The sequence below is a fragment of the Eucyclogobius newberryi genome, unplaced genomic scaffold (genome assembly GCF_026437365.1).
Source record: "Eucyclogobius newberryi isolate DKJ021-1_F unplaced genomic scaffold, fEucNew1.0.hap1 SCAF_9, whole genome shotgun sequence".
NCBI classification, from domain to species: domain Eukaryota; kingdom Metazoa; phylum Chordata; class Actinopteri; order Gobiiformes; family Gobiidae; genus Eucyclogobius; species Eucyclogobius newberryi.
This window is the reverse complement of record NW_027316532.1, coordinates 19342243-19411448: the sequence shown is the minus strand read 5'-3', so window position 1 is coordinate 19411448 and position 69206 is coordinate 19342243. Positions and strand designations below refer to the sequence as shown.

The 69206-nt window shown below is 46.0% G+C and overlaps 4 protein-coding genes across 4 annotated transcripts in view; 3 read left to right on the top strand and 1 right to left on the bottom strand.

Moving 5' to 3' along the window:
* The first annotated feature begins 16634 nt into the window (after positions 1-16634).
* On the top strand, positions 16635-23126 carry tm4sf4 (transmembrane 4 L six family member 4). The gene is made up of 5 exons (XM_072438570.1): positions 16635-16806; positions 17874-17963; positions 19273-19415; positions 21799-21985; positions 23032-23126. Exons 1-5 carry the CDS (start codon positions 16636-16638, stop codon positions 23047-23049), a joined length of 609 nt encoding a protein of 202 aa, XP_072294671.1. The 5' UTR covers position 16635; the 3' UTR covers positions 23050-23126.
* A 1401-nt stretch (positions 23127-24527) lies between these two features.
* On the top strand, positions 24528-27361 carry LOC140353828 (transmembrane protein 69-like). Its single transcript, XM_072438575.1, has 3 exons — positions 24528-24613; positions 25571-25615; positions 25703-27361. The coding sequence occupies exons 2-3, from the start codon at positions 25571-25573 to the stop codon at positions 26417-26419; spliced, it is 762 nt and encodes a 253-aa protein (XP_072294676.1). The 5' UTR covers positions 24528-24613; the 3' UTR covers positions 26420-27361.
* A 1679-nt stretch (positions 27362-29040) lies between these two features.
* On the bottom strand, positions 29041-54563 carry LOC140353827 (mitochondrial adenyl nucleotide antiporter SLC25A24-like). Its single transcript, XM_072438574.1, has 10 exons — positions 54354-54563; positions 48366-48492; positions 42246-42333; positions 40739-40850; positions 35380-35538; positions 34071-34223; positions 33253-33360; positions 32538-32705; positions 31213-31363; positions 29041-29269 (listed from the first exon to the last, which is right to left on the bottom strand). The coding sequence occupies exons 1-10, from the start codon at positions 54540-54542 to the stop codon at positions 29088-29090; spliced, it is 1437 nt and encodes a 478-aa protein (XP_072294675.1). The 5' UTR covers positions 54543-54563; the 3' UTR covers positions 29041-29087.
* Positions 54564-58530: 3967 nt separating this feature from the next.
* The window catches only part of fam102bb (family with sequence similarity 102 member Bb), a 29568-nt gene continuing 18892 nt past the window's right edge, over positions 58531-69206 (top strand). The window contains exon 1 of the mRNA XM_072438943.1: positions 58531-58763. Coding sequence (XP_072295044.1) covers positions 58618-58763 — 146 coding nt within the window. The 5' untranslated portion in view covers positions 58531-58617. The remainder of the gene's footprint in view (positions 58764-69206) is intronic.

Sequence of the window (69206 nt, the reverse complement as noted above, 5' to 3'; positions counted from 1 at the left end):
TGATGCTGTCGCTGCAGTGATGCGGTCGCTGCAGTGATGCTGTCGCTGCAGTGATGCAGTGATGCTGTCGCTGCAGTGATGCTGTCGCTGCAGTGATGCTGTCGCTGCAGTGATGCTGTCGCTGCAGTGATGCTGTCGCTGCAGTGATGCGGTCGCCGCAGTGATGCTGTCGCTGCAGTGATGCTGTCGCTGCAGTGATGCTGTCGCTGCAGTGATGCTGTCGCTGCAGTGATGCAGTGATGCTGTCGCTGCAGTGATGCAGTGATGCTGTCGCTGCAATGATGCTGTCGCTGCAGTGATGCTGTCGCTGCATTGATGCAATGATGCTGTCGCTGCAGTGATGCTGTTGCTGCAGTGATGCAGCGATGCTGTCGCTGCAGTGATGCTGTCGCTGCAGTGATGCTGTCGCTGCAGTGATGCTGTCGCTGCAGTGATGCAGTGATGCTGTCGCTGCAGTGATGCTGTCGCTGCAGTGATGCTGTCGCTGCAGTGATGAAGTGATGCTGTCGCTGCAGTGATGCAGTGATGCTGTCGCTGCAGTGATGCAGTGATGCTGTCGCTGCAGTGATGCTGTCGCTGCAGTGATGCGGTCGCCGCAGTGATGCTGTCGCCGCAGTGATGCTGTCGCTGCAGTGATGCTGTCGCCGCAGTGATGCTGTCGCTGCAGTGATGCGGTCGCCGCAGTGATGCTGTCGCTACAGTGATGCTGTCGCTGCAGTGATGCTGTCGCTGCAGTGATGCTGTCGCTGCAGTGATGCAGTGATGCTGTCGCTGCAGTGATGCAGTGATGCTGTCGCTGCAGTGATGCTGTCGCTGCAGTGATGCTGTCGCTGCAGTGATGCAGTGATGCTGTCGCTGCAGTGATGCTGTCGCTGCAGTGATGCAGTGATGCTGTCGCTGCAGTGATGCTGTCGCTGCAGTGATGCGGTCGCCGCAGTGATGCTGTCGCTGCAGTGATGCTGTCGCTGCAGTGATGCTGTCGCTGCAGTGATGCTGTCGCTGCAGTGATGCAGTGATTCTGTCGCTGCAGTGATGCTGTCGCTGCAGTGATGCAGTGATGCTGTCGCTGCAGTGATGCTGTCGCTGCAGTGATGCAGTGATGCTGTCGCTGCAGTGATGCTGTCGCTGCAGTGATGCTGTCGCTGCAGTGATGCGGTCGCCGCAGTGATGCTGTCGCTGCAGTGATGCTGTCGCTGCAGTGATGCTGTCGCTGCAGTGATGCGGTCGCCGCAGTGATGCTGTCGCTGCAGTGATGCTGTCGCTGCAGTGATGCAGTGATGCTGTCGCTGCAGTGATGCGGTCGCTGCAGTGATGCTGTCGCTGCAGTGATGCTGTCGCTGCAGTGATGCTGTCGCTGCAGTGATTGCGGTCGCCGCAGTGATGCTGTCGCTGCAGTGATGCTGTCGCTGCAGTGATGCTGTCGCCGCAGTGATGCTGACGCTGCAGTGATGCGGTCGCAGCAGTGATGCTGTCGCTACAGTGATGCTGTCGCTGCAGTGATGCTGTCGCTGCAGTGATGCTGTCGCTGCAGTGATGCAGTGATGCTGTCGCTGCAGTGATGCAGTGATGCTGTCGCTGCAGTGATGCTGTCGCTGCAGTGATGCTGTCGCTGCAGTGATGCAGTGATGCTGTCGCTGCAGTGATGCAGTGATGCTGTCGCTGCAGTGATGCTGTCGCTGCAGTGATGCTGTCGCTGCAGTGATGCAGTGATGCTGTCGCTGCAGTGATGCTGTCGCTGCAGTGATGCAGTGATGCTGTCGCTGCAGTGATGCTGTCACTGCAGTGATGCTGTCGCCGCAGTGATGCTGTCGCTGCAGTGATGCTGTCGCTGCAGTGATGCTGTCGCTGCAGTGATGCTGTCGCTGCAGTGATGCAGTGATGCTGTCGCTGCAGTGATGCTGTCGCTGCAGTGATGCAGTGATGCTGTCGCTGCAGTGATGCAGTGATGCTGTCGCTGCAATGATGCTGTCGCTGCAGTGATGCTGTCGCTGCAGTGATGCAGTGATGCTGTCGCTGCAGTGATGCTGTTGCTGCAGTGATGCAGCGATGCTGTCGCTGCAGTGATGCTGTCGCTGCAGTGATGCTGTCGCTGCAGTGATGCAGTGATGCTGTCGCTGCAGTGATGCAGTGATGCTGTCGCTGCAGTGATGCTGTCGCTGCAGTGATGCAGTGATGCTGTCGCTGCAGTGATGCTGTCGCTGCAGTGATGAAGTGATGCTGTCGCTGCAGTGATGCAGTGATGCTGTCGCTGCAGTGATGCTGTCGCTGCAGTGATGCTGTCGCTGCAGTGATGCGGTCGCCGCAGTGATGCTGTCGCTGCAGTGATGCTGTCGCTGCAGTGATGCTGTCGCCGCAGTGATGCTGTCGCTGCAGTGATGCGGTCGCCGCAGTGATGCTGTCGCTACAGTGATGCTGTCGCTGCAGTGATGCTGTCGCTGCAGTGATGCAGTGATGCTGTCGCTGCAGTGATGCAGTGATGCTGTCGCTGCAGTGATGCTGTCGCTGCAGTGATGCAGTGATGCTGTCGCTGCAGTGATGCTGTCGCTGCAGTGATGCGGTCGCCGCAGTGATGCTGTCGCTGCAGTGATGCTGTCGCTGCAGTGATGCTGTCGCTGCAGTGATGCGGTCGCCGCAGTGATGCTGTCGCTGCAGTGATGCTGTCGCTGCAGTGATGCAGTGATGCTGTCGCTGCAGTGATGCGGTCGCCGCAGTGATGCTGTCGCTGCAGTGATGCTGTCGCTGCAGTGATGCTGTCGCTGCAGTGATGCGGTCGCCGCAGTGATGCTGTCGCTGCAGTGATGCAGTGATGCTGTCGCTGCAGTGATGCTGTCGCTGCAGTGATGCTGTCGCTGCAGTGATGCGGTCGCCGCAGTGATGCTGTCGCTGCAGTGATGCTGTCGCTGCAGTGATGCGGTGATGCTGTCGCTGCAGTGATGCTGTCGCTGCAGTGATGCTGTCGCTGCAGTGATGCAGTGATGCTGTCGCTGCAGTGATGCAGTGATGCTGTCGCTGCAGTGATGCTGTCGCTGCAGTGATGCTGTCGCTGCAGTGATGCAGTGATGCTGTCGCTGCAGTGATGCTGTCGCTGCAGTGATGCAGTGATGCTGTCGCTGCAGTGATGCTGTCACTGCAGTGATGCGGTCGCCGCAGTGATGCTGTCGCTGCAGTGATGCAGTGATGCTGTCGCTGCAGTGATGCAGTGATGCTGTCGCTGCAGTGATGCTGTCGCTGCAGTGATGCAGTGATGCTGTCGCTGCAGTGATGCTGTCGCTGCAGTGATGCGGTCGCCGCAGTGATGCTGTCGCTGCAGTGATGCTGTCGCTGCAGTGATGCTGTCGCTGCAGTGATGCGGTCGCCGCAGTGATGCTGTCGCTGCAGTGATGCTGTCGCTGCAGTGATGCAGTGATGCTGTCGCTGCAGTGATGCGGTCGCTGCAGTGATGCTGTCGCTGCAGTGATGCAGTGATGCTGTCGCTGCAGTGATGCTGTCGCTGCAGTGATGCTGTCGCTGCAGTGATGCTGTCGCTGCAGTGATGCTGTCGCTGCAGTGATGCGGTCGCCGCAGTGATGCTGTCGCTGCAGTGATGCTGTCGCTGCAGTGATGCTGTCGCTGCAGTGATGCTGTCGCTGCAGTGATGCAGTGATGCTGTCGCTGCAGTGATGCAGTGATGCTGTCGCTGCAATGATGCTGTCGCTGCAGTGATGCTGTCGCTGCATTGATGCAATGATGCTGTCGCTGCAGTGATGCTGTTGCTGCAGTGATGCAGCGATGCTGTCGCTGCAGTGATGCTGTCGCTGCAGTGATGCTGTCGCTGCAGTGATGCTGTCGCTGCAGTGATGCAGTGATGCTGTCGCTGCAGTGATGCTGTCGCTGCAGTGATGCTGTCGCTGCAGTGATGAAGTGATGCTGTCGCTGCAGTGATGCAGTGATGCTGTCGCTGCAGTGATGCAGTGATGCTGTCGCTGCAGTGATGCTGTCGCTGCAGTGATGCGGTCGCCGCAGTGATGCTGTCGCCGCAGTGATGCTGTCGCTGCAGTGATGCTGTCGCCGCAGTGATGCTGTCGCTGCAGTGATGCGGTCGCCGCAGTGATGCTGTCGCTACAGTGATGCTGTCGCTGCAGTGATGCTGTCGCTGCAGTGATGCTGTCGCTGCAGTGATGCAGTGATGCTGTCGCTGCAGTGATGCAGTGATGCTGTCGCTGCAGTGATGCTGTCGCTGCAGTGATGCTGTCGCTGCAGTGATGCAGTGATGCTGTCGCTGCAGTGATGCTGTCGCTGCAGTGATGCAGTGATGCTGTCGCTGCAGTGATGCTGTCGCTGCAGTGATGCGGTCGCCGCAGTGATGCTGTCGCTGCAGTGATGCTGTCGCTGCAGTGATGCTGTCGCTGCAGTGATGCTGTCGCTGCAGTGATGCAGTGATTCTGTCGCTGCAGTGATGCTGTCGCTGCAGTGATGCAGTGATGCTGTCGCTGCAGTGATGCTGTCGCTGCAGTGATGCAGTGATGCTGTCGCTGCAGTGATGCTGTCGCTGCAGTGATGCTGTCGCTGCAGTGATGCGGTCGCCGCAGTGATGCTGTCGCTGCAGTGATGCTGTCGCTGCAGTGATGCTGTCGCTGCAGTGATGCGGTCGCCGCAGTGATGCTGTCGCTGCAGTGATGCTGTCGCTGCAGTGATGCAGTGATGCTGTCGCTGCAGTGATGCGGTCGCTGCAGTGATGCTGTCGCTGCAGTGATGCTGTCGCTGCAGTGATGCTGTCGCTGCAGTGATTGCGGTCGCCGCAGTGATGCTGTCGCTGCAGTGATGCTGTCGCTGCAGTGATGCTGTCGCCGCAGTGATGCTGACGCTGCAGTGATGCGGTCGCAGCAGTGATGCTGTCGCTACAGTGATGCTGTCGCTGCAGTGATGCTGTCGCTGCAGTGATGCTGTCGCTGCAGTGATGCAGTGATGCTGTCGCTGCAGTGATGCAGTGATGCTGTCGCTGCAGTGATGCTGTCGCTGCAGTGATGCTGTCGCTGCAGTGATGCAGTGATGCTGTCGCTGCAGTGATGCAGTGATGCTGTCGCTGCAGTGATGCTGTCGCTGCAGTGATGCTGTCGCTGCAGTGATGCAGTGATGCTGTCGCTGCAGTGATGCTGTCGCTGCAGTGATGCAGTGATGCTGTCGCTGCAGTGATGCTGTCACTGCAGTGATGCTGTCGCCGCAGTGATGCTGTCGCTGCAGTGATGCTGTCGCTGCAGTGATGCTGTCGCTGCAGTGATGCTGTCGCTGCAGTGATGCAGTGATGCTGTCGCTGCAGTGATGCTGTCGCTGCAGTGATGCAGTGATGCTGTCGCTGCAGTGATGCAGTGATGCTGTCGCTGCAATGATGCTGTCGCTGCAGTGATGCTGTCGCTGCAGTGATGCAGTGATGCTGTCGCTGCAGTGATGCTGTTGCTGCAGTGATGCAGCGATGCTGTCGCTGCAGTGATGCTGTCGCTGCAGTGATGATGTCGCTGCAGTGATGCAGTGATGCTGTCGCTGCAGTGATGCAGTGATGCTGTCGCTGCAGTGATGCTGTCGCTGCAGTGATGCAGTGATGCTGTCGCTGCAGTGATGCTGTCGCTGCAGTGATGAAGTGATGCTGTCGCTGCAGTGATGCAGTGATGCTGTCGCTGCAGTGATGCTGTCGCTGCAGTGATGCTGTCGCTGCAGTGATGCGGTCGCCGCAGTGATGCTGTCGCTGCAGTGATGCTGTCGCTGCAGTGATGCTGTCGCCGCAGTGATGCTGTCGCTGCAGTGATGCGGTCGCCGCAGTGATGCTGTCGCTACAGTGATGCTGTCGCTGCAGTGATGCTGTCGCTGCAGTGATGCAGTGATGCTGTCGCTGCAGTGATGCAGTGATGCTGTCGCTGCAGTGATGCTGTCGCTGCAGTGATGCAGTGATGCTGTCGCTGCAGTGATGCTGTCGCTGCAGTGATGCGGTCGCCGCAGTGATGCTGTCGCTGCAGTGATGCTGTCGCTGCAGTGATGCTGTCGCTGCAGTGATGCGGTCGCCGCAGTGATGCTGTCGCTGCAGTGATGCTGTCGCTGCAGTGATGCAGTGATGCTGTCGCTGCAGTGATGCGGTCGCCGCAGTGATGCTGTCGCTGCAGTGATGCTGTCGCTGCAGTGATGCTGTCGCTGCAGTGATGCGGTCGCCGCAGTGATGCTGTCGCTGCAGTGATGCAGTGATGCTGTCGCTGCAGTGATGCTGTCGCTGCAGTGATGCTGTCGCTGCAGTGATGCGGTCGCCGCAGTGATGCTGTCGCTGCAGTGATGCTGTCGCTGCAGTGATGCTGTCGCTGCAGTGATGCTGTCGCTGCAGTGATGCAGTGATGCTGTCGCTGCAGTGATGCAGTGATGCTGTCGCTGCAATGATGCTGTCGCTGCAGTGATGCTGTCGCTGCAGTGATGCAGTGATGCTGTCGCTGCAGTGATGCTGTTGCTGCAGTGATGCAGCGATGCTGTCGCTGAAGTGATGCTGTCGCTGCAGTGATGCTGTCGCTGCAGTGATGCAGTGATGCTGTCGCTGCAGTGATGCAGTGATGCTGTCGCTGCAGTGATGCTGTCGCTGCAGTGATGCAGTGATGCTGTCGCTGCAGTGATGCTGTCGCTGCAGTGATGAAGTGATGCTGTCGCTGCAGTGATGCAGTGATGCTGTCGCTGCAGTGATGCTGTCGCTGCAGTGATGCTGTCGCTGCAGTGATGCGGTCGCCGCAGTGATGCTGTCGCTGCAGTGATGCTGTCGCTGCAGTGATGCTGTCGCCGCAGTGATGCTGTCGCTGCAGTGATGCGGTCGCCGCAGTGATGCTGTCGCTACAGTGATGCTGTTGCTGCAGTGATGCTGTCGCTGCAGTGATGCTGTCGCTGCAGTGATGCAGTAATGCTGTCGCTGCAGTGATGCAGTGATGCTGTCGCTGCAGTGATGCTGTCGCTGCAGTGATGCTGTCGCTGCAGTGATGCAGTGATGCTGTCGCTGCAGTGATGCTGTCGCTGCAGTGATGCAGTGATGCTGTCGCTGCAGTGATGCTGTCGCTGCAGTGATGCGGTCGCCGCAGTGATGCTGTCGCTGCAGTGATGCTGTCGCTGCAGTGATGCTGTCGCTGCAGTGATGCGGTCGCCGCAGTGATGCTGTCGCTGCAGTGATGCTGTCGCTGCAGTGATGCAGTGATGCTGTCGCTGCAGTGATGCGGTCGCTGCAGTGATGCTGTCGCTGCAGTGATGCTGTCGCTGCAGTGATGCTGTCGCTGCAGTGATTGCGGTCGCCGCAGTGATGCTGTCGCTGCAGTGATGCTGTCGCTGCAGTGATGCTGTCGCCGCAGTGATGCTGTCGCTGCAGTGATGCGGTCGCAGCAGTGATGCTGTCGCTACAGTGATGCTGTCGCTGCAGTGATGCTGTCGCTGCAGTGATGCTGTCGCTGCAGTGATGCAGTGATGCTGTCGCTGCAGTGATGCGGTGATGCTGTCGCTGCAGTGATGCTGTCGCTGCAGTGATGCTGTCGCTGCAGTGATGCAGTGATGCTGTCGCTGCAGTGATGCAGTGATGCTGTCGCTGCAGTGATGCTGTCGCTGCAGTGATGCTGTCGCTGCAGTGATGCAGTGATGCTGTCGCTGCAGTGATGCTGTCGCTGCAGTGATGCAGTGATGCTGTCGCTGCAGTGATGCTGTCACTGCAGTGATGCTGTCGCCGCAGTGATGCTGTCGCTGCAGTGATGCTGTCGCTGCAGTGATGCTGTCGCTGCAGTGATGCTGTCGCTGCAGTGATGCTGTCGCTGCAGTGATGCAGTGATGCTGTCGCTGCAGTGATGCAGTGATGCTGTCGCTGCAGTGATGCTGTTGCTGCAGTGATGCAGTGATGCTGTCGCTGCAGTGATGCTGTCGCTGCAGTGATGCAGTGATGCTGTCGCTGCAGTGATGCTGTCGCTGCAGTGATGCTGTCGCTGCAGTGATGCGGTCGCCGCAGTGATGCTGTCGCCGCAGTGATGCTGTCGCTGCAGTGATGCTGTCGCTGCAGTAATGCAGTGATGCTGTCGCTGCAGTGATGCTGTCGCTGCAGTGATGCTGTCGCTGCAGTGATGCTGTCGCTGCAGTGATGCAGTGATGCTGTCGCTGCAGTGATGCGGTCGCCGCAGTGATGCTGTCGCTGCAGTGATGCTGTCGCTGCAGTGATGCTGTCGCTGCAGTGATGCGGTCGCCGCAGTGATGCTGTCGCTGCAGTGATGCAGTGATGCTGTCGCTGCAGTGATGCTGTCGCTGCAGTGATGCTGTCGCTGCAGTGATGCTGTCGCTGCAGTGATGCGGTCGCCGCAGTGATGCTGTCGCCTGCAGTGATGCTGTCGCTGCAGTGATGCTGTCGCTGCAGTGATGCTGTCGCTGCAGTGATGCTGTCGCTGCAGTGATGCAGTGATGCTGTCGCTGCAGTGATGCAGTGATGCTGTCGCTGCAGTGATGCTGTCGCTGCAGTGATGCTGTCGCTGCAGTGATGCAGTGATGCTGTCGCTGCAGTGATGCTGTCGCTGCAGTGATGCAGCGATGCTGTCGCTGCAGTGATGCTGTCGCTGCAGTGATGCTGTCGCTGCAGTGATGCAGTGATGCTGTCGCTGCAGTGATGCAGTGATGCTGTCGCTGCAGTGATGCTGTCGCTGCAGTGATGCAGTGATGCTGTCGCTGCAGTGATGCTGTCGCTGCAGTGATGAAGTGATGCTGTCGCTGCAGTGATGCAGTGATGCTGTCGCTGCAGTGATGCTGTCGCTGCAGTGATGCTGTCGCTGCAGTGATGCGGTCGCCGCAGTGATGCTGTCGCTGCAGTGATGCTGTCGCTGCAGTGATGCTGTCGCCGCAGTGATGCTGTCGCTGCAGTGATGCGGTCGCCGCAGTGATGCTGTCGCTACAGTGATGCTGTCGCTGCAGTGATGCTGTCGCTGCAGTGATGCAGTGATGCTGTCGCTGCAGTGATGCAGTGATGCTGTCGCTGCAGTGATGCTGTCGCTGCAGTGATGCAGTGATGCTGTCGCTGCAGTGATGCTGTCGCTGCAGTGATGCGGTCGCCGCAGTGATGCTGTCGCTGCAGTGATGCTGTCGCTGCAGTGATGCTGTCGCTGCAGTGATGCGGTCGCCGCAGTGATGCTGTCGCTGCAGTGATGCTGTCGCTGCAGTGATGCAGTGATGCTGTCGCTGCAGTGATGCGGTCGCTGCAGTGATGCTGTCGCTGCAGTGATGCAGTGATGCTGTCGCTGCAGTGATGCTGTCGCTGCAGTGATGCTGTCGCTGCAGTGATGCTGTCGCTGCAGTGATGCTGTCGCTGCAGTGATGCGGTCGCCGCAGTGATGCTGTCGCTGCAGTGATGCTGTCGCTGCAGTGATGCTGTCGCTGCAGTGATGCTGTCGCTGCAGTGATGCAGTGATGCTGTCGCTGCAGTGATGCAGTGATGCTGTCGCTGCAATGATGCTGTCGCTGCAGTGATGCTGTCGCTGCATTGATGCAATGATGCTGTCGCTGCAGTGATGCTGTTGCTGCAGTGATGCAGCGATGCTGTCGCTGCAGTGATGCTGTCGCTGCAGTGATGCTGTCGCTGCAGTGATGCTGTCGCTGCAGTGATGCAGTGATGCTGTCGCTGCAGTGATGCTGTCGCTGCAGTGATGCTGTCGCTGCAGTGATGAAGTGATGCTGTCGCTGCAGTGATGCAGTGATGCTGTCGCTGCAGTGATGCAGTGATGCTGTCGCTGCAGTGATGCTGTCGCTGCAGTGATGCGGTCGCCGCAGTGATGCTGTCGCCGCAGTGATGCTGTCGCTGCAGTGATGCTGTCGCCGCAGTGATGCTGTCGCTGCAGTGATGCGGTCGCCGCAGTGATGCTGTCGCTACAGTGATGCTGTCGCTGCAGTGATGCTGTCGCTGCAGTGATGCTGTCGCTGCAGTGATGCAGTGATGCTGTCGCTGCAGTGATGCAGTGATGCTGTCGCTGCAGTGATGCTGTCGCTGCAGTGATGCTGTCGCTGCAGTGATGCAGTGATGCTGTCGCTGCAGTGATGCTGTCGCTGCAGTGATGCAGTGATGCTGTCGCTGCAGTGATGCTGTCGCTGCAGTGATGCGGTCGCCGCAGTGATGCTGTCGCTGCAGTGATGCTGTCGCTGCAGTGATGCTGTCGCTGCAGTGATGCTGTCGCTGCAGTGATGCAGTGATTCTGTCGCTGCAGTGATGCTGTCGCTGCAGTGATGCAGTGATGCTGTCGCTGCAGTGATGCTGTCGCTGCAGTGATGCAGTGATGCTGTCGCTGCAGTGATGCTGTCGCTGCAGTGATGCTGTCGCTGCAGTGATGCGGTCGCCGCAGTGATGCTGTCGCTGCAGTGATGCTGTCGCTGCAGTGATGCTGTCGCTGCAGTGATGCGGTCGCCGCAGTGATGCTGTCGCTGCAGTGATGCTGTCGCTGCAGTGATGCAGTGATGCTGTCGCTGCAGTGATGCGGTCGCTGCAGTGATGCTGTCGCTGCAGTGATGCTGTCGCTGCAGTGATGCTGTCGCTGCAGTGATTGCGGTCGCCGCAGTGATGCTGTCGCTGCAGTGATGCTGTCGCTGCAGTGATGCTGTCGCCGCAGTGATGCTGACGCTGCAGTGATGCGGTCGCAGCAGTGATGCTGTCGCTACAGTGATGCTGTCGCTGCAGTGATGCTGTCGCTGCAGTGATGCTGTCGCTGCAGTGATGCAGTGATGCTGTCGCTGCAGTGATGCAGTGATGCTGTCGCTGCAGTGATGCTGTCGCTGCAGTGATGCTGTCGCTGCAGTGATGCAGTGATGCTGTCGCTGCAGTGATGCAGTGATGCTGTCGCTGCAGTGATGCTGTCGCTGCAGTGATGCTGTCGCTGCAGTGATGCAGTGATGCTGTCGCTGCAGTGATGCTGTCGCTGCAGTGATGCAGTGATGCTGTCGCTGCAGTGATGCTGTCACTGCAGTGATGCTGTCGCCGCAGTGATGCTGTCGCTGCAGTGATGCTGTCGCTGCAGTGATGCTGTCGCTGCAGTGATGCTGTCGCTGCAGTGATGCAGTGATGCTGTCGCTGCAGTGATGCTGTCGCTGCAGTGATGCAGTGATGCTGTCGCTGCAGTGATGCTGTTGCTGCAGTGATGCAGTGATGCTGTCGCTGCAGTGATGCTGTCGCTGCAGTGATGCAGTGATGCTGTCGCTGCAGTGATGCTGTCGCTGCAGTGATGCTGTCGCTGCAGTGATGCGGTCGCCGCAGTGATGCTGTCGCCGCAGTGATGCTGTCGCTGCAGTGATGCTGTCGCTGCAGTAATGCAGTGATGCTGTCGCTGCAGTGATGCTGTCGCTGCAGTGATGCTGTCGCTGCAGTGATGCTGTCGCTGCAGTGATGCAGTGATGCTGTCGCTGCAGTGATGCGGTCGCCGCAGTGATGCTGTCGCTGCAGTGATGCTGTCGCTGCAGTGATGCTGTCGCTGCAGTGATGCGGTCGCCGCAGTGATGCTGTCGCTGCAGTGATGCAGTGATGCTGTCGCTGCAGTGATGCTGTCGCTGCAGTGATGCTGTCGCTGCAGTGATGCTGTCGCCGCAGTGATGCGGTCGCCGCAGTGATGCTGTCGCCGCAGTGATGCTGTCGCTGCAGTGATGCTGTCGCTGCAGTGATGCTGTCGCTGCAGTGATGCTGTCGCTGCAGTGATGCAGTGATGCTGTCGCTGCAGTGATGCAGTGATGCTGTCGCTGCAATGATGCTGTCGCTGCAGTGATGCTGTCGCTGCAGTGATGCAGTGATGCTGTCGCTGCAGTGATGCTGTTGCTGCAGTGATGCAGCGATGCTGTCGCTGCAGTGATGCTGTCGCTGCAGTGATGCTGTCGCTGCAGTGATGCAGTGATGCTGTCGCTGCAGTGATGCAGTGATGCTGTCGCTGCAGTGATGCTGTCGCTGCAGTGATGCAGTGATGCTGTCGCTGCAGTGATGCTGTCGCTGCAGTGATGAAGTGATGCTGTCGCTGCAGTGATGCAGTGATGCTGTCGCTGCAGTGATGCTGTCGCTGCAGTGATGCTGTCGCTGCAGTGATGCGGTCGCCGCAGTGATGCTGTCGCTGCAGTGATGCTGTCGCTGCAGTGATGCTGTCGCCGCAGTGATGCTGTCGCTGCAGTGATGCGGTCGCCGCAGTGATGCTGTCGCTACAGTGATGCTGTCGCTGCAGTGATGCTGTCGCTGCAGTGATGCAGTGATGCTGTCGCTGCAGTGATGCAGTGATGCTGTCGCTGCAGTGATGCTGTCGCTGCAGTGATGCTGTCGCTGCAGTGATGCAGTGATGCTGTCGCTGCAGTGATGCTGTCGCTGCAGTGATGCAGTGATGCTGTCGCTGCAGTGATGCTGTCGCTGCAGTGATGCGGTCGCCGCAGTGATGCTGTCGCTGCAGTGATGCTGTCGCTGCAGTGATGCTGTCGCTGCAGTGATGCGGTCGCCGCAGTGATGCTGTCGCTGCAGTGATGCTGTCGCTGCAGTGATGCAGTGATGCTGTCGCTGCAGTGATGCGGTCGCTGCAGTGATGCTGTCGCTGCAGTGATGCTGTCGCTGCAGTGATGCTGTCGCTGCAGTGATTGCGGTCGCCGCAGTGATGCTGTCGCTGCAGTGATGCTGTCGCTGCAGTGATGCTGTCGCCGCAGTGATGCTGTCGCTGCAGTGATGCGGTCGCCGCAGTGATGCTGTCGCTACAGTGATGCTGTCGCTGCAGTGATGCTGTCGCTGCAGTGATGCTGTCGCTGCAGTGATGCAGTGATGCTGTCGCTGCAGTGATGCAGTGATGCTGTCGCTGCAGTGATGCTGTCGCTGCAGTGATGCTGTCGCTGCAGTGATGCAGTGATGCTGTCGCTGCAGTGATGCTGTCGCTGCAGTGATGCAGTGATGCTGTCGCTGCAGTGATGCTGTCACTGCAGTGATGCGGTCGCCGCAGTGATGCTGTCGCTGCAGTGATGCTGTCGCTGCAGTGATGCTGTCGCTGCAGTGATGCTGTCGCTGCAGTGATGCAGTGATGCTGTCGCTGCAGTGATGCTGTCGCTGCAGTGATGCTGTCACTGCAGTGATGCGGTCGCCGCAGTGATGCTGTCGCTGCAGTGATGCTGTCGCTGCAGTGATGCTGTCGCTGCAGTGATGCTGTCGCTGCAGTGATGCAGTGATGCTGTTGCTGCAGTGATGCTGTCGCTGCAGTGATGCAGTGATGCTGTCGCTGCAGTGATGCTGTTGCTGCAGTGATGCAGTGATGCTGTCGCTGCAGTGATGCTGTCGCTGCAGTGATGCAGTGATGCTGTCGCTGCAGTGATGCTGTCGCTGCAGTGATGCTGTCGCTGCAGTGATGCGGTCGCCGCAGTGATGCTGTCGCCGCAGTGATGCTGTCGCTGCAGTGATGCTGTCGCTGGAGTGATGCAGTGATGCGGTCGCCGCAGTGATGCTGTCGCTGCAGTGATGCTGTCGCTGCAGTGATGCTGTCGCTGCAGTGATGCGGTCGCCGCAGTGATGCTGTCGCTGCAGTGATGCAGTGATGCTGTCGCTGCAGTGATGCTGTCGCTGCAGTGATGCTGTCGCTGCAGTGATGCTGTCGCTGCAGTGATGCTGTCGCTGCAGTGATGCGGTCGCCGCAGTGATGCTGTCGCTGCAGTGATGCTGTCGCTGCAGTGATGCTGTCGCTGCAGTGATGCTGTCGCTGCAGTGATGCAGTGATGCTGTCGCTGCAGTGATGCAGTGATGCTGTCGCTGCAATGATGCTGTCGCTGCAGTGATGCTGTCGCTGCATTGATGCAATGATGCTGTCGCTGCAGTGATGCTGTTGCTGCAGTGATGCAGCGATGCTGTCGCTGCAGTGATGCTGTCGCTGCAGTGATGCTGTCGCTGCAGTGATGCTGTCGCTGCAGTGATGCAGTGATGCTGTCGCTGCAGTGATGCAGTGATGCTGTCGCTGCAGTGATGCTGTCGCTGCAGTGATGCAGTGATGCTGTCGCTGCAGTGATGCTGTCGCTGCAGTGATGCTGTCGCTGCAGTGATGAAGTGATGCTGTCGCTGCAGTGATGCAGTGATGCTGTCGCTGCAGTGATGCAGTGATGCTGTCGCTGCAGTGATGCTGTCGCTGCAGTGATGCGGTCGCCGCAGTGATGCTGTCGCTGCAGTGATGCTGTCGCTGCAGTGATGCTGTCGCCGCAGTGATGCTGTCGCTGCAGTGATGCGGTCGCCGCAGTGATGCTGTCGCTACAGTGATGCTGTCGCTGCAGTGATGCTGTCGCTGCAGTGATGCTGTCGCTGCAGTGATGCGGTCGCCGCAGTGATGCTGTCGCTGCAGTGATGCTGTCGCTGCAGTGATGCTGTCGCCGCAGTGATGCTGTCGCTGCAGTGATGCTGTCGCTGCAGTGATGCGGTCGCCGCAGTGATGCTGTCGCTGCAGTGATGCTGTCGCTGCAGTGATGCTGTCGCTGCAGTGATGCTGTCGCTGCAGTGATGCAGTGATGCTGTCGCTGCAGTGATGCTGTCGCTGCAGTGATGCAGTGATGCTGTCGCTGCAGTGATGCTGTTGCTGCAGTGATGCAGTGATGCTGTCGCTGCAGTGATGCTGTCGCTGCAGTGATGCAGTGATGCTGTCGCTGCAGTGATGCTGTCGCTGCAGTGATGCTGTCGCTGCAGTGAAGCGGTCGCCGCAGTGATGCTGTCGCCGCAGTGATGCTGTCGCTGCAGTGATGCTGTCGCTGCAGTGATGCAGTGATGCTGTCGCTGCAGTGATGCTGTCGCTGCAGTGATGCTGTCGCTGCAGTGATGCTGTCGCTGCAGTGATGCAGTGATGCTGTCGCTGCAGTGATGCGGTCGCCGCAGTGATGCTGTCGCTGCAGTGATGCTGTCGCTGCAGTGATGCTGTCGCTGCAGTGATGCGGTCGCCGCTGTGATGCTGTCGCTGCAGTGATGCAGTGATGCTGTCGCTGCAGTGATGCTGTCGCTGCAGTGATGCTGTCGCTGCAGTGATGCTGTCGCTGCAGTGATGCGGTCGCCGCAGTGATGCTGTCGCCGCAGTGATGCTGTCGCTGCAGTGATGCTGTCGCTGCAGTGATGCTGTCGCTGCAGTGATGCAGTGATGCTGTCGCTGCAATGATGCTGTCGCTGCAGTGATGCTGTCGCTGCAGTGATGCAGTGATGCTGTCGCTGCAGTGATGCTGTCGCTGCAGTGATGCAGCGATGCTGTCGCTGCAGTGATGCTGTCGCTGCAGTGATGCTGTCGCTGCAGTGATGCAGTGATGCTGTCGCTGCAGTGATGCAGTGATGCTGTCGCTGCAGTGATGCTGTCGCTGCAGTGATGCAGTGATGCTGTCGCTGCAGTGATGCTGTCGCTGCAGTGATGCTGTCGCTGCAGTGATGAAGTGATGCTGTCGCTGCAGTGATGCAGTGATGCTGTCGCTGCAGTGATGCAGTGATGCTGTCGCTGCAGTGATGCTGTCGCTGCAGTGATGCGGTCGCTGCAGTGATGCTGTCGCTGCGGTGATGCGGTCGCTGCAGTGATGCTGTCGCTGCAGTGATGCTGTCGCTGCAGTGATGCGGTCGCTGCAGTAATGCGGTCGCTGCAGTGATGCGGTCGCTGCATGGGACTGTTGTGGTGAAGAAGGAGCTGAGTCCAAAGGCAAAGCTCTCGATTTACCGGTCAATCTACGTTCTACCCTCACCTATGGTCATGAGCTTTTGGTAATGACCGAAAGGACAAGATCGCGGGTACAAGCGGTTGAAATGAGTTTCCTCCAGGTGGCTGGGCGCTCCCTTAGAGCTAGGGTGAGGAGCTCAGTCACAGGGGAGGAGCTCGGAGTAGAGCCGCTGCTCCTCCACGTGGAGAGGAGCCAGCTGAGGAGGCGCGGCATCTGTTCTGGATGCCTCCTGCACGAGGTAAGACCCAGGACACGCTGGAGGGACTATGTCTCTTTGGCCTGAGCATGATATTGTCAGAGATTCAGGGCTGGAACTCACAGTTATTTAGCTAATCGATGAATCTAGTTTTAGTTGTTTGGATTGGCCTGTGAGACTTTTAACCAAATTTGACCCAGAAGAAACCAAAGTGATGACGCCTGAAAACATCTTGATTGAGACTAAATAGGTTTTCTATGTCATTTGGAAGTAATTCCAGCTTTGTCCGAATCATAAAACCTCTTTTCAAAGCACAAGGCTCGTTCTAGTCTTTGTTTAGTCCAGACAATGATCAGTCAAGTCCTACATGACCTGACGATCGTCCCAATCATCGATCAGCTTTGGTCACTGCGGTATCTTTACATGGCCCGGCCGCCGTCGGACCAGCCCGTCTCTTTGTGTGTCCTGTGTGTGGCTTCCTCCTGTGTCGCCATGAACACAAAACACACGGTGGATCATTAACCAGCTTCTTCCAGGGCAGATATGACTCTCATCAATGCCTCTGTGTGCACGTCATGTTTGTTCAAGCGTTGGAGGTCCTCGTGCTGCTACTGCTGTGGGCGAAGGGGGCGTGGCGCTGGAGCCCAGGTATAAAACCACACCCAGAGCAGAGAACATCCTCAAACGCTGCTGCACCAGAGCATCCCAGGAGCATCTTTCTCGTCACATTTTTCACTTTTTGCAATTGAATCGTCATCGAACTCAGGAAAATCATGTGTGCGGGTGGTTTTGCCAAGTGTCTGGGCATTTGCCTCATCCCTCTGGCCATCGCGTGTATTTTGTGCAACATTTTACTCTTCTTTCCCGGCGGAACGATCCAGGATTCGGACCACATCACGGATCAAGTCTTCTACTGCGGAGGTCTACTGGGATCTGGAGTTCTGGTCAGTAAAAATACTACAATTTAAATAAACAGTGTTATAATGAAGCTATAAAGGTCCAGGGAGACTTGCTTGTTTCCATGGAGATAATGCTGTTTCGCTGTGAGGCATTACATGTGATCGATACTATTAGGGTTGAATTATGTTAACAAAAGACAATATTTCAATGTATTTTTAATTTTTTTGCTTTATTGTTCATTATTAGGAGAAGGTTAAGCACTTCCACCAGAGGCTCGCTGGTTCAAATCTTGTCTTAAAAAACTCTCATTGTGTCATTGGGCAAGACACTTCACCCACACTCACTCGCTGGATATGGATGGGTGCAAATTTATTTTTCTTAAAGCATGAAAAAAGAAAGAACTGCCAAATATTATGTATGTCTATGTATAATTATTCAATTTTTTACTACAAATTTAATTTATTTTTATCATTACTAATATCATTACTATTTATTTTATTTATTTTATTTATTTTATTTATTTTATTTATTTTATTTATTTTATTTATTTTATTTATTTTATTTATTTATTTTATTCATTTTATTTATCACCATTTATTTTATTTTATTTTCACTTTTCTGTCTCAGTTTAAGTTTATATTTTGCAACGGCGATACAGGTTCGATGAAAGTCTAAAGTCCAAATCCTAAATTTAGGCCAGTTTCGTCCTGATGTGGACTTTGTTTAGTCCTGATCTAGTCCAAGTTTAGTTTAAGCTTTAGTCCAATTTAATTCACTTTTTCTTTAATTCGAAGAGAAAAAACATGGCTTACTTTTTAAAAACAGATGTTGAAATGTGTATTTGTGGTGTTTATTATGGTGTTTATCGTGTAAAATGTTGTCATGGCAAATATATATTATATATTTTGAAAGGGAAACTGCTAAATATAAGCGTAATCGGTCAGTTTGGGGGCAAAAAAACGTCCATAAACAGATTAAATGATGATATGATGATATAAAAGGACTTAATGTCAGTATTTGGACGTGTTTTAAACGTTATCGCTGCATCTCTTCCTCCTCAAATAGAGGAAGAGAGACTTTATGGTTTTACGATCTGCTCTGTTTGTTTCAGATGATCTTTCCCGCGCTCGTGTTCCTCGGCCTGAAGAACAACGACTGCTGTGGTTGCTGCGGAAACGAGAGCTGTGGGCGGAGATTCGCCGTGAGTGAAAATCTGTTGATAAAAAATGGACCGTGGAAAACGTTTAAGCGCTTTTATCCTACTGTGAAAAATAACAATAATAACACTTTTACTGGTTAAGAGTTTCGTCCAGATTTCAGGTCTACAGTACATTTTAATTCTATTTAATTAATTAGCGCTCATTTACAGCAATAAAACTAGTAAAAGCCCCCAAAAAAGCAAACATATCATTAAATAAGAAGATAATATCGTAAAATAAATTTTAAAAACACAGATGTCCAGGTCAGATTTGGTCTTGGTTTGGTCTTGGTTTGGTCTGGATTTAGTCTGGATTTAGTCTGGATTTAGTCTGGATTTAGTCTGGATTTAGTCTGGATTTGGTCTCGGTTTGGTCTTGGTCTGGTCTTGATTTGGTCTTGGTTTAGTCTGGATTTAGTCTGGATTTGGTCTTGGTTTGGTCTTGGTTTGGTCTGGATTTGGTCTTGGTTCGGTCTCGGTTCGGTCTCGGTTCGGTCTCGGTTCGGTCTCGGTTCGGTCTCGGTTCGGTCTCGGTTCGGTCTTGGTTCGGACTTGGTTCTGTCTTGGTTTGGTCTTGGTTCGGACTCGGTTCGGACTCGGTTCTGTCTTGGTTTGGCCCATTAGTAGACGCGTCCCTTAATTGATTTTTTAATTTAAAATCAATAAATACTGTAAGAACGAGCAGTGAACACGTTAAAGACAAAACGGGTGAATACTGTTTACAAAGGGACGTGTGTTTGTGCGTCAATGCTAACGCTAATGCTAATGCTACTGCTGAGGCTTAAAACATCAACAAATAAAACATTAAATGAACAAAATTAAATAATCTTCACTTAAAAAAACAGTATTTTCTTTAAAATCAGTTGTTTATTTTATCATTTACATTTTAATAAAAGTTAGCATTAGCTAGCATGCGAAACGGTTAGCTTTGCCATCTGCGCTAAGGTTAAGCAAAATAAGACATTCATAAGAGACAAATCAACATAAAAAAATGAACATTGACTTAATCACATACACATGTAAATTAGCAGCTTGTTTGACGCTGATAAATTAAATGTGACTTAAAATAAACGTTTCACTTAACATAAATTAAGTGAAACATGAAATAAACGTTATAAAATTTCTGTAGCGTGACCGACTTTGATCTCGACTTGATTACAGTTTGATTAATTACACAGCCTCGTGTTAAAGGTACAAAACGAGGCGCATCTCGTGACTTTCACAAAGAGATACCTTTGTCCGGCTGCGATCGTTAACCTGGAATGTTCCGCCGGTGAACGAAGTATTGATCGCCTTTGTGCTCGCCGTGCAGATGCTGAGCTCCATCTTGTTCGCCGCCGTCGGCGTCGTCGGGGCCGGTTACTCCGTCATCATCTCGGCGGTCGCCATGAACCTCGGGCCGAAGTGTCTGACCGACAGCACGAACGGAACGTGGAGCTTCCCCTTCAACGACGGGTGAGAACTTAAAGGGGACGTATCGGGCCGAGTGTAACGTTACTGCAGCCGAGGCGCTCAGAAAAGTCCTGTTTCCACCTGTCCCGACCCACATCCCATACTTACTGTGATTATGTGAAAGACTGAGCGACACGTGCAGAGATCTAAAATGTCACGTAGCCACTTTACGAATATAAAAACACGGAGAAATGTCACTATGAAGAGGCGGGGCTTAGCAGTTCTACAGTTTTGAACAGGAAGTGAATAAACATGTTTCTATTAGCTGTTATAGATTAATTTAGCTGTAACACAACTACAGCCTGACACGCCCACAGCCTGACACACCCATGTAGCCTGACACGCCCACAGCCTGACACACCCACAGCCTGACACACCCATGTAGCCTGACACGCCCACAGCCTGACACACCCACAGCCTGACACGCCCACAGCCTGACACGTCCACAGCCTGACACACCCATGTAGCCTGACACGCCCACAGCCTGACACGGCCACAACCTGACACGCCCACAGCCTGACACACCCATGTAACCTGACACGCCCACAGCCTGACACGGCCACAACCTGACACGCCCACAGCCTGACACACCCACAGCCTGACACACCCATGCAGCCTGACACGCCCACAGCCTGACACACCCATGTAGCCTGACACGCCCACAGCCTGACACACCCATGTAGCCTGACACACCCATGTAACCTGACACACCCATGTAGCCTGACACGCCCACAGCCTGACACACCCATGTAACCTGACACACCCATGTAGCCTGACACGCCCACAGCCTGACACACCCATGTAACCTGACACACCCATGTAGCCTGACACGCCCACAGCCTGACACACCCATGTAACCTGACACGCCCACAGCCTGACACACCCATGTAACCTGACACGCCCACAGCCTGACACACCCACAGCCTGACACACCCATGTAGCCTGACACACCCATGTAACCTGACACACCCATGTGGCCTGACACGCCCACAGCCTGACACACTCATGTAGCCTGACACACCCATGTAACTTGACACACCCATGTAGCCTGACACACCCATGTAGCCTGACACACCCACAGCCTGACACACCCATGTAGCCTGACACACCCATGTAACCTGACACACCCATGTAGCCTGACACGCCCACAGCCTGACACACCCATGTAGCCTGACACGCCCACAGCCTGACACACCCATGTAGCCTGACACGCCCACAGCCTGACACACTCATGTAGCCTGACACGCCCACAGCCTGACACACCCATGTAGCCTGACACGCCCACAGCCTGACACACCCATGTAGCCCAGGCTGAGGAGAGAGGAGACTATGAAGTCATATAGTCCAACACACATGCACCAAACACAGGAGTACGTAATTTTACACATATATCCAGCTGTGAGGCTCCACCAGCTCCACCCGCCCGTAGAGCTCTGATGTAAAACATATGCACACACAAAACACATATGAACAGGGGCTTTGTACAAAGTTTAGAAGAGGTAGAAGTCGAACGAGCAGAATATTGGTGAAAATGACTCCCTCGCCTGCTGCGGTCTGTGTCCTGCCCAGTGTCCAGGACCTGACATGGGGACACTACACGGGGCAAATGATTGTTTGTAATGTCTAAAAAGCCTGCATTATAAAGATCAATATCTATTGTGGGCTTTTGTGTTAACTTTTAACCAAGTCCATCGCCATTTGCGTCCTGGCCGTGCTGAATGTGAAACGCTCATCGGACCCGGGCCTTTACTCTCTTACTTAAAGGTGGTATGGACGATTTTTTCCAGCAATTTTTTTATCATATTCTCAGCCGCGTCAGGCTTGTCCCCACGTTTCCGCGTGTCTAATGTCTATTAGACACACGGAAACGATCTATATTATGATCTATATTATGATAGATCGTGCATGGATCTATCATAATATAGTTCCCTCAGTGTACGGGGCAAAATGAAGACGGAGAAAGACAGTTCGAGCTGACGCAGAAGTGGACAGAAATCTACGGGAGACGAGAGATGCGACGCGCTCCGTTGCGCTAATAAAACAAACGCACGTGTGTGTTGTATCGGTCCGCACGGGGGAGTGCGCATGCGCACTTCCGCCTGCGTTCTCAAAACGCCGAAAAATCGTCCATACCGCCTTTAATGACTTTTTTCTCGTAGTCCCTCGCTTTTTTTATTTTCATTTTTTTGGGTTGGCCCTTATACTCCGTCATACTTTTCAGTTTATTAGATGTGCTACATAAATAAAGTGTCTTTATGGTCACTGTGGTATCGAGCCTCTCGTCCACCTGAAAGTCTTATTACAGGATTAGCACAGACACAAACATAAGTCGCTCGTGCCGTTCCGGACCAAACTAACGCAGACTTTGCTCTTGGTGTCTCCATAGCGACTACCTGAAGGACACGAGCCTGTGGAGCCGCTGCCTGGAGCCCAAAGACATCGTGCACTGGCACCTGACGCTCTTCTCGTTGCTGCTGGTGATGGGGCTGGTGCAGGCGGCTCTGTGCGCTGTGCAGGTGGTGAACGGCCTGCTGGGGGCGCTGTGCGGGGACTGCTGCGGCTGCTGCGGAGGGGTGAGTCTCCAGTCAGAGATAAGGCATTATTTACACTCTCGTACATCTGTCATTCTCAAATCTGCAGCCGATACTTCTTTTGGGCCTCACACACTTTAATGTGGTTTAAATATAGCTTTGTTTTGACTGTTTAATGTGAAGATGAACTGCACAAACTGTGATTAAACTGCACAAACTGTGATTAAACTGCACAAACTGTGATTAAACTGCACAAACTGTGATTAAACTGCTCATTATAGGATGTAGTGAAACAGGATCGGATGTAAAAAAAAACAATGATAATTTGTATCAATAATGGTTTTCTTATTTATACTTTTATTAAGTGTTTCAAATACAGTATTTTGAGGAGAATTGTCAAAACTGGTCCTAAATATCAAATGTTAAAAATCACAATTTTTTCTTCTGCATCTATCTTTTCTTTTTTTTAAACATAAAACAACAAAATCAGATCCAGGCAGGACCGGAGAGAACACGATATTGAGTGATGAATAAAATTAGAACATGAAGGTGGAGGCGTCCAAAGAAAAGAAGGGCTGAAGCGTGTAAAGTCTAAAATAAAAGTCACATTTAGTCCATTGTCTGACAGATTTGCATTCATCAAACGGCTTTTCCGACATCTCACATATGATCAAAAAGTTGATTGTGATTTTGCGCACATTGCACTGCATAATAGAGAAGAAAAAAACATATATAAGTTGCACTGGAATATGAAATGCGGTTGCAAGTGTGAAAATAACAAATAACATCACGTATAAGTCGCTCCGGAGTATAAGTATATAAATATAAGTATAAGTCGCACCCCGGCCAAAACTATGAAAAAAGGTGCAACTTATAGTCCGGAAAATACGGTAATTATGTCTTGTATTTATATCTAAACGTTGTCTTGTCTCACTCATTGCACTGGCGTAAAGAAAAGTCGACCCCAGAACTTAGTGCCCCGCCCTAACGATATAATCCCGTTTCGGTTTGCGCATGTTTAACGTTAAAAACACAATAACGCTGCAGATAGTGGACGCCGTTTTGACCCGTGTCTGTGTCTGTTCCAGAGCGACGGAGCCGTTTGAGTGGATCGTCCGCTGTATTTATTCAACGTTCCGCAGGAGACGGGGCCGCGCTCTGTTTGTATTACGTTGTATTTACCCGAAGAGCGCATCGATCCGCGTGTTCATCGAGCGGCGCTGGAAATGACGGCACTCTTTACGACACTGCTGCTGTTGTGAAATGTACAAATAAAAAATGGCTCCACTGACTGCGTGTTTTGGTTGTAAACTGCAGAAACGGTAAAAGTTAAAGCAGTATTAATGTACATATACAGCCTGAATATCCATCTCCCTCATCAACACAGGCTTAAAAGTAGAGTAACTGCTACATTGATTACTTATGATTAATACAAAGTATGTTAAAAAGTGACAGAAAGAGATTGTTTGTCTAAAATACTTCTTTATTTGATACGTCCGAGAGTTTTTGTTACAAAAAACAATGCTCAGATTCTGTTTTTTATCCATTATTTATTTTTGTGTGGACTTTTAAGACCAGAAAAAGTAATAATAATCAACATCTGAAAGTAAAGTGCACAGATATAAACCTTAATTCATAAAGAAATAGTTTCAAATTCAGGCTTAGAAACTTCTACACAATTATATTTCAGATTTTACTACACATTTTGCCAATTTGTCCCCAGTTTGACTATTTTTGTGAACTTGTACTTCCTGGTTAGACATGAGCACAGATGTAACATAGGTAGAGGTAATTCCACAGCTGTTACCTAGCAACCAGACTGTAAACAAGAGCCATCCACATAAATAACACAACAGTTCTGATCTGACACACAATAATGGCATATAACGCCTTTATTTTGGACAAACAATGGATTAAACTGTCAGAAAAGTGTCAAGTGTAAAAATTGTCTGTGTTTTCAACGGCACGTCGCACATTGATGACATCACAAAGGGATTCCCCACAATCTGCAACTTAACTGAGGTAAGTTCTATCCCACCAAACTGACGAACTAAAACTAAACTTTTCTATAATTAAAAAAAGACAAGAGAACCTTCATATAGTCTTTAAATACACACTAACTCCTAACTAATCCACGCATAATACAGTATTTGTTTGTTAATTAAGCCTTTGTTTATGTTTTATTAGGGCTAGTTAAGGTGTAGATATTATAAAATGTAAGCAGCTTATTTCCCTAACACACTCTATCATAGTTTGTGTCGTGGTGGTGTGAATAAATGACAATTACGATCATAATTTACAAACTTTTTTCAGTTAAATGTGCCTCACAATGATTCTCTCTCACGACGACACTGACCTCTAGTGGAAACGCGGCGAAGTAGCACATCCTAAAAGTCTATTTAAAACTTAACGGACGCACGCTTTTTGCACTGAACACGAGGGAAATTAAAACTATGCGACGTGTAAAACAAAACAAATGATTTACAGCTTCATTTAGGGTTAATTTAGGTGTTTCTTCTGTGGCGGAGCGGAACCACAGTTTTCAAGACTCGCAGAAAACACGGAGCGAATTGAGCGACGCACAACATGGACGTGTGCGCGGCGGTAATTATGACCTTCGACACAAGAAACTCAAATTAAAAGGATTGTACGTGTCTATTTGAGGACGAGGTGAGTGCAATGAATATATATATATATATATATATATATATATATATATATATATAGTTATTAATGTCTTAAAACGACACGTGATGCAGTGCGCGCGTTTTAATGGAAAACAGCCCCGAATCTGCCAAAGTCTGAACGCGCTTCTGCACAGCTCAGATTCAGGGCTTTAAATCTATGACAGGTTCACACGTTTTTTCTGATTAGGATTTTGTTTTGTAAGTTTTTCCCTGTGGTAAATAATCATTATAGGAAAATTACAGGAAGTACGTGCTGAGTTCTGCAGAATACCAAAGCAATCAAAAAGCAATGCACAGAGACATAGAGCTAAATATTGGGCATTAATCTGTCAGTAAATTGGTTAAAAGTGTCGTATTGTAGAGAGTCTAAGCTTTAAAACAGTGTGTGACATTCCCAGAGTTTTCCATGTGATCCTTTAGGAAGAACTGGTGCAGATGAAGCTATAAAGTCAAATTTTTAAAAAGTCCTTTATTAAAGAACGAGGGACAGCAGTGTTGGTTTATTGTCTTTCTGTGCAAATATTTACGTCTTTAAAGAGCACCTGATTTATTTTATTATATTTCTGTTATGATCTGATGTTTTTGTTTTGTTTTGCATTTTGTCCGATCCCAATCTCCGATATTTGGCTTGCTTCTTGTGCTGACTGACATTTAGAGTTTTGAATTCATAGCAAAGCCCACGGATCCATCTTAAGTTAAAGTTCACGGATTATTAAAGTAATTTGCGGCGCGATTGTCTAAACACACAGCCACGTTTTAATTAAGAGTGCAAAAAAGACAAATCTGCTGCTCTGGGGACAAACTGAGAACGACACACAGACGCATATCGATGCCACATATCGGCTGTCTGTTCGATACTGGAACCGATACATCATCTGGACTTAGAAGCTCTGCCAGTGAGTTTGTTTTTTTTAAAGTAAGTGTCTTGTTTCTTTTGCAGATGTTCTCTTTAGCGTTCAAGAGAGGGGCTTTCATTTCTCACAAGGTACGTTTAATATCTATTTTGTCGTAGTCCGGTTCAAATAAACAACAAATACAACTAAACCGTCTTCACGTTCCTTTTCCCTCGCAGCTTGTCCACTCCCTCGGCTCCTCACAACGATGCTGGACCTCCTCGCGTCCTCCTCTGTCTCAACACGTCACCACTTCCTGCTTTTCCTCCAATCGCGGCCCCTCTCCGTCGCCGAGCTCCGCCCCTCGCCTCCCCCCGGCCCGGTCCGTCCACTCGTCCGCGCCGCGTCTCAAGAAACGCCCTCAGCCCGAGCCTCCGCCGCGGGAGCTCGACCTGCTCCGCTACGACATGAAAGACCTGCCCAAAAGCCCCAAACCGGCGCTGTACTTGGGCGCCGCCGGGCTCCTCCCCTTCGCCTGCCCCACCCTGTTCATGGCGATGACGGAGAGCTTCTCGCCGGAGCTCGCGTACGCGCAGGTCGCCTACGGGGCCTCCATCCTGTCGTTCCTGGGCGGCGCGCGCTGGGGTTTCGCGCTCCCCGCCGGCAGCCCGGCCGCGCCTGACTGGATGAACTTGGCGAACAGCGTGGTGCCGTCGCTGCTGGCCTGGGCGGCGATGCTGATGAGCGACACCATCGTCCCAGCGGCGACCATGGTGATCATGGGCCTGGGCGTGGCACTGCACTACGACCTGGCGCTGCTGCCGACATACCCGAGCTGGTTCAAAGCCCTGCGCGCCGTCCTGACCGTGGTCGCCGCCTCCTCGCTCTTCGGGATGATCCTGGTGTCCGCGGTTTGTCCGGAAAAAAGACTGTTCTCCAAAGATGAAGAGATTTAGATTAAAGCGTGTGGAAGTCGCCCGTGTGGAAGTCGCCCGTGTGGAAGTCGCCCGTGTGGAAGTCGCCCGTGTGGTCTGCTGCTTCATGACGACGGCGTTTTGGACAATTAATTTACATATGGCGCTTTAGAATTTCTCCTGCTTTAGGACGAAGACGAGATGTATAATAGAAACTGTATTGTGATTATTCTGGTCATAATATAATCGTAACAACCAAAACATACGACTTAAATGTTCTTCGGACGATGGATTGAACTAAAAAGACTTAATTTTGTCCAGATTTTGGTTATTTTGGTCCTCACGATGATATTGTGACACGAATAATCACAATTATCAATTAATCTGATTCTCAAAGTGAGATTGAGTGTGACGCAGTTGTTTGGGTGACAATAAATCAATGTGTTTCAGGACAGAATCGTTAAAACTGCAGTAGAATTTTGTCTTTTTGAAGCTTAAGAGCCGACAATAAATGCAGTTTGGACACATTTGTTTATTTGGTCGGGACGGTAAATGTTGACTCGTACACTTCATATTTAAATCATCTTTCAAATCCTTATCCCAAAATGGTGAAAAAACTAAAAGCTTCAAATTTGTCTAAAACAACTCGAGTGCATTTGGTAAAGACACAATCTGCATCTCAAAGACAAAACAGTGACACAATTTATCTGACAAAAGCATGAAATGAACAAAAGTTTTCAAGTGTGTCCATATTTTTTATTAAAGTGAACATTATTTTCTAACAAACCAAACATTGAAAATAAAGGCATAATAATCATAATCGTGGGAAAAGGCACAATAACATGGATCAAAACGACAGCATTTCAGATGGAGATAATGACAGTATTGCACACGCTCTGGCTTAATCCACATGTTGCATTGCTTTTTAAAACAGAATAAATGTAAAATGTAAGTAAACTTGGGACATTTGTGGATTTTGTCGTTTTTTGGTACATTTTTGACGTTTTCTTTGTTTACCAAAAAGCACTTTCGACCAATCAAACGCAGAGCGAGTTTGAGTACTTTTCCACAGTCGGTGCATTACTCTGTCCATATTAGACATTAATAAGGTAGAAATATCAAATGATGAATAACTATCACATTTACTCTAAAGATCTCAATACAACAGAACAGAATGTATCTAAAAGGCACATTTTAGTCATGACTAATTATTTAATCTCATTTTAAAAGGAGAAGTTGGACAGTTACAAGTTACGAAGTTATAATTACGCTATGTGAGATTCAGTTTGAAATTTATTTGAAATTTATTGCGTTAAAAAGTGTTAAAATCACAAAAATAAATATAGTTCTCCGATATTGTAGGTCTGAAAGTCTTTAGCCGTTTGTTCAAAGAGTTATTTTATATTAACTGACCGTATATTTAATGAGGAACAAAAGTTTAACGTTCACAGCAGCAACGAGAAAGTTTGGAGTAATTTACTTTGAGATTTGTGAGTGAAGTGAGTTTAATCTGTCGTTTTACAGACAAACGCCACAATATCTAAATTTTCTGTGTAAATGTGTAATATGTAAACTCCAATGACATGACCTCAAGTGACCTTGTGGTGTTTTCAGGGCAGTTTTGGGGTCAAACGCCTGGATCGAAAATGATAAAAACAGCATAATGCACTTAACTTTGTAAAATATACATCATAAATATATATAATTTTAATGTGAAAAATAAAACTTGTCATCTGAGTGTGCAGTTATTTACATTTGCACCTCGACAGGTTTATCGCTGTGTTCTACAGTCTTCAGAGTTTTTTCCAGCTAAATACTCTAGTCGCCTCATTTTAATGTAAAGTTGACCAAGAATGTCGTCAGTAAAAGTCAGTTTTTCATTACAATTCAGCATTTTTCCCCGTCTTTTCCTTTAACATACGACGATCACGTGCAGAACCGTGTGTTCTCCCGGCTTCTTTTGACGGCCCAAAAAAAAGAAAATGGACAAATCTGGAATTATGTGTAAACCATAAACACACACCGAGCACGTTTCATTCAACAGGTTTAAACGACGGCGACAATAATTACCAAACCGTAATAACTTCTGATATTTATTTTATAATCTGCTGCTTAACCTGTGATAGAAATCTGGAAAAATAACCAGTTTTATCATTATATGATTAGATCATTGTATTATTTTATTATATTATAATTTTATTATTATTTTTAGTTTTTATTATTATATTATCATTTTACTATTATATTATCATAGTTTTAGCTGTTTTATGAAATTCACGCTTTCAAGTGGTAAAAAGGCACAAATATCACGTAAAACACCGACAACAGAAAAGTCCAAGCTGCTCTTTGTAAACGAGACGTTGGTCCCCGGATGTGGAAGCCCGGACGTGGAAGCCCGGACGTGGAAGCCCGGACGTGGGAGCCCGGACGTGGGAGCCCGGACGTGGGAGCCCGGACGTGGGAGCCCGGACGTGGGAGCCCGGACATAGGGACCCGGACGTGGGAGCCGGACGTCGTAGGGACCCGGACGGACGTAGGACGTAGGGACCCGGACGGACGTAGGACGTAGGGACCCGGACGGACGTAGGACGTAGGGACCCGGACGGACGTAGGACGTAGGGACCCGGACGTAGGGACCCGGACAGTGGGAGGGAGTGAAAGTGACGAGGGCGACACTTCCAGGGCGTGTGGTCTGCCGCTGGTTGCTAGGTTACTTCTGAATGCCCAGGCCCAAGCGCATGTACTCGTAGACCACGTAGCTGATGCTGACGGCGGGTATGACCTTCATGAAGTTGGGTAGGATGCCCCGGTAGAGTCCGAAAAAGCCCTCGTTCTTCACGATCTTCTTGACCATGCGGCCCATGGGCTGCTGCTCCGAGCCCTCCACCGACGCTGAGGCCAAATGGAGAAACACAACACTTAATTATGTCCACAAGAGCGACAAACAAAGTGAGTTTTATTTGTTTAAAAGGGAATTCAAAAATGTTTATCATAGACAGAGATGAGCTACGAGTTGATCTTCATGTGTCGTCTTGGGCAGAGGCAGCGTGACCATAGCAACGGTAAAGGCCGGTGCAACATTTAAAATTTAGCTTAAAAAAACAAAACAAAAAACAGTGGCAACCAATCACCAGCAGGGAGAGCACCAATATCCAATAGAAATGTACACTTTTAAATGATTATTACAGTTTACATTATTCCTACAGATACAGATCACTAACAATAATTATCTTTAACGCTTCTTCTTAAGGACAAGTGTAAAATGTCCCAGAATGCATCGCTACATTCAGTACACTACATTAGACTCATATTCCGTGACATTTTCAGAGGTTAACGTGTTATATTTCTCGACAGTGATACAATAATCAGCTTTGAGGAGGTTGTGTTGCTGTTGTAATCAAGAAGTAAAAAATGAACGTATCATTGAATTTGACAGTTTTGAATCATTTTTATAAGTAATTTCTAAAAGGTGGAGGCTGCGGAACCTTCTTTTTTAAATGTTGTTGTTTTTGTCAGTGAATCTATTGTAAGAGTTGATCTGGAGCTGTGCAGATGATGTGGAATATAATCACTACATCTGTTGCAGTGACATCTTCATTTACGTGTTGCGCTGAAGATCCAACTCTTTAAAGCGCCTCCTACAGGTCGGACAACTCATTGAACTAAAACGAAGAGGTAAATATAGTTAGAATTTTGCTAAAAAATATTTTTTAAAATTACACAGAATAGCAGATTTTTTAGGTTCATAATTTCACTTCCTGTTTGTAATTGATGACATCACAGTAGGAAATTACCCAGCAAACACTGGGCAAAACTCATCTAATGTCACAATTAATTTAATTTGACAAATAGAAAATATATGAGAGCGACTTTTAGCGACTTTTTAGAGAGTCAAAAAAGTAGGGTTTTTGTGTAAATTAGGTGTGATGTCCCTGCTGTGATGTCACTTCCTGTCATTTTCGTCATTTTTAAAAAACTTTTCTCCACAAATACCTGCTTGATTGGTGTAAAACTATAATTTATATGTACAAATCATAAGAACCTGTCATAGGCACTTTAAGGCGACAGAATGAGCCCAGCAGCTCGATATCGCCCCCTGTGTACGAGTGCTTCCTGTGGTCGCGCTCCTCCGTCATGTTTAAACGACAGGGCGGAGCAGCCAGGGTGAAATGACCCGTGAAAGCCAAGTACACATCGCGGCGTCAAATTTGTGCCCGACGCAGAAGTTAGACGCCTGTACATTTGAAGACAAATGCCCCGGACGCGCGTTCGACGCCCCGGACTCATGTCCGTAAAATACACTCAGCAGCAGACGTGCTTCCGAGTCGTCCTGCACATGCTCAGTGGAGGAGTTGTGCTGTGTTGCTTTTCTCGTCGTGTAAATGGAGGGTCATGGCTTCGGTTTATTAACTTTACAAAGTCCAAAAGTGGAGGCGATGGGCCCCGGGGCCCGTCTGGGACCCGCATATACTTCAGAGCTGAGCAGAGTTTAGTCAATATTTGCTCCAAGAGCTGCATCTAAAGATTTTTTTTAAATCTTTTGTTTTGGGTCTTTTTCCGGGTCGTGCGTAGCACATCATCTCTGATTGGCTGCTGCGGAACAAAGCTGAACATGTTGCGCCGGCCACTTTGGACGCCTTGGGCGCCTCATACGCGCGCTCAAAGCGTCGAGAGCGTACGAAAACGCGCCGCAAAAACGTAGAAATCGCGCCGTGGAAAACGCAGGATGCGTTTGACGCGCGTTTACATAGACTTTGAATGTAAACTGGACGCTTTGGCCGCCGCGGTGTTAAGGCCCCTTTACTCTCATGTGAACACCGTGAGCGTTCACGTACCTTGCGCCTGCATCCGCGTGCGTACGAGGGCGAGCGGGTAACTGGCGATCTGCCCACACGAGCTGGAGACGGTGCCACAGCCCAGCAGCACCAGGATGCCCGGGTTCGCCGTGTCTTTGGCGTAACGGGCCAACCACATGTTCTTCAAACTCTGGAGCGTGAGGAAAAGAGAAATCGTCACGAGATCAGAAGAACATTAAGGTCAAGCAATAACAAAGTAAGTAAATAATGTTACATAGTACGTCTTTAAGTCTTAAGAAAGTGTAGTTCATGCTCACTGATCGTTTTGTCTGTACTTTGTAACTATGACGGCGCCTTGGATGTACCTTGGCTGTACCCTAAATGTACCCTAGATGTACCCTAGATGTACCTTAGAAGTACAGTACCTTGGATGTACCTTGGATGTACCTTAGATGTACCTTAGATGTACCTTAGAAGTAGAGCTGGGTTGAAAAAAATAGATTTTCCGATTTTTAATCGATTCGCATATTAATGACCGATTATCGATTCGTACGTCCAAAGATCGATTTTTTTTTTTTCTTCTTTTTTTCCCTCGGTCTAAAAATAACTCAAAAACAATCATGGCGTCGGACAGAGATGGTAACATTAGCGTAACACTTAAGACACCTGAGACACTGAAGGCGCCGATTTCGAGGAATTTCGGGTTCCGGGAAATAGAAGGGACCAACGAGCTGGACAAAAGTAAAGCGGTCTGCAAAAAGCACTGTGGTAATACCACCAACTTAAAGAATCATTTGCGGCGGCATCACCCTAACCTGTCCTTGGGACCGCTTTTGGGTGAATTCTTAATTATTTTCAAGCATAATAATAATGCACTGGTTAGTGTCCCAGTAGGAATCCACTGTTGCAGATGTAGTCACCTCAATGATGTCCTCCATTTATTGTCCTGAATTATCTTTCTTGAAGGTAGACTGACCCTTAACCTTTTCATCAGTCTTCCAGCCATCAATAACTACCAATATTTGTAAGATTTGCTGTTTAATATTGATATAATACTAGTTTTAATATGTTGCTTCTCTACACAATCATGAAGTGAAGGAAATGGTTCAAATACATTTTTCATTTTTAATAACATTAACCCCCGGATCGAATCGAAATCGGATCGATTTTGAAACGTAAAAATCGGAATTGAATCGATTCTTGAAATTTGAATCGAAATCCAGCTCTACTTAGAAGTACCTTAAATGTACCTTGGATACTCTTACTAAAGTAAACATGACTTTTTCTCGGAGCATTTGGAAGCAGACAAAATATTTTAAGTAAATATTTGAAAGTACAAGCGTGCAGAGTATGTGCGGCCTGACCTCGTACACGGCCAGGTCGATGCCGGCGTAGGGGATGATGCCCAGGATGTTGGGGAGGTACCCTTTGTAGAACGCCTTGACTCCTTCTCGCTGCAGGATCTTCTTGGCGCAGTCGAACATCCCAGAGTACTGCCCGGTCTTCCTCAGCGTCAGGCGGGTTTTCATCACCTGCGAACGGGAAAGAGCAGTGGGTCCGACGTGTACGAGCGTAACGTGACAAACGGAGCTTTAGTGGCAGTCAAAGCGCCCCCTACAGGTCGCACGGCTCACTGAAACTAAAACGCAGTTGAGATAAATATGGTTTGAAGTTTGCTAAAAAATCTAAAAAAAATGATCACAGAATAGCAATTTTTTTAGATTTATAATTCCACTTTCTGTACGTAATTAATGACATCACAGTATGAAATTACGCATCAAACACCGGACCAAAACTTAACAAATGTTTTAATTTGAACAACTAAAAACAAATGAGAGCGACTTTATTCAAAAAAGTTGTTACTATGTCTTAATTATGAATAAACATTTTCTACAGATTTTTCAACATTTTCTCCACAAATCCTGCTTGATTGGTGTAAAACTGTAATTTCTATGTATAACAGGTATAAATACACAAAATAAAGTCAAAAATAGACGATCGTAAAAACCTGTCATACGTCACTTTAAAACATTGCGTGTAAATGAAAGGTTCTTGTTCGAGATACTGGCTGTTGCTCACCTCCATGGGGTAGATGGCCGTCTGTGCCGAGGCTCCGGCCAGCGACCCGGCCATGAACCGCTCGTGCATCTTGACTTTGCCCGGTTCACTGGAGAGAAGCTTCTTGTACTGAAGACACGGCAGACGACAACGTCAAAGAAGTATGTAAAGTATTCACTTAACAATAACACTTTCGATCGTACCGCCATTTAGAACATAAAGTAGTTACTAAGCCTTGATTAAACGGTTTATTCATGCTTTATTTAGGTAAATACAAAGTGCAGCCATTACAAAGTGTTACCGGATACTTTGTACTTTGCCTTGTATTTTTTAGGGTTCAAAGAGAATCGACTAAAAACACAACCCTGTCGATCGATCCGTCGATTAAAACGACTTCGTGGAAACTTCATCTCTACATTGCTGTGCAAGTTGCAAGTGTTTGGACGGAAAAGTACAAGGAAACGGTGTCTTTAAACGTAACACGGCAGATTAAACTCAATAATTGACTCCAGAATCTGCAGCCAAACATCCTCCTTCTGCTGTCGTCCCATATAAATCCTCATCGAAATAAAAAAATTGTGCAACCGACACCATTAACTGACAAAACAACTAAGCACATCATATTTTATTAATCATTAGTTCACGACGCGATTTAAAATCTACATCAATTAATCGTAAAGGAAACATATGACTCAAAAAACGATGTAATTATTAAGATTTATTCACCTAAAACAAGAGAAGTCAGGTTTTATTTTTTGTTTTCTACTAAATAAACACTGAATAGGATTATTCAGTGCAGTTTTCTAGCTTGGAGAAGGTGTAAAAGAAGAGAAAAGAACCTGTTCGTAGGCCATGAACTTGATGGCCGTCTCGGGAGCGATCTTGAGGACGTTGATACCGTTTCCTCTCCATAGCGACGTGGCTCCGCCCTCCTTCAGCATCTGCTTGAAGCCCCCCACCAGGCTGATCTTGTTGCTTTTGGACGAGTGGACCTGGCCAAAAGCGGCGATCAGTTATTCTTTTTGGACGTTTTGACGTATTCATGTCGCCGTCTTTATCTTTTGTCACGTGTTCTAGAGTCGGTTTGGTCCAGCTCACGACTTCTCTCCAGGATTTAATTGTGAACGCAAAAATAATAACATGTATTTAAATAAAGTCAGAAGTGTTTTTGAAACTTAAACTAAAGTCACTCATGCTTCTAACAGAGATTTTATCAGGCATTTTTTGAGTCGTTTTGGCCGGGGTGCGACTTATACTCCAGATCGACTTATATGTGATATTATTTGTTATTTTCACACTGACAACCACAAGAGGGCGCTCTATGCTCTAAGCGACGCAGAAGAAGAATCTGGACTTCCTCTACCTCCGGAGTTTGTGGAGTTGTTTAGAAGTGACACAGAGGAAGAAGAATTCAATGGATTTAGTGATTTGGGGTAAAACTGATGCTTTGGTAAACTTGTTAGCATGTTCTTTATGCTATAGTTATCTGAATAACTGTTAATATGTTACGTTAACATACCAGACACTTACCACAGTTCTGTCTGTGCCTCATGTAGCTGAAGGTGTTAGCGTTAGCATACGTACACCTGTTTACCATGTTCTCTAATCTGTTATTATTTTAAACTGCATTTCAAGATGAAATGTCTGTTCTTGGTCTTGGATTTTATCAAATACATTTCCCCCAAAAATGCGACTTATCCTTCAGTGCGACAGTTTTTTTCTTCTTGGTTTTGAGCCGAGAAATTCTTTTAGTTCAGAAAATATTGTACGTATTATTTTTCTCAATAAGTACCGTATTTTCCGGACTATAAGTTGCACCTTTTTTCATAGGCCGGGGTGCAACTTATTCTTATTTATACTTATACACATATACTTTTACTCCGGAGCCACTTGTTATTTTCACACTTGCAACTGCATTTCATACTCCAGTGCAACTTATATATGTTTTTTTCTTCTCTATTATGCATTTATTGGCTGGTGCGACTTATGATCCGGAAAATACGGTAACTAACCAGTGCATGGAGCTCATAATGAGCATTTAATTGATAAATAACTTGTGTTTGCATTTGCTACTGATCAAAACTACAGCCATAATTCCTGAGTAGATTCTGTCATACTGGAGGAACTAAAAACTCGAGTGGCTCTGACCTGCATGAAGACCTTCATCCGGTCCAGCGGGGCCGTTCCAGTCCTGGACACGGCTCCGGCCATGGCTCCTGCAGAAAGCTGCTTCCACCAGATTCCTGTCGTCTTTTCCTCCTCTGTGAACTCGTCGGGGATCGTGAGACTGTCGCCAATGTCCAGCACCTGCACCAGGAAGTCACCGTTAAGCTAAAACAGTCTCATGTGCGGTGACCTTTCTGAACCGCCAAGCAGATAAACGACAGGCTAACACTGAGACTGAGGCTAACACTGTTTCTTTCCTTAAATAAAATGTTTCTGGTCCGTTTGTTGAGGAAATTAATTGTTCTGCAGCTGCTAAAGTGTCCCAAAATCTCCAACTGTTGTTAGCTAACTGCTAGCCAAGCTCTGCACCATCGTAGCACCAACTAGAAACTACCTTACATTTTGCCCTGTAAAAGGTCATTTGAGAGAAACCAAAGCTCTGTGGACAAAAAGTGGTGAAAAATTCCTTAAAACGGTGGTGGGCGATCCTCAACCCATCGATTTTTCCCTCCACTGCAAAATGTTAACGATTTCTCACTTGTTTCACAAATAAAATATAAGAGAGATCATAAGGCGCAAAATAACCCCACCGACGCACCACGCCACGCGAACGTTAGACATTTTGTGTAAACCAGCCTTCAAATTAGACAGTTTTGACAAAATGGCTACGTCTGAGCTAACGCCAACTTACGACAACGCATGACCGTTAGCTACTCGTAATAGCTGTCGTTTACACCTCCGCAGGTCCTAAAAGTCAATGTCTTGCCTCTTTCAAACGTAAAAATAAGGCCGTGGCTACAGAGCCGCGGCGCGGTCAAATGGCCCAGCAGTTTCAGGAACCGCGGCACTGACATATAGCCTCATGGCTAACCCTGATCCTGACCCTGACCCTGACCCTGACCCTGACCCTAACCCTAACCCTAACCTTAACCCTAACCCTGACCCTGACCCTGATCCTAACCATAACCCGGCGCGGTCTAAAAAGGTGCGGTCAAATAGCGCAGCAGTTTCAGGAGCCGCGGCACAAAATAACATGGCAGTTTCGGCCGCGCGCCGCGGCTCTGTAGACACTCCCTAAAAATAATGCAACAACTTCTTTAAAAAAAACATGGATTTAGACAGCTTTACAAACATTTCAAACTTACCACTTACCAAATACTCTGCGCACGAGAATAACAACAACAGACTCAATGCTGATGCGAGTGACTGTGGAAGCTCTTTCCTTCTCTCTCTCTTTCTCTCCCTTTCTTTTTTTCTACGGTACAGCGTAAAACACATCGTTTGATGAGGTACATCTACAGTAGGAGGCGGTAAATGCACTTTTCGCTCGGCTGCGAATTGCCATTATACTGGAATCGCTTTAAATTAACTTGTTTTGACTTTATTCGGCTGGATTGAGTGTTTTCGTCGTGTCGTGGCGATGTGTCTTGGCTCTGAGTCCCCCGGCTCCGGCCCCACCCCCCGGCTCCGGCCCCGCCCCCCGGCCAGTGCCGTACCGCGTTTACACAAAGGAGGAACTAATGAAACTGCGGAGAACAGTCGTCTTACCCGGAGATTGTCACGTTATCCCGGTGGACAGCCTAAGGAAAACGCAACGAGGCAGACGGGCTGGACGTAAACTCCGAGAGAAGAGAGGAGGAAACAGGAAGTCGGTTCCCGCCGTAGTCATGGGTAACGTGAGGTCCCTTCAAAATAAAATGACGGAAATAGCGAGCCTCATGCGGTCCCAGAGGATTTATAGGGACAGCAGCGTCTTGATTTTCACAGAGACCTGGTTAACAGCAGAAATGCCAGACTCTATTGTAGGTTTGGACAATTTTCATCTGCTGCAGGCGGACAGAACGAGAGAATGCGGGAAGAAAAGAGGTGGAGGTCTGGCGGTGTATGTGAACACGAGCTGGTCCAAACCCGAACACTGCACAGTGAAGGAGCAGCTATGTAACAGGGATATTGAACTATTGGCTATTGGCATGAGGCCATATTATCTTCCCCGGGAGTTCTCACATGTGATTTTGATCGCAGTCTATGTGGCCCCGTCTGCCAATGCTGAAAATGCTTGTGAAGCACTGCTCTCCTGCACTTGTAGGCTGCAAACACAGCACCCACAGGCTCTCTTCCTCGTCTCTGGTGACTTTAACCACGCTTCTCCCTCTTCTGTTCTACCAACATACACCCAGTATGTTACCTGCCCCACCAGGAACAATAGAACATTGGACTTGTTTTTTGCCAACACCAAGGAGGCTTATTCCTCTTCCCCCCTCCCTCCCCTGGGCAGCTCGGACCACAACCTTGTACATCTGAGGCCTGTGTATGAACCCATTGTGCGCAGGTAGCCTGTGGTGTCCCGTGAGGTGAGGATGTGGTCTGCTGAGAGCGAGGAGGCTCTGCGGGACTGCTTCAGCACCACTGTCTGGACTGAGCTTTATGACCCACATGGGGAGGATATCAACACCATCACAGAGTGCATCACGGACTACATCAACTTCTGTTTTGAGAACATTGTTCCCTCCCGGACGGTGCGGTGTTTTCCAAACAACAAGCCATGGATTAACCGTGAACTGAAGGCTCTGCTGAAGGAGAAGAAGAGAGCCTTCAGGTCAGGGAACAAGGAGGAGCTGAGGACTGTGCAAAAGGAGCTGAGGAGGAAGATCAGGCAGGCTGAGGCCGGCTACAAGAGGAGGATGGAGGAGCAGCTGCAGCAGAAGAACATTCAGGGATTGTGGAGGAGCCTGAAAACCATCTCGGGCTTCAACATCCCCCCTGCCCAGACAGAGGGGGATCTACAGTGGGTGAATGATTTAAATGCTCACTTCTTGAGGTTTGATCGGTCACCCGCCCCTCCCCCTGCACAGCTGCATGCTCCCTCTTCCACAGCTGGACAATGCCCTGCATCTGTTCTTCTTCGCTTATCTGCCCCGGACCATCAGCTCCCCACTTCGCCTGGACTCACCCATCCCCCCAGCACACAGTCCCCCTGCCAACCACTGACTGTCACAGCAGCACAGGTGAGGAGTGAGCTGATGAGGATTAAAGTGAGGAAGGCAGCAGGACCTGATGGCATCAGCCCCAGGCTCCTTAAGTCCTGCGCAGATGAACTGTGTGGAGTTATGGAGCATGTCTTCAACATGAGCCTGAAGCTGAGGGTGGTACCACAGGTCTGGAAGACCTCCTGTCTGGTACCTGTGCCTAAGACACCGCGCCCCAAAGACCTCAACAGCTTCAGGCCAGTGGCTCTCACGTCCCACCTGATGAAGACACTGGAGCGGCTAGTCCTGGACCACCTCCGCTCCACCGTGAGCTCAGCCATGGACCCGCTGCAGTTTGCATATCGGCCTGGCATCGGAGTGGAGGACGCCGTCATCTCCCTGCTGCACCGCTCTCTCTCTCACCTGGAAAAGCCTGGCAGCTCTGTGAGGATTCTGTTCTTCGATCTTTCCAGCGCCTTCAACACCATTCAGCCGCTGCTCCTGAGGGACAAGCTGGAGACGGCTGGTGTGGAGTATGACCTGGCAGAGTGGATCCTGGACTACCTCACAGACCGACCCCAGTTTGTGAGAGCCCGGAACTGTGTGTCTGACACTCGGACCTGCAGTGTGGGGGCGCCCCAGGGCACTGTCCTCGCGCCCTTTCTCTTCAGCCTTTACACTGCAGACTTCAGACATGACACGAACAGCTGTGTCCTGCAGAAGTTTTCTGATGACTCTGCCATCATCGGACTCATCACGGACGACGATGACACGGAGTACAGAGGACTGGCGCAGGACTTTGTGGACTGGTGTCAGCGGAACCACCTCCTCATCAACGCGGGGAAGACCAAGGAGATGGTGGTGGATTTCCGCAGACGCCACCCCACTGCCCCCTCACCAGTGAACATCCAGGGACGGGACATTGAGAGAGTGGACTCATACAAGTACCTGGGTGTTCATCTGAACCACAAACTGGACTGGACTCATAACACAGACGCACTGTACAGGAAGAGCCAGAGTCGGCTCTACCTCCTGAGGAGACTCAGAGTCGTAGAAGGTCTTCAGGAGTGGCCCTGTCACTCCAAAAGACCTGTGGTGGCATCGGCCCTCCTGTACGGTGTGACCTGCTGGAGCAGCAGCATCACAGAGAGGGAGAGGAAGAGGCTGGACAGAGTCATCAAGAAGTCCAGCTCCGTCCTGGGCTGTGCTCTGGACTCGGTGCAGGAGGTGGGGGACAGGAGGGTCCTGGCTAGATTCACATCTATGCTGGACCATGAGTGTCGCCCCCTGCAGGACACTCTCTCCGCTCTGGAGAGCAGCTTCAGTGAGAGAGTGATCCACCCTCGCTGTGTGAAGGAGAGGTTTTGCAGGTCTTTCCTTCCTGCTGCTGTCAGACTTTATAACAAACACTGTTAGTACTGAACACTCGCAATACTGACCTAACCATGTGCAATTCTGTCATATGTGCAATTGCTGTTGGAATTCATGTGCAATTACTGTGAAATTCATGTGCAATCTATGTGCTGTCGTGACACATATTCATGTGCAATTACTGTCGTGATCACATGCAATAGTATTTATGTATTTATTTATTTGTCTATGGGAGTTTTTTATTTATTTATAGGAGATCTTCTACTGAAAGTGTTTTTCAGACTTCCTATAAGTGATCTGTTCTTCTTTATCTACCTCTGTATCTACCTGCGTTGCACCAATGAAATTTCCCCATGTGGGACAATAAAGGAATATCTTATCTTATCCGCGGCCATATTCTGTACACGATGACGCTGACTGTGATGTCACAAAGAGATAGGGAAAAGTCTGGTTTCTGTAGCAACCGTAAAGAATGAAGTCTAAAGTCAAAGACGTACAACTACAGTAGGTGGTGGTAATGTAACGCTTGGATAGAAACCGCCATAAAACGCAAAGGAAGAAGAAGAGAAGCACAGAAACAGTTTTTTTCCCTTCTCTTTTTTTAACGGTAAAGCGTAAAACACATAAGACGCACAACTACATACAACGCACAACTACATACAACGCACAACTACATAGGACGCACAACTACATAGGACGCACAACTACATACGACGCACAACTACAAAAGACGTACGACTACAAAAGACGTACGACTACAGAAGACGTACGACTACAGTAGGTGGCGGTAAATGCACCTTTTCAGTCGGCTGTGAACTTCCATTAAAAGCAACACAACAACAAAAACAACAAACAAAACAAATAAATTTAAATTATGAATAAATAAAATTAATCAAAACAAAAAACAAAACAATTCTAATAAATAAATAAAATCATTTTCCTGCGGGGCTCGACGCTTAGGTGACCGCTCTCAGGGGCCCTCAGTGGCCCTCAGAGGCTCTTACCGTGGAGTGTTTCCAGTAGCGGATGATTTCCTGCAGGTTTGTGGCCGAGTTAAACAGGAAGTGCTCTCTCCACTCGGACCAGTCGACCGTCATGGTGCCGTCCACGTCGATGCTACGCAAACACACACACAGGGGCATGTTAGCTTTAGCTTTAGCGCTTACAATCACAGACGTCCAAAAGCTTTTATCATTTACTTCACAAACTAAACAATCCACTAGTAAGACCAATAATACTTTAGTCCTGTTGTATTATCATTAAAAGCATGAAAAGGAACCGTTTAATGATTGAATAGAGGCAATAAGTGACATTTATAATCCAAACATTTGTATAAAAGAGAAACGCTTTGGCACCATAGAATCGTTCATCGGGCGAACGGAGAAAGAAAACACACTTAAACAAATGTTTTCTAGAGAGCAGCGGTAAAATAAACACGACCACTAAAGTAATCTTTGTTCAAATATAATGTTTTTACCATTTTTCTTACAGTAAATGGCGTTGAAAAAGGAGCGTCATGGCAAACAGAAACAAACACAAAAAATAGGAAGAAAAACGCAGTAATAAACAATAAGATTCTGTTAAAAGTTCAGTGGGAAAAGTGGGAAATGCAACTAAATAATTGATCACCTAATGACACGTGAATAGAGCTAATAAAATGAAAAGCCACTGATTATGATACAGATTATTAAGATAATAGCTGGTAAAGCGATTGGTCGTAGGCTTACCTGAAGGAGACGCTGAAGCCGGACTCAACTATAACACTATCTTACAACAATGTCCACTCGATGAACTCGTAAATGTGTTTTCTACTTGAGTTGGAGTCTTAAATGTCTGTTATCAGTCCGTCACACACGACCACACCCCAAAACTTTGAGTTACTTTTACAGTTATAAATAAAAACATGAACTTTAAAGAGCTTTTCCACGTACTTAGACGACTGATGATTTGATTTAGACTATAATATTTTGTCATCTTTTTTCCCCCACATCATATTTTCACTGACAACAATTTCATGGACAAAAAGTACAGTATTTTCTGGACTATAAGTCGCACCAGCCAAAAATGCATAATAGAGGGAAAAAAACATATATAAGTTATCAAGACCAGGAACAGATATTTAATCTTGAAATGCAGTTTAAAATAATAACAGATGAGAGAACATGGTGAATAGGTGTACGTATGCTAACGCTAACACCTTCAGCTACATGACGCACAGACAGAACTGTGGTAAGTGTCTGGTATGTTAACGTAACATATGAACAGTTATTCAGATAACTATAGCATAAAGAACATGCTAACAAGTTTACCAAAGCATCAGTATTACCCCAAGTCACTAAATCCACTGAATTCTTCTTCCTCTGTGTCACTTCTAAACAACTCTGCAAACTCCAGAGGTAGAGGAAGAGCAGATTCTTCTTCTGCGTCGCTTAGAGCCTAGAGCGCCCTCTTGTGGTTGCCAGTGTGAACATAACTAATAACAAACCGTCTCATATCGTCTTGTAAAATTACCTCTGCAGAATCTTCTGAGCCTCTTCTTTGCTGATGTCCATACCCAGGTCAGACAACGACTGCTTTATCTCCATGATATCTATACGACCTGCGGGAGAAAAACACATGATATCAAGTTCACACAAATCACATAAAAACTGGGACTAACCCGCACTGTCAGGGCAATCAAGGCAAGCAGTGATTGACCAATAAAACATAACATTAGCGCGTGTCACAACTGTATATAAATTGTTCCAAAATATATCCAAATAAGCCTGTTTTCCCCTCACTTCTGTAGCTGAAGCTTGGTGTGTTTTAAGATAAGATAAGATATTCCTTTATTGTCCCACATGGGGAAATTTCATTGGTGCAACGCAGGTAGATACAGAGATAGATACAGAAGAACAGATCACTTATAGGAAGTCTGAAAAACACTTTCAGTAGAAGATCTCCTATAAATAAATAAAAACTCCCATAGACAAATAAATAAATAAATACATAAATACCATTGCATGTGATCACGACAGTAATTGCACATGAATATGTGTCACGACAGCACATAGATTGCACATGAATTTCACATGAATTGCACATGAATTCCAACAGCAATTGCACATATGACAGAGTTGCACATCAGTATTAGGTTAGGTCAGTATTGCGAGTGTTCAGTACTAACAGTTTTTGTTATAAAGTCTGACAGCAGCAGGAAGGAAAGACCTACGGAACCTTTCCTTCGCACATCGAGGGTGGATCAGTCTCTCACTGAAGCTGCTCTCCAGAGCAGAGAGAGTGTCCTGCAGGGGGTGACACTCATGGTCCAGCATAGATGTGAATCTAGCCAGGACCCTCCTGTCCCCCACCTCCTGCACCGAGTCCAGAGCACAGCCCAGGACGGAGCTGGACTTCTTGATGACTCTGTCCAGCCTCTTCCTCTCCCTCTCTGTGATGCTGCTGCTCCAGCAGGCCACACCGTACAGGAGGGCTGATGCCACCACAGAGTCATAGAAGGTCTTCAGGAGTGGCCCTGTCACTCCAAAAGACCTGAGTCTCCTCAGGAGGTAGAGCCGACTCTGGCTCTTCCTGTACAGTGCGTCTGTGTTATGAGTCCAGTCCAGTTTGTGGTTCAGATGAACACCCAGGTACTTGTATGAGTCCACTCTCTCAATGTCCCGTCCCTGGATGTTCACTGGTGAGGGGGCAGTGGGGTGGCGTCTGCGGAAATCCACCACCATCTCCTTGGTCTTCCCCGCGTTGATGAGGAGGTGGTTCCGCTGACACCAGTCCACAAAGTCCTGCGCCAGTCCTCTGTACTCCGCGTCATCGTCGTCCGTGATGAGTCCGATGATGGCAGAGTCGTCAGAGAACTTCTGCAGGACACAGCTGTCCGTGTCATGTCTGAAGTCTGCAGTGTAAAGGGTGAAGAGAAAGGGCGCGAGGACAGTGCCCTGGGGCGCCCCCACACTGCAGGTCCGAGTGTCAGACACACAGTTCCGGGCTCTCACAAACTGGGGTCGGTCTGTGAGGTAGTCCAGGATCCACTCTGCCAGGTCATACTCCACACCAGCCGTCTCCAGTTTGTCCCTCAGGAGCAGCGGCTGGATGGTGTTGAAGGCACTGGAGAGATCGAAGAACAGGATCCTCACAGAGCTGCCAGGCTTTTCCAGGTGAGAGAGAGAGCGGTGCAGCAGGGAGATGACGGCGTCCTCCACTCCGATGCCAGACCGATATGCAAACTGCAGCGGGTCCATGGCTGAGCTCACGGTGGAGCGGAGGTGGTCCAGGACTAGCCGCTCCAGTGTCTTCATCAGGTGGGACGTGAGAGCCACTGGCCTGAAGCTGTTGAGGTCTTTGGGGCGCGGTGTCTTAGGCACAGGTACCAGACAGGAGGTCTTCCAGACCTGTGGTACCACCCTCAGCTTCAGGCTCATGTTGAAGACATGCTCCATAACTCCACACAGTTCATCTGCGCAGGACTTAAGGAGCCTGGGGCTGATGCCATCAGGTCCTGCTGCCTTCCTCACTTTAATCCTCTTCAGCTCACTCCTCACCTGTGCTGCTGTGACAGTCAGTGGTTGGCAGGGGGACCGTGTGCTGGGGGGATGGGTGAGTCCAGGCGAAGTGGGGAGCTGATGGTCCGGGGCAGATAAGCGAAGAGGAACAGATGCAGGGCATTGTCCAGCTGTGGAAGAGGGAGCATGCAGCTGTGCAGGGGGAGGGGCGGGTGACCGATCAAACCTCAAGAAGTGAGCATTTAAATCATTCACCCACTGTAGATCCCCCTCTGTCTGGGCAGGGGGGATTTTGAAGCCCGAGATGGTTTTCAGGCTCCTCCACACTCCCTGAATGTTCTTTTGCTGCAGCTGCTCCTCCATCCTCCTCTTGTAGCCGGCCTCAGCCTGCCTGATCTTCCTCCTCAGCTCCTTCTGCACAGTCCTCAGCTCCTCCTTGTTCCCTGACCTGAAGGCTCTCTTCTTCTCCTTCAGCAGAGCCTTCAGTTCACGGTTAATCCATGGCTTGTTGTTTGGAAAACACCGCACCGTCCGGGAGGGAACAATGTTCTCAAAACAGAAGTTGATGTAGTCCGTGATGCACTCTGTGATGGTGTTGATGTCCTCCCCATGTGGGTCATAAAGCTCAGTCCAGACAGTGGTGCTGAAGCAGTCCCTCAGAGCCTCCTCGCTCTCAGCAGACCACATCCTAACCTCACGGGACACCACAGGCTGCCTGCGCACGATGGGTTCATACACAGGCCTCAGATGTACAAGGTTGTGGTCCGAGCTGCCCAGGGGAGGGAGGGGGGAAGAGGAATAAGCCTCCTTGGTGTTGGCAAAAAACATGCCGCTGAGCAGTACTGCAGGAAGCTTGGTTCTTCTTCTTCTCCTGCAGCTGTTCAGGCTGTGGCGTGTTCAGAGGAGAAACGAAGCTTTAACTGAGCATGTGCAGAGGAGAAGAGAAGCCCTAATTGAGCATGTGCAGAGGAGAAGTGAAGCAATAGCAGCGCCAAGTTTCAACAACCAGACTTTATCTTTTAGAGACAAGTCTGTGTTTGTATCTCAGTTGTTCATGTTGATAATGATTAGAGGTTAGTTAAAAATACAGGCAGTTTAGCTCAGTAGGATAGACATTCGCTCTTAACCCCCGGGTCCAAAGCCCACTCTTGCATAATAGTCCTTTTGGTCCCACTCATCAAAAGGGACACACTCTAGACCTGGTGTTTTCACTTGGCCCGAGTGTTGCTAACCTCTGTGTGGAGGATGTCCATATGAGCGATCATAGCTGTGTTTTGTCGGTGTAATCCCTCATTCCCATTGTAGATCTTCCTGTAGTCTACAATGGGATCCTGAACCCCTGGAGAGGTAGAGGACCAGTACCAGGACATTTAGATGTTAATCAGGTACTCAGGGTGGGTGAGCCAGGGTCTCACAAAGACAAAGGGGAGACTAATAGCCCATTCAAGGGTTGAATAGGCTCGGTAGATACCAAGAGGGTAAGTTTCTGTTGAAACAAACAACTCTTTCCTCTTCAGGAAGGCTCCTCCCAATGGGCTGGACTTACCACAGAGTATAAATATCGGAGTTCTCGACCTAAATTCTTTTATTGACAATGACTCTTGGATGAGAGTCGAAACGTCTATTTTTTCTAACTGAGTCCAGATGACTACAACTGAAGCTTTTTCTACTATAGCTGTGTTTTATTTGAATTGAACTTTTCTCCTGAGCCTGTGCTCTCAAACATCAGGTCTCAGAGGCGCATTATCACTGCAAATACAGCCGTCCAATTTTCTGCTGTATTTGATCCTCATTTGTTTATGAATTGACTTGATGGACAGTTTAATTAATTCCTTTAGCAGCCACTGTTTATCCATTTTAGATGAGGTGGCACCTGTAAAATCCACTTTGTCATCACAGAAAAAAGTTTGTCCTTGGATAAATGAAGGTATCCTAAATCTAAAGAGACTATGTCGGAAAACTGAGCGTCTGTGGAAAACCTCCAGTCTTGAGGTCCATAGGTCACACCTCAGAGATCTTGTATCATCTTACAATGAAATGATGGAAAGAGCTGATTATTTCCGCCAGCTAATAACATCTAACAAGAAAAACTCCAAAGTGTTGTTTGACACTATAAATTCTATTGTTTGTCCTTCAGCTACAGTGACTCCTGTTTCCTGCAAAGCTGACAGCAATGAATTCCTCAGGTTCTTTATCGATAAGATCAAGATGATCAAAGACCAAATCCCACCCCTTTTGTGTGATAAACCTGTTTCTGCGGAGCCTGTTTCCCAAAACTGGTCTTCTTTTAAGCCTGTCACTCTAGAAGACATCTCAGCTCTGGTGACCAAGATGAAACCCTCCTCTTGTACATCAGATACCCTTCCCTGCAGGCTCTTCCTCAAAGTGTTTGATGTTACTGGCCCCTGGGTTACCAAAATGGTAAATCTCTCTCTTTCTACCGGTGTGTTTCCTGGTCCATTTAAACATGCCATAGTTGAGTCTTTACTGAAAAAGACAAACTTGGACCCGACAGACCCCAAAAGTTTCAGACCTATTTCAAAGCTGCCGTTCATGTCCAAAATCCTTGAGAAGGTGGTCTCTGAACAATTGTCAGATTTCCTTGATCAGTCAAACATTCACGACTCTTTTCAATCTGGTTTCCGCAAACATCATTCTACGGAAACCGCATTGCTAAAAGTGTCCAGTGACATTATGTCTGCTGATTCTGGAAAATGCACGGTTTTAATTCTGTTGGATCTGTCTGCAGCCTTTGACACTGTCGACCATCATATCCTGTTAAACAGATTGAGGGACCTGATTGGACTATCAGGGTCAGTTCTTCATTGGTTTTCCTCATATTTGTCCGGTCGGAGCTTTAGTGTCGCTGCAAACCAAATAATGTCTGACTCAGCTGATCTGTTGTGTGGAGTTCCTCAGGGCTCCGTTTTGGGTCCCGTCCTATTTCTGCTTTATATAATTCCCCTGGGATTGATCATTAAAGAGTTTAGTGATGTGTCCTACCACCTGTTCGCTGACGATATTCAGCTCTATTGCGCTTTTAAACCTTCTGAGATCCAGAAGCTGAACTCCTTGGTCAGTTGTTTAGTGCAAATAAAACAATGCTTGAGCAAAAACTCCTTGCAGCTAAATGCAGACAAAACAGAAACTCTGATTATTGCCCCTGATGATGTCATTCCAGGTGATTTAGGCCAGACTACAAAACCAAAACTTAGAAACTTGGGTGTTGTCTTTGACAAAGACATGTCTTTAGAGCACCACTCCAAGCTGTTGACGAGGAACTGTTTCTTTCAGTTGAGGGAAATCTCTAAGCTCAGGAAAATGGTGTCTCAAACTGATCTGGAACTTATAATTCATGCCTTTGTGTCTTCACGTTTAGACTATTGTAACAGTTTGTTTTCCTGTCTTAACAAGAAGGAACTCTCTCGTCTTCAGCTGGTCCAGAACTCTGCAGCGAGGATCTTGACTCGCACAAATAGAAGGGCCCACATTTCACCCATTCTAAAAGCCCTTCACTGGCTGCCGGTCTCCTACCGGATACGTTTTAAAATTCTTGTTCTGACTTTTAGAGCTTTAACTGGTCAGGTCCCATCGTACATTATTGATCTGATAAAACCGTACACTCCCTCTCGCTCACAAAAGGTGCTATACAAATAAAATTGACTTACCTACTTACTTATAGATTTGCTCTTTTTTTTCCACTTTTGTGTTATTCACTAAATATTGATAAACACCACAAGTCTGCTTATCCATCCACCCTACTTCTAAACCAGGACTAAACCTAAACCAGGTCTAGCTCTGAAAAAAACTGTTCGACAAATGTCACATTTTGTCCTGTGGGATTTTCTTTTAGTATTGACGCTTCTTCAGATGAGTATCTAGTTCCGATACTAGTTTAGTATTGATTAGTATTTAATTAGATACTTTTGACAGTGATTGTTGTCTTCTAACAGACGTATTACAATTGTTTAATTTCAACAGTATGTAGTTTAAGTTTGATGTTAAACGTGTCTGAGGATTCTTATTTCAAATCCTTTTTTATCTCTTACTTGTGATATTTGTTCTGTTCTGTTTTGGCTGGAGGAACTTTAAAGAAACGCTCTGAACATCACGCGTCGGCTCTGTGTTTTACCGTCGTTGTTTCTATCCAGACTCTTGAAGGTGAGGCGCAGCTTCTTCTCGTGTTCTCTCAGATATTTGGAAAACTCTGCGAAGTCCAGGCCCTCGTTTCCGTCCTTGTCGCCGGAGGAAACAATTTTCTAAAAGTAGACAAAAAAAAAAAACACAATTTTAATTATTTATGTGAGACAAACAGAATTGGATAAAGTTGTTTTGTCGATTTGTCTCGTCGTACGTTTGAGAAAAGGACTTTGTTTGCAACAGTTGAGTCTTTTATTAGTTTTGTCATTTCAGATTCTGCTGGACGTGTTTAAAATGTGAACATTATAAAATATCAAATTGAAAATCGAAAAATCACAATTAGATATTTTTCCCAAATTGTGCGGCTTAAAACTGCCTGAATTGAATGAGAGAAAGTTAAGTATTTTACTTTTTTTTAGTGTCAGTAATGGTAAATAATAGTGATGTTTCTTCTCACAATCACATTTATTTCATTTATTAGTATTTTATTTACCAGTATTTTATTTACCAGTATTTTATTTACCAGTATTAAATACTGGTAAATAAAATACTGGTAAATATTTCTTTTTATTTACCAGTATTTTATTTATTTCAGCACATTTTAAAAAAAACAACCCCACACAAAAAAGAACATTTAAAACTGTAAAACGGATTGAATAATGAACAATAACGTATTGGTTGTTTAAAGGCGTAATGGACAATTTTTTTACTGAATAAATCTGAACTGAGGACGTCCTGGACCCGGTGGAGATTATTTACATCAAAAACACTAAAGTCACACATTTTCTCGTGTCATTTTATGCGTTTCTTGCTCTGCCCGAGTCGTAAAACCTCTTCCACCGATCGTGGGGGGTTTTGTGTAATCCATATCGATTAGATGCGATTAATCGATTAACCTGAACCCGATACAATACTCATAAACTGTTCACATCTCCGGAGCCTTTTCCTCACGCGCCGCATAGGGATGCATACCTAAACCCACGTTCAGGTTCAAGTCCGGATTCGAATCCAGAGGTTTAGGTTCAGGTCCGGACCTAATGAGTCCGGCTGAACTCATGCCATTTTGCATAATGTTATAACAGCATAACACAAGCTACTTCGCTAAATTAAGTTGAAGACATATGAACAAGGACGACTATCAAACACAAGGCTTAACTGCAGAGTGAAATAAACTCAACTTATCTGGTTTATTCACTGTTTTTTAACAGAAGTTACAACTTACAAATCACAAGCTGCGGGCTGCTAAAACACATTCATGTGTTTTACTAGAGGAACAACTTCCGAACAAGAGCATGTTGAGTATTGGTATTGGGGCAGCTGTTTCAGCTGATACTATGTTTGTCAAGTGTGTTACTGGTTTGACTGGGCTGTTTCCCACACTTGAAGTTTAATGCCTTTAGATACATTTCCACTCTTTAATTTTGCAGATCCATTGGCATCAAAGTCATGTAAAAACCTTCAAAAACTAGCATAACAGTCAACTCGAACCACTATAAATCAATCAACTTAGCAGTATCAAAAATAGAATATGAAAATATTTTACACGACACACAATACATCATATTAACAGCATTAAACACAAGACCATATTTAACATCTGTAGAATACAAATACTATTACAAAATATAAGCTCCAATTAATTAATCCAGCATTTAAACAATATTACTTTGACTTAGTATTTACTTAGATGTATAAATATGTATATTGCACATTAACCCACCTAAATAAATGCTACATCACACCACAACATAACAGTTATTTTATTCATATTGTAGCGACCCTAGTCTCTAGTGCGTGTGGTCTCTGGGGCGGAGCTAAGAGCAGCTCAGGAGACGAGAGTTTACGTCTTTTCTAGCGCGAATTCCGCGATCTATGGAAGGTTTAAGATGGTTTAGATTCTAGAACGTAAAGGATATAGAATGTGAGTGGTAGATTTTTAATGAGTCCAGAACCGAATCACCGGGGTTTCGTTTTTTTTGGACCTGAACCGAAAAGTTTTTACAAGTCTGGATCCGGTCCGTCGTAGCAGTACGCATCCCTAGCGCCGCAGGACAAAGTTGACTCTAAATATATTAATGACTTAATATAAAGATCGTAGTCGTTATCTAAAGCGCCCGTCGTAAATTCCATCGCTTTATGACTTTGTGAGTCAGAGTTTATCGCACAAATGCAGCGCTCCTGTCGACGCGCTGGACTTTACAAGTGTTTGTAAAGGGGACCATCCCAGCGTGAACTTTGAGACACATTCAGTCACAAATCCGGCAGAACTCTTTCGATCAATTAGCGGTTTGCAAAAGGCCAGAGAATAGTTTTATGACTCGCATTGAGCCGCGATTCCACGAAAATGACGCGATTCCACGTGGAAACCGATTCGTATTTGGCGAAAACACACTTTAGTCCGTGATCACGCTCCTCGAACGACTTCGCTTCAGCTTCACCTGCGTCTTTTCCTCGCTAATCGCTTAATCGAAAATAATAATCGCTAGACTAATCGGTTTGCAAAATGATGGTTAGTTTAGAGGTTTGAGGACACAAATGTTCAAATATTTCCTGTTTCATCTTGAGGTAGTTCTGATGTTTTGCCCGAGTCATAAAACATCTCCTCTCTACAAGGGACGTCAAGATTATTCAATTAATCGCTAATCGCCAGCAACAATGAGTAATATCCGTGCGATATAGCCTCCAAAGAAGTCAGACTGGCTCGTTCTGTGACAATATCATCACTTTTTCATTGGGAAAGTTTGATTTGGTGAAGCTCGACTAATGAAACGTGACAACAATTGTGAAACTGTGATGTTTCTTCTCAGCAAAAGGCAAGTTTGGGAATGTTTAATAAGAATATCACAAAATGAGTCTACGAGTATCTCAATATCGACGAGTTGCGATTAATGTGACGTTCCGGGTGTTGTCTTGATTACACGTTTTGAAGTGGGACGATATCAAAACGACTTCATGTCACTGACAGAATGACCGTGAAGCCGGATAATCCCGGTAAACTCTTTTTTTAAAACGATATGCTAAATATTAAACCTGAACATTTACTCAAGTCGATTTAGTGCTTACTTTAGATTTAGTCTAAACGTAAGAGTCAAAAAGACTGAAATATTGTAGGTTTCTGATCTGACAAACTGATAAACACTGATGTATTTCCGATCTAAACCACAGCATTTGCAGTTTTTGTGCAGAATTTGACAAGATATTTTGTTGTTTGTGGCATTTAAAACATGTGCAGCATTTGTGATTTGAGTCAACGGCAATAGTACAATTTTAAAATACAATAGTCTGTTTTATCCCCTCTGTTCTTCACATGCCTCCCCCTTATATTACTATTGTATTCTTTACTTATTTTGAGTTCTCTCTGGTCCCGTTTTTTCTCTTTTTTTATGTTTAAATAATAATTTGACCGAGGCTCCCCCTGTGGCTCTGCCCATGGCTCCGCCCGAGGCATCACCTGCAATGTTTACTTTGAAGTAAGAAGTATTTTAATCCAAGTATTCTGTTCCTAATCCGAAACTACTGTACTGTGGTACTATGTTGACAGAGTAAAGATAAATAGTAGTATTACTGTCGTAGTAGTAGTGTAAGAGGAGGAGTAAGTGTAGTAGTAGTGTAAGAGGAGGAGTAAGTGTAGTAGTAAGTGTAAGAGGAGGAGTAAGTGTAGTAGTAAGTGTAAGAGGAGGAGTAAGTGTAGTAGTAAGTGTAGTAAGTGTAGTAGTAAGTGTAGTAAGTGTAGTAGTAAGTGTAAGAGGAGGAGTAAGTGTAGTAGTAAGTGTAGTAGTAGGTAGTAGGTAGTAGTAGTAGTAGTAGTGTAAGAGGAGGAGTAAGTGTAGTAGTAGTGTAAGAGGAGGAGTAAGTGTAGTAGTAGTGTAAGAGGAGGAGTAAGTGTAGTAGTAAGTGTAGTAGTAGGTAGTAGTAGTAGTAGTAGTGTAAGAGGAGGAGTAAGTGTAGTAGTAGTGTAAGAGGAGGAGTAAGTGTAGTAGTAAGTGTAGTAGTAGGTAGTAGGTAGTAGGTAGTAGTAGTAGTAGTAGTGTAAGAGGAGGAGTAAGTGTAGTAGTAAGTGTAAGAGGAGGAGTAAGTGTAGTAGTAAGTGTAGTAAGTGTAGTAGTAAGTGTAGTAAGTGTCGTAGTAAGTGTAGTAGTAAGTGTAAGAGGAGGAGTAAGTGTAGTAGTAGGTGTAGTAGTAGGTAGTAGGTAGTAGTAGTAGTGTAAGAGGAGGAGTAAGTGTAGTAGTAGGTAGTAGGTAGTAGTAGTAGTAGTAGTGTAAGAGGAGGAGTAAGTGTAGTAGTAGTAGTAGTAGTAGGTGTAGTAGTAGTAGTAGTAGTATCAGTTTTATTCTCATGCTTTTAACACCACTTGACTTTGTGTCTTTTATTCATTTTGTTTAATTTATTTGTATTTCATCATCTTTTTAATATTTCATTTGTAGTAGTAGTAGTAGTAGTAGGTGAAGGTGTTGTAGTAGTATTAGTAGTAGTAGTGTAAGAGGAGGAGTAAGTGTAGTAGTAGTAGTACAGTAGTACAGTAGTAGTAGTAGTATTCTCATGCTTTTAACAACACTTGACTTGTCCTTTGTGTCTTTTATTCATTTTTATTTAATTTATTTGTATTTCATCATCTTTTTAATATTTCATTTGTTGTAGTAGTAGTAGTAGTAGGTGAAGGTGTAGTAGTAGTGTAAGAGGAGGAGTAAGTGTAGTAGTAGTAGTAGTAGTACTAGTAGTAGTACTAGTACTAGTAGTAGTAGTAGTAGTAGTAGTAGTAGTAGTAGGTGTAGGTGTAGTAGTAGAATCAGTTTTATTCTCATGCTTTTAACACCACTTGACTTGTCCTTTGTGTCTTTTATTCATGTTATTTTACTTATTTGTATTTCATCATCTTTTTAATATTTAATTTGTTTCTTTGAGCTGTTTGAACTAAACCTTTGTTTGAAATCGCTGTTATTACTTATAAACTACCTTGTATTTTTAAAATGTGCTATACAAATATAATCACTTTAGAGTTGTAGTTTTACTTGAGCGTTCGACACATTCTGACACATTTTCTTCTTTTTAATTTTCAATGATGTTGAATTAAAACCAGGAACTAATACTATATTGTGTATTTAAGATAAGATAAGATAAGATAAGATATTCCTTTATGCTGTACTATTACACTATAACTATGTAACTACATTGCACTATCATTTCCTGGTTGCAGCTCGTGCTAAACAAGTCAAACGATGGACATTATTAATACAAACTGCACATAAACATCTGCAAACTGCATGTAAAGAAACAGGTTTGTGCAAGTGTCTCCTGCCCTCGGCGAGTTATTAAGATTCCAGGACTCTTTCCCAATTACTTAATTTTAACCTCCACACATGTAAATTAGAGCCATTTTTGACACATTTCACACACACTTTAACACATTCTGCCGTATTTTGCGCACATTTAGAACACATTCCATACACATTTTGCCACTTTTAGCACACATTTGCACAAACTGCCACTTTTAGCGCACACTTTGCACACATTTCACGCACACATTTCACGCACACATTTCACGCACACACACTTTGCACACACACTTTGCACACACACTTTGCACACACACTTTGCACACATTTCACGCACACACTTTGCACACACACTTTGCACACACACTTTGCACACATTTCACGCACACATTTCACGCATACACTTTGCACACATTTCACGCACACACACTTTGCACACACACTTTGCACACACACTTTGCACACACACTTTGCACACATTTCACGCACACACTTTGCACACACACTTTGCACACATTTCACGCACACATTTCACGCATACACTTTGCACACATTTCACGCACACACTTTGCGCACACACTTTGCACACATTTCACGCACACACTTTGCACACACACTTTGCACATACATTCCACACTTTTCACGCACACTTTGCACACATTTTGCACACACTTGGCGCACACTTGGCGCACACTCTGTCCCGTACCTGCGCGCCCCCTTTGCCCGTGCTGAAGCCCATCCTGGCCAGGCCTCGGCGCAGCTCGGACACGTCCACTCTTCCATCCTTGTTCGTGTCCAGTTTGGAGAACAGCTCCTCGTACGTCTGCGGCTCCTCATCTTCCGGGGCCGCGCAGTGACAGTCCGAGAAAAACAACTTCCTCACGGATCCAAACATGTTCAGGAAGAACTGAAAGAAATATAAAAGCTACAGCGCTGCGGGGAAAGAAGAGGAAAAAGACGCAACGCACGCGACCCAAAACTGCTGCGTAATCGCGCGTTTAGGACACAATTCTTTCCGGTTTTTAAAGTATTTTGAGGGAAAACGTGACGCGAACGTCTTCATCGATCGTCGTCCGCCGCGGAACAGACGCGTTAAGACGATTGTCGCTGCGCCAAAGTCGTAAAGTGGCGCTTGAAATGCGGATGAAGCAGATGAAGCGGAGGAAGGAGGAAACGGTTCGCGTCAGGTCGAGCCCCGCCCATGGATCTAAGTCCCGCCCATGGATCTAAGTCCCGCCTCTTCTTCCTCCAACAACACGAGAGAAACGGCCACACCCTTTTACAACATTACTGCAACATGAGACTTTAAGACTTTAACCCCTAAATAACCAGAAAAACCCTTATCAATAAACCACAATTGTCAAAATAGTCAGGTTTAAGCACTTATAAAACATTTGTTACAGCTAGTTTTGTTGTGTCACGTGACCTCATTAGCGTTAGCATAGAGGCTAGGTTTAGCTACAACAACAAAACATTCTATATGGGTTTATTGTTTGTTCTTTAGTTTTTTTTCATTGATTTAATATATACCGATCTGCGCCGCGCACGTTTCTTTGGCCGTTACGCGTCTTTTTTTTGCGCCGCACGCAGTTTTACGCACGGCACGTTTTTCCCTCTTAGACTATAATCGATGCCGTCGTTACCGTTTGGCAAACAAAGGTATAATCCTGAGTAAAGTTAAGACTAAACGTAACGAAAATAGTTTCATACTTTGGACAGAACGACGCGTTCTTGTTTTGAGGGTGTATTTAGTATGAAAGTATGACATATATAGATTCAGTATTTTACATTTTGTTCATTGTAGAGTGTTGGTCATTGTCGCAATGTTGGTCTAAAACGGCTTTAAAATACAATATAGCGTCACTTGACTTCCGGTTTGAACCAACTGATCAGCGCCGCCTCTTTACAGTGATAAGCCGTACGGCATTTCGCCGTAACGAGGAGTAGATTTGGATTTGAGGAGTTTTTACTGCTGGACAATGGCATCGTGACAGTTTTAAACCCGACATGTGTCACTCAGAGTCTGTTTTAAAAAAATAATAATATCCAAGTACAGAGCAATGGGCGGGGACAGGGGGAAGGTGAAATTGGAAATGTTCTGAGCTCTGAAATTTCAAATACAGGACAAAACCGGATTAACTCAAACAAACATGAATTAAAATGCAATTTATGATGAGGAAACACTTTTGTAACATGGTCAAACGCTCATAAAAGTGCATTTCAGAGCATATGTCCCCTTTAAGGCCTATTTAACATCGATATTAATCCCAAATCAACAAAGTTGAAAATTAGGCTAAATAAATGATCAAAACAGGCCTGTAAGACATAGTAACATGGCAAAAATACCAAACTACTGCAGTAAATATGGGAATAAACTAAATAAATGACAAGCTGGTGTAGATTTTCTGTTCATTTTACTGTGCTCTCTCTCTACACGCTTGTTCTTCTGACTTTGAGAGCAGTTTGTGGTCTGCGCCTTCGATGACTCACGCTCACAAGAATCTGGCAACAGCTGCTCCCGACCAATCCAAACGTTTTAATCCAGGACGCTCTATTTTTAAAGAAGGCGTCTAAATCAACCCTGTTTTTGCATGTTTAAGTTCTGAATTCTGTATGTCTTTAACGTATATCTAAGTCAGATGGATTAATATGTCCAAGAGAAAGTTGCTCTAGATTTTGAAATTGCTTTTTTGTCGCTTCGTGAGAGGAATTTAGACGTGACATGAGGGAAAGTGTTAAAAAATCTAGGTTAAACATGAATGACAGACACTTCCTTTACTGTGGGTCTGTGCATGTGTAATACCACTTTGGCCACTAGAGGGAGGCAGACTCATGCACGTGAAGACTTTGCGATGTAAAGCGTTACGGTTTGTTCATCCTCCTGCGGGACAGTAAATGTGCACACACAGAAAGTAACAATTCAAGACAAAATAACACATAAGAGAGTCTCAAACGTGTCTTTTTCAATGTCTCCGCTTTTCGTGGCACCCGGGTTGAGAACCACTGCTCCGGGCTATGGAAAAATAATAATAATAATAAGCGGACAAATAAATGTACATTAAAAATAACAGTATAAATCCATTGAGCCGTAATGAATCAGTGTAACCGCATGTCGTGTCGCACCCTCTTTTCACTAAAGTGTTTAAATAAAGCTTTACGTCTGAACAGTTAATCGGCCCAAACAAAACATCGATTTAAAAAGTGTAAATATCTGATTTATTGGTCTAATTCTGTACCTGGAAGTCTTTAGTCAGTTTTGTTTACTTTATCTGGTTTATCTTTATCTTTAAGTGTAGGCCTATTTAAAAAAAGCTCATTACATACAGCACAAATAATCGCTGACGGGTCGACTTCTGGTTTCAGCTTTGTTACTGGTCCAAACTCTGCAGTTCTAGTGTGGACTTTATTTAGACTCGACACATGTTTCTCCTCCTTTGGTTTAGTCCTTATTTAGAACGTCTGTAATGGTGTTTATGTCCTATTATAGACCTGGTTTACACCCCTTTGTTTAGACCTGGTTTATTTTCTCTGGTTAATGTTACATAATAATAATGGTAATATTGCTCGGATAGAAATAAAAAGTAGTATCCCAAATGAATACTCAAGTTCTTACTTGAGTATTCATTTGGGATACTACTTTTTATTTGTGTACATGTGAAGAAACTAATACTAAGTCACAGTTTGGACGTAGAATGCATTTAATAACAGATTTAATTACTCTACCATTTAAAAATGTAATGAGTAAATCTTCTACATTTAAAGTGCCCGTGACGGGTTTAACAACTCATTTCACTGAAACACAGTTACGATAATTCTAATTAAGATTTGTTAAAACTTTTACAGATTTTATCCCAGTTTGGCAATTTTTCTGGTTTAAACTTTAAAACCGCACTTCCTGGTTCTAAATCACGACATCACCATAGGAAATTCCGTAACTGCTACCATAGCAACCAAAATTCCTTTAATGTCACAGCAAATATTATTCGGCGGATAAGCGTGAATGAGAACAGCTTTATTTTGTTGAATTAATGTTTCAAGGGTCAGAAAAAGAGAGAAAAGTGTAGCTAACGTCGTCACTGTTTGCTCAACTTCATGTTTTTCAACTTTTCTTCTTGGATAATTTAAATTTACAACCGTTTTCACCCACCAAATAACGAGTAAACTAAGAAACAATAAAAAAAAAAAAAAAAAAATATGTGTGGGTTTTTGTTGTGAAAGGCTCCATAAAAAATAAAAATAAAATGCAAATAATTAAAAAAAAAAACTACATAAGTTTTGTTGTGAAAGGCTCCATAAAAAAATTAAAATAAAATGCAAATAATAAAAAAAAAAACTACATACGTTTTGTTGTGAAAGGCTCCATAAAAAAATAAAAAATAAAATGCAAATAATAAAAAAACGACATAAAAAGAATAAAATGTAAATTAAAAAAAAAAAACTAGGTGTGAGTTTTGTTGTTAAAGTCTCCAAAAAAAATCAAAATCAAAGGCAAATCATTAAAAAAAAATCTACGTGTGAGTTTTGTCGTGAAAGGCTCCATAAAAATTAAAATAAAACGCAAATAATCAAAAAACGATGTGTGAGTTTTGTTGTGAAAGGCTCCATAAAAAAACAAAAAATAAAATGCAAATAATCAAAAAATAACGTGTGAGTTTTGTCGTGAAAGTCTCCATAAAAATAAAAATAAAATGCAAATAATCAAATAACGATGTGTGAGTTTTGTTGTGAAAGGCTCCATAAAAAAAACAAAAAATAAAGTGCAAATAATCAAAAAACTACGTGTGAGTTTTGTTGTGAAAGGCTCCAGACCGGAAGTGGGCGTGTTTGGCGCGTGTGTCCGCTCCTTCTCTCACGGTCTCTTTCTTCTGCTGCTTCACTGTTGTCATCTCCAGCCTCCGCGCGACACAGACCCATGCGCGCAGACCCTGACATGTCCCCCGCGTCTCCTCGCGTCCACGTCTGAGCGGCGCATGGATCTAATGATGATGAAGAAGAAGAAATTCAAATTCAAGGTGGACTTCGAGCTGGACGAGCTTTCATCCGTGCCCTTCGTCAACGGAGTTCTCTTCTGCAAAGTCCGGCTGCTGGACGGTGGCTTCTCGGAGGAGTCTTCGCGGTAACGAACACAAATAAAACCCGCACGACCATTTCATTCTGTGCAAATTATTAACGCGCAACGGCCGCGTTTTGTGCACGAAACCGTTATAAAATCGCGTTTCTGGGCTAACGCTAGCTGCTTCTCCGATAACGCGCTTTGTTTTTTTCTTCATTCTTTCTTGACTGATGAATATTTGGAGCGTGAATTGTTATGCGCGGATTCGGTGCGTTTTGCGTCCGAGTTTCACGCAATACAAGTGAACTACCCGCGCGTGAGAATTAACAACGGGCGCTCAATGTCACCGTAATAGTCTTTGTTTTGGGCGACATCTGGCAGCGTATCCCCGGCTCATTCCCGGCTCATTCACGCGCTTCCCAGGCTCATTCACGCGCTTCCCAGGCTCATTCACGCACTTCCCGGCTCATTCACGCACTTCCCAGGCTCATTCACGCACTTCCCGGCTCATTCACGCACTTCCCAGGCTCATTCACGCACTTCCCAGGCTCATTCACGCACTTCCCCTGTTCATTGTCATTCACGCACTTCCCATGTTCATTGTCATTCGCGCACTTCTGCGGGTCATTCACGCTTTTTCCTGGCACATTCACGCACTTCCCAGACTCGTTTACACTCTTCCCCGGCTCATTCACGCACTTCCCAGGCTTATTGTCTTTCACGCACTTCACTGGCTCATTCATGCTCGTTCACGCACTTCCCCGTCTCGTTCACTCACTTCCCCGTCTCGTTTACTCACTTCCCTAGCTCGTTCTCATTCACGCACTTCCCCGTCTCATTCACGCACTTCCCCGGCTCATTCATCGACGAGGAAAAATCAATCGTAAACATAAACATTGAACTGTAATAAATGCGTACGGGTTTAAATGGTAGTAATACACAGCGTTGATGGCATTTATGTCTGTTTTTTTTTGTCTGTAATTAATTAAAAGCTCATTTGTCACAGTTGGTTGAAATGGTTTTGTGTCAGTTAAAGTATGTACAGTTTTTACTTTAAATCCCATAAACGCGCGTTCAAATCGAGTTGTGATGATGATTTATTCTCTAAACATTGTGTGTTATGGACGAGTTGTTTATGTTTATGACGATAGATGTTTTTTAGTGCAAAACACTGAAAATATCATGTGAATTACACCTGAAAATGACGAATAAAGGTTCTCTTATCTAATCTTAAACTGTGACATTGAAACTACGTCATGCTGCTGACTGTGAACAGTTTTCTAAATGTACAATACCATTAAAAAAAATGTGCAAACGCAAATAGCAGAACGAAACACTAACCTGAACCTAATCTTTGTTTTTTAAGGGTAGTTGAAGTTGCATATTCGACCTTTCAACAGTTTAAATCTCATCGTACGACTAAAAAGATAAAAACAAGATAAAACATTGACCTCAAAAGATTTTTCCGTCCCTCATTTATTGAACAATAAATCGATATAGTGTTTATGGTGACGGGCAAGTCAAGATGATCAGGTTTATCGATCGTCGTGATTATTCAGGTCACTATATATTAGGTAAGGACCAAAAAATACAACTTTAGAAGCAAAATTAAGAACTTTTTTTTTCTCTGGCTGTTTCTATCACATTTAACTTCACTTTGATTTTCAGAACGTTCAGTTTAGTAAGGCCACAGTTATTTTATTACTTGGTTTACGGATCCGCCGCACTTAGATTATTGATTTCTACAATATAAATAAAATAAATTATAATTTTTTTTTATAAAGTACAGCCGACGCAAAATAGCATTAAATGAAATATAAAAAGCGGTATTAAGTCAAAAAAGAGCGAGTGTTGTGTCAGTTTCAGAAATGCACAAATATGTGTTGTTGTTGTTGTTGTTGTGGTTATGTTGCTTTCAATGGAGGTTTGCAGCCAAGTGAAAAGGTGCATTTACCACCACCTACTGTAGTTGTAGATGTAAACATAATGTGGCAAAGGGAACAATCACATTCTACGTGGTTCAGTTCCTCGTGTTCTTGGTTGGATAAAGTCTGCTTCATGTTTGACGTTCTACAACACGAGCAGCTTTTGTAGATGTGGATGATGAAGACAGGATGTCGAAGTCTGCGGTTTGACAAAGTGAAAGTGACTTCAGTTTGTCATGAAATATAGATTTATATCATCCGAATGTCTCTTTGGACAAAACGGTCATTACTTTTGAACAATCCCACAGTTGCATCTTTAATCTACAGCTTCAGTTTCTACACTACACTACACTGGAGGTAAAGGATTATGGCTATAAAATCAGCTCAGGAATATAAAACAATTCAATAACACTCGTATTTCATGAAAACTGTTTTTTCGTAATTATTTTTTATGTCAAATAATGCAGAAGAAGGGTAATAATAATTTACTTATATTGTACTGAACCAACTGTCAGCGAATAATGTTTAAATATATTGATTCTATTTATATTTTTTGGTTCGGGAAGCACAAACATTAAAAAAAAAAAAAAAAAAAAAAAAAAATAATATATATATATATATATATATATATATATATATATATATATATATATATATATATATATATATATATATATATATATATATATATATATATATATATATATATATATATATATATATATATATATATATATATATATATAGCTATTTGGGGCATTTTCATCGCTTAAGTTTCGTTTTGACAGACATGCCCCTTCGCAGTTTTCTCGCTTCTCATCGGCCGAATGGTGTCTGTGAGCGGGCATCTGATTGGCCGCTGCGTTCTTTGTTTTGTTCGGGTTTACTTGGAAATGCCCGGTCTAATTTTGCGTCAAAAGTGATTTCTAGGTTGGCGGGTGTCAATCTCTACTCAGGCCTAAATTTTTTATTTTTAAAGTTGTTTGCAACGAAAGCTGTATGTCAATGTGGAAGTATCCAAGGGCCCCGCCCCCTTTGGAGTTGTTAGCATCGGGGCAATGTATATATGTTAGTAGTATATTTTGTAGGCTGTGATTTTATATATTCCACAAGATCTCCTTGTGTCAAATGCTGTAAACAATATTTATTTTGTATCTAAGAAACATTATTATATTAAATTAAACAGTATTGAAAGATCATGATCTCTGGTTTATAGGAATTCAGTATTTGTGCTCTTCCTTCATATCAAATAAAAGATAAAAGTACTTTAATTGTTTTACATGCTAATAACGAGGTTTAAAACAACACATTATCTTGTTCTTATGACGCCGCAATGCTTGTGGGCCCCTGAAATTGCTGGGGGGCCCCTAACTTTTTTAGATGGGGGCCCCCCTGGCCCCTAAAAATCTATTTCTCAGCCTGACATTTGACCCACAGAACCATTGAAACGAGAAGTAAAATATGTTAATTTGGTGCTACTGCCTGTACTGTACTAAACTACAGAGCTGTATTCACAAGGTTGACACTGTTGTGTTCTATTGGAGATGTAGAACCGCCTTAATTTTGCAGATTATTATTTATTGGTTTTACGAATAGAGATTTTTTTCCACATTGAACTCTTATGTGATGATCTTTGTTATTTTCAGACTTGCAACCTTATTTCATACTCCAGTGCGACTTATATATGTTTTTTCCCTTCTCTATTACCGTATTTTCCGCACTATAAAGCGCACGTAAAAGTCTTTAACGTCCTCAAAAGCCGTCCGTGCGCTTAATAGTCCGGTGCGCTTAATATATGGTTTATTTCTGGTTGTGCTTATTGACAGCGAAGATATTTTGTGTGGTACATGGTGTATAAAGAAGATTTGGGACACGAGACGCCGATGCGCGACTATGTTTACAGTACTCCGGAACCGGAAGTCCCAACAACATGTATATAAAGCATTCTGGGAATTTCTATTCTACCTACACGCGGCGCACGCGGCGGCACTGTCAAAATGTAAACAACATTTTCAGTCAGGCACAACGCAGACACCTACCGGTAAATAAAGGACCCCAAGAATCTTGGCCCAAGATGGCTCCTGCCAATAGACCATTGGATCTGTTATATTATCGAAAAAAATAAGCTTACGAGCTAAATTAAATTTAAAAACTGTGGTCCGAGGCCGGAAGGCTGGAATCATCACTGAACTGCCGCGTGGATCCGAGATGCGGGATCACACTGACCAAAGAGTTTTAGCACGGAGCACCATCGGCGCTTTGGCTGCTTTTACCATTTGCGCCCCAGCAGACATTAAATCGGGACACACGGGACGTAAAAAATTGGGGCTCTCCCAGATAAATCGGGACGTCTGGTCATAGCTATGCGGGATGTACTTCGGCGGCATTTGAAGGATTTGAGGAGGAGGAATGAACTGAAAAAGTGAGTGTATTGTGTTGTATTTTACGTGTTGCAACTGAACGATGCTGGGAGTTGATGTGAATACGCCAGGCTGAGAAATAGATTTTCAAAGTTAGGGGCCAGGGGGGCCCCTACCTAAAAAAAAGTTAGAGGCCCCCCAGCAATTTCAGGGGCCCACAAGCGCGCGCGGCATCGCAGCGTCATAAGAACAAGATACATTTGGTTTAAACCTCGTTATTAGTATGTAAAACAATTTAAAGTACTTTCATTTGATATGAAAAGCACAAATACTGAATTGCTATAAACCAGAGATCATGATCTTTCAATACTGTTTAATTCAATATAATAAGGTTTCTAAGATACAGAATAAATAATGTATGCAACATTTAAACCAGATCTTATATGTTCTGCAGCAGGAATAAATCAAATCACAATCTACAGAATAACCTGAGTACAGACACAGCAAGGAGATCTTGTATGTTTTATAATAAATATTCTGAATAATCTTCTTGTCAGGGAACAGATCAAGTATCAGTATTGTTAAAATAGTAGCTTGTAAGAGTTCTGTTAAATATCAAAGCTTGTCGAATAAATACCTGTGCCTTGTATCAGTTTTGAGGAAAGGCCAAACACACGGTGCAGTACAATAATCCAGCCTCCTTCTACTGATGCCATGGAAAAGGTGTGTCCCACCACTCCATATATTGTCTGTCCCTTTCAGTCTTCTCAATCATTTTTTTCTTTTTTCTTCTGTTCTTCTGTAACTTTTTGTCTTTTGGGTGGTGGGGGTTTTCCCCCTTCAAGATACTTACACATCGACATACAGTTTTTGTTGTAAAAAACTTTACTCAGTCCGCTATTCAGTCTTTACTTTTGCCGCCAAATTAGACCGGGCATTTCCGAGGACATAAGAACGCGACACGAACCAATCAGATGCCCGCTTTCATCGAAATCAGATCACGGACCCCGCTTGGCCAATGAAAAGCAAGAAGACTGCGAAGTGGGCATGTCTGTCAAAACGAAACTTAAGCCATAAAAATGCCTCGAATATGGCCAAATGACTAGTTAAATCTTGATTTTTTTTTTCGAGGAATTTAGATACAGGGGCACGGCGGGGCCCCCTCCTAATTCAAACCGCGGGCCCGCCGGAGATTTGACTGCTTACAGGCCCCGGGCCCCCGTCTATTTTGCGGCCTGTACGCTAACGTGTCTTTTAGCGGTAGCAGAGTGTGTTCTGTGTTTGTATTTTATGTGTTTAAGTGATCTTGACTGAGAATTGATTTGGATATGCTAACGTGTCTGTTAGCGATAGCAAAGTGTGTTTTGATGTTGAACAATGTTGATCTGAATGAGTTGAACGCGTTTAATAAAGCTCAACTGACTGACTTATCCGTCTGTTTGGTTTATCTTATGCGCTTTATCGTCCGGTGCGCTTTAGGTATGGACCAGTACACATGGTACACATAGCTGATGGTGCGCTTAATAATCCGCGCGACCTGTACTCCGGAAAATACGGTATATGTTTCAAAATGTGGCCCTCGGACGCCCCTGGGCTAAAGTGTGTTAAACTGTAAACCGCGTGGTCTTTGTTTTGACGATCTTATTTAGTCTTCACGTGCATTTTTAGTCTCCTTTTTTTGCATGATCTGACTGTCGATACTTTTGACAAACCCGTGGAACAGTCCAAACGGTGTCATCGCCTCGGTAACCGGTAACACATGGTGGACTTTCTTCCAGAGAGATGACATAACGCACCTTTTTAACTTCCTGTGACATTTCCAGAGGATTCCTCTCGTCTGAACACATTACATAAGCTCTGATTGGCTTCGAACCGCGCCTGATCCGGGTCTTGGCGCTTCATAATTCATGCCTTCCTTTGCCGACTAATGGAAACTAAAACGCTGTGTGTGTGTGTGACATGATTTCATTCTGATTATATAACCGGCCGTCTGTTCTCTCTTTTGCTTTAACCCTTTTCACAGGTTTAATCACATTTAAGAGTAATTAGTCGACTGTACCGTGTTTTTAAATGAGTGAGGAATATATAATCACTTAATATAATTTGTTTTTGCCGCATCCCAACACTGCGACAATCGTGAACAATCAGCAAACAGAAATATCACTTCTTTGACCGGTTATTTTCTTTCACTTGAATCGGCTAATCCCCTGCAGGACTCTGAGGGACACGTTGAAGCTTTAATTAAAGGAATTTTTAAAAGATTATTTAATGCAGAACTTCTTCATTATAAAGGTCTTTTTGTTTGTGTTTCAGAGTTTTATTTTTCATACTCGATCAGTGGATTCATTGTTGCAGCTTTAGTGAGCAGCTGTTTTCCCCAGAGACTGAAATGAGGATTAAAAGCAGATATTTATACTTATTAGGAACAAATCCCTAATGAAATGTTCTTCACCTACATTAGAACTAGACCTGGTTCTGCCCGAGGAACTGAGGAACTACATGAACCAGGTTCAAAATGACATCATTGTGGTGTAAAAGTCTTTATCGAGGACAAAGTTGTTTGGTTTTTTCGGTATCAAAATCAAGTTTGAAGTTTTGGTACGGTGCTACTACTACTGCTACCTCTACTACTGCTACTACTGCTGCTACTGCTACCTCTACTACTGCTATTACTGCTGCTACTGCTACCTCTACTACTGCTATTACTGCTGCTACTGCTACCTCTACTACTGCTATTACTGCTGCTGCTACTGATATTGCTATTGCTATTGTTATTGCTATTGCTGCTAATGCTATTGCTATTGCTGCTAATGCTATTATTGCTACTAATACTGATAATAGTACTAGTGTATAAGTGAGCGGTCTCATGTGAGCTACAGTACTGGCGTCGTGAATCAGGCTCGGGCCACTTCCTGTTGCACTGTGTGGTAAAAGCCGGGCCCTTTTTCCCGGTAGAACGACGTGTCCTTCACCAACTGTGGGAAAGACTCACTTTACTACATCCACCGAGCAGTGACCTTTGACCCCAGAAACGTCCAAACCTCTGACCCAAACTAAAACTGTCATATTTTAAACGATTATGGTCAAAGAGATGATGATTAAATGGTCTTTTACTGGACTCGATGCGTTCTCATTTTACAACCACTGACGCGAGCTGTAAATGCTCCTCGTTTGACCAGACTAACTTATTCAAAATGACATCAACGACGTGTTGAAGCGTTTGTTGTGAGAGGCGGGAATAAGAGTGTCACAACGTCACATTTTAGTCTTAGTGTTGTGGGAATAAACACCACGAGTTTAAGACTCTTCACGATTATTAACGCTTTGACTAAACTGTGAAAAAAGATCAAACTTTCGGAATAAAAAGCTAATGAAGCTGTCACATAAATGCCAGGTACAAAAGTACTTTACAGTTTGTGACTTTGTTTTTTATCGATCGAACTGAAATTACTCATTGTTTCCACCTACGATTTGTTCATGTCACGATATAATAATCAGAACTAAATAATAATAATCACAATTATCGATTAATCAAACGGTAAAGTAAGAATCAAAAGCGCACAGTTGGTGGTTATGGATGGATGGAAGTACAAAACATGTAAACGCACTGAACGTTCAGGCAATAATGTGACAATGCGATACAAACAGTATTATTAGCTCCTCTGTGTTTTTAAAGTTGATACACTGTAGTGCAGATCTCTGAGGCGAGGACGATCTGTTCTGTTCATGAATGTGGCCGTGGGCACAGACCATCTGCCCCGCCACAGCAGGCTCTGGGGCAGTAAAGGGAATAATGAGTGATAAAAGCTCAACGATGCGTCTATGTGCTATGATGTCCACGTTAAAAGCATCAAAAATCTGATATTATCAAAACTAAAACTAGATACTAATTTGAGCAAATATCAGTAGTACTTTATTTTTATTCATTCATTTATTATTATTATATTTTTATTTAATTTTTTATAGTATTGTTTTATTTATATCTCTTATTTTTGTATTGTTATACATATATTTGATCAATTTCAGACTGAGCTTGAGCTTTATCACATCTAGTATTCGACATACAGAACATAAACATAGAATAATTATTTGGGGTTGAAAATGACATGCGTTTTTATGATTTATTAATACGCCGTGCAGCGATGACCCTCTTTATTCCCAACAGGAGGAGATACCACAGGTCTGGAAGACCTCCTGTCTGGTACCTGTGCCTAAGACACCGCGCCCCAAAGACCTCAACAGCTTCAGGCCAGTGGCTCTCACGTCCCACCTGATGAAGACACTGGAGCGGCTGGTCCTGGACCACCTCCGCTCCACCGTGAGCTCAGCCATGGACCCGCTGCAGTTTGCATATCGGTCTGGCATCGGAGTGGAGGACGCCGTCATCTCCCTGCTGCACCGCTCTCTCTCTCACCTGGAAAAGCCTGGCAGCTCTGTGAGGATCCTGTTCTTCGATCTCTCCAGTGCCTTCAACACCATCCAGCCGCTGCTCCTGAGGGACAAGCTGGAGACGGCTGGTGTGGAGTATGAGTGGATCCTGGACTACCTCACAGACCGACCCCAGTTTGTGAGAGCCCGGAACTGTGTGTCTGACACTCGGACCTGCAGTGTGGGGGCGCCCCAGGGCACTGTCCTCGCGCCCTTTCTCTTCACCCTTTACACGGCAGACTTCAGACATGACACGGACAGCTGTGTCCTGCAGAAGTTCTCTGACGACTCTGCCATCATCGGACTCATCACGGACGACGATGACGCGGAGTACAGAGGACTGGCGCAGGACTTTGTGGACTGGTGTCAGCGGAACCACCTCCTCATCAACGCGGGGAAGACCAAGGAGATGGTGGTGGATTTCCGCAGACGCCACCCCACTGCCCCCTCACCAGTGAACATCCAGGGACGGGACATTGAGAGAGTGGACTCATACAAGTACCTGGGTGTTCATCTGAACCACAAACTGGACTGGACTCATAACACAGACGCACTGTACAGGAAGAGCCAGAGTCGGCTCTACCTCCTGAAGAGACTCAGGTCTTTTGGAGTGACAGGGCCACTCCTGAAGACCTTCTATGACTCTGTGGTGGCATCAGCCCTCCTGTACGGTGTGGCCTGCTGGAGCAGCAGCATCACAGAGAGGGAGAGGAAGAGGCTGGACAGAGTCATCAAGAAGTCCAGCTCCGTCCTGGGCTGTGCTCTGGACTCGGTGCAGGAGGTGGGGGACAGGAGGGTCCTGGCTAGATTCACATCTATGCTGGACCATGAGTGTCACCCCCTGCAGGACACTCTCTCTGCTCTGGAGAGCAGCTTCAGTGAGAGACTGATCCACCCTCGATGTGCGAAGGAAAGGTTCCGTAGGTCTTTCCTTCCTGCTGCTGTCAGACTTTATAACAAAAACTGTTAGTACTGAACACTCGCAATACTGACCTAACCTAATACTGATGTGCAACTCTGTCATATGTGCAATTGCTGTTGGAATTCATGTGCAATTCATGTGAAATTCATGTGCAATCTATGTGCTGTCGTGACACATATTCATGTGCAATTACTGTCGTGATCACATGCAATGGTATTTATGTATTTATTTATTTATTTGTCTATGGGAGTTTTTATTTATTTATAGGAGATCTTCTACTGAAAGTGTTTTTCAGACTTCCTATAAGTGATCTGTTCTTCTGTATCTACCTGCGTTGCACCAATGAAATTTCCCCATGTGGGACAATAAAGGAATATCTTATCTTATCTTATTCTCTAAAACGTCAGCTCTGCATCTCGTCTAACTCTTAAGATGTCGCACTTGTTTACAGGAAATGTCAGAATTCCTCCTATAATCCTGCTCTTTATACTTCATACTCTTTATACTCCTTATACCAGTGGTTCTTAACCTGGGTTCGATCGAACTCCAGAACCCCAGAACCCTGGGGTTCGGGGTTCGGTGAGTCAATCTCAGGGGTTCGGCGGAGGTCAAGCTACACATCCGACTCATGATTTGTGATGACACACCCGATTTGTCTATCTGTGCTGCAGGGAATTTGGTGTGCTCAGTAGTCGACTTGATACATCTTGTGATTTCTTTCTTAATATTTTAAACTGAATCAAAGCCCACCTTTCTGGGCAAAGTCTTTGCACCGGCCTGGCCCCAAAAGGGCCAAAAGGTCAGCCTCTGGGGCCATTTCCCTTGTCCTTTTCTATAACTACTATACTATAATAAAATATCTTTGCGAGCA

Coding starts and splice junctions, on each gene's coding strand:
- tm4sf4 (XM_072438570.1), top strand. CDS start 16,636: ATGTGTGCGGGTGGTTTTGCCAAGTGTCTGGGCATTTGCCTCATCCCT. Junction 16,807..17,873: donor TACTGGGATCTGGAGTTCTG/GTCAGTAAAAAT, acceptor TGTTTGTTTCAG/ATGATCTTTCCCGCGCTCGT. Junction 17,964..19,272: donor GCTGTGGGCGGAGATTCGCC/GTGAGTGAAAAT, acceptor CTCGCCGTGCAG/ATGCTGAGCTCCATCTTGTT.
- LOC140353828 (XM_072438575.1), top strand. CDS start 25,571: ATGTTCTCTTTAGCGTTCAAGAGAGGGGCTTTCATTTCTCACAAG. Junction 25,616..25,702: donor GGGCTTTCATTTCTCACAAG/GTACGTTTAATA, acceptor TTTCCCTCGCAG/CTTGTCCACTCCCTCGGCTC.
- LOC140353827 (XM_072438574.1), bottom strand. CDS start 54,542: ATGTTTGGATCCGTGAGGAAGTTGTTTTTCTCGGACTGTCACTGCGCG. Junction 40,851..42,245: donor GCTCAGAAGATTCTGCAGAG/GTAATTTTACAA, acceptor GTGTTTGCGTAG/CATCGACGTGGACGGCACCA. Junction 35,539..40,738: donor GCTACTGGAAACACTCCACG/GTAAGAGCCTCT, acceptor TTCCTGGTGCAG/GTGCTGGACATTGGCGACAG.